This window comes from Carex rostrata, chromosome 16, assembly GCF_964058835.1.
Source record: "Carex rostrata chromosome 16, lpCarRost1.2, whole genome shotgun sequence".
Classification (NCBI taxonomy): Eukaryota; Viridiplantae; Streptophyta; class Magnoliopsida; order Poales; family Cyperaceae; genus Carex; species Carex rostrata.
The window spans coordinates 9444137-9503544 of NC_135933.1; the positions used below are offsets into that span (position 1 = coordinate 9444137).

General features: G+C 34.8%; 4 protein-coding genes, 2 long non-coding RNA genes and 1 pseudogene across 10 annotated transcripts; 3 read left to right on the forward strand and 4 right to left on the reverse strand.

Annotated features, from left to right (window-relative positions):
• The first annotated feature begins 1953 nt into the window (after window positions 1–1953).
• Window positions 1954–3145, forward strand: LOC144567623 (uncharacterized). The gene is made up of 2 exons (XM_078317799.1): window positions 1954–2098; window positions 2188–3145. The coding sequence occupies exons 1-2, from the start codon at window positions 2000–2002 to the stop codon at window positions 2995–2997; spliced, it is 909 nt and encodes a 302-aa protein (XP_078173925.1). The 5' UTR covers window positions 1954–1999; the 3' UTR covers window positions 2998–3145.
• A 20110-nt stretch (window positions 3146–23255) lies between these two features.
• On the reverse strand, window positions 23256–26403 carry LOC144567121 (uncharacterized; annotated as a pseudogene).
• A 5949-nt stretch (window positions 26404–32352) lies between these two features.
• Window positions 32353–41339, forward strand: TAF4 (TBP-associated factor 4). 5 transcript variants are annotated; one of them, XM_078317927.1, is made up of 16 exons: window positions 32353–32577; window positions 33211–33273; window positions 33376–33484; window positions 33885–34249; window positions 35129–35224; window positions 35342–35721; window positions 35833–36157; window positions 36673–36785; window positions 36998–37085; window positions 38712–38847; window positions 39306–39397; window positions 39470–39526; window positions 39612–39755; window positions 39827–39895; window positions 40386–40635; window positions 40754–41339. In XM_078317927.1, the coding sequence occupies exons 2-16, from the start codon at window positions 33265–33267 to the stop codon at window positions 40936–40938; spliced, it is 2418 nt and encodes an 805-aa protein (XP_078174053.1). In that variant the 5' UTR covers window positions 32353–32577; window positions 33211–33264; the 3' UTR covers window positions 40939–41339. The 5 variants fall into 5 exon arrangements, with proteins under 5 accessions (XP_078174053.1, XP_078174055.1, XP_078174052.1 ...); XM_078317929.1 differs by having other exon boundaries at window positions 32354–32577; window positions 39306–39361; XM_078317926.1 differs by having other exon boundaries at window positions 32354–32577; window positions 33211–33269.
• A 4520-nt stretch (window positions 41340–45859) lies between these two features.
• LOC144567293 (uncharacterized) lies at window positions 45860–47146 on the forward strand. The gene is made up of 3 exons (XM_078317394.1): window positions 45860–46393; window positions 46641–46703; window positions 46808–47146. Exons 1-3 carry the CDS (start codon window positions 45899–45901, stop codon window positions 46811–46813), a joined length of 564 nt encoding a protein of 187 aa, XP_078173520.1. The 5' UTR covers window positions 45860–45898; the 3' UTR covers window positions 46814–47146.
• A 116-nt stretch (window positions 47147–47262) lies between these two features.
• LOC144567814 (uncharacterized) lies at window positions 47263–47831 on the reverse strand. Its single transcript, XR_013515510.1, has 2 exons — window positions 47705–47831; window positions 47263–47401 (listed from the first exon to the last, which is right to left on the reverse strand). It is a non-coding gene; the product is annotated as an uncharacterized LOC144567814 (long non-coding RNA).
• A 7686-nt stretch (window positions 47832–55517) lies between these two features.
• Window positions 55518–55824, reverse strand: LOC144567870 (uncharacterized). Its single transcript, XR_013515525.1, has 2 exons — window positions 55703–55824; window positions 55518–55654 (listed from the first exon to the last, which is right to left on the reverse strand). It is a non-coding gene; the product is annotated as an uncharacterized LOC144567870 (long non-coding RNA).
• Window positions 55825–55880: 56 nt separating this feature from the next.
• Window positions 55881–58989, reverse strand: LOC144567869 (small ribosomal subunit protein eS1). Its single transcript, XM_078318077.1, has 7 exons — window positions 58777–58989; window positions 58644–58691; window positions 58445–58550; window positions 57630–57767; window positions 56898–57083; window positions 56252–56452; window positions 55881–56159 (listed from the first exon to the last, which is right to left on the reverse strand). The coding sequence occupies exons 1-7, from the start codon at window positions 58785–58787 to the stop codon at window positions 56064–56066; spliced, it is 786 nt and encodes a 261-aa protein (XP_078174203.1). The 5' UTR covers window positions 58788–58989; the 3' UTR covers window positions 55881–56063.
• Between the last annotated feature and the right edge of the window lie 419 nt (window positions 58990–59408).

Below are 59408 nucleotides of genomic sequence, written 5' to 3' on the forward strand. Positions count from 1 at the left end.
TTACACTCTCGGGAAAACTACCTCTTCCATTTTAAACATGACAACAATCACAACCAAAACAAGCTGAACAAACGAAAACCAAATATAGTAACCTGTACTGCAAATAAATAGATGTGCTGAACCTCTGCTAGTTGTGCATCATCTTCTCTTCTCTTGATAATTATATAAAACAGATGCACAGATAACAGAGCATTCATCATACTAAGAGAATAGTGATGGCAAGCGAGAAAAGTAAAGCCGCTCTTGTGCTGTTCGTTATACTTGTCGTTCACTGTTCTCTGAATACCTGTGCTGCCAATCAGTGCTATGATGATTGTTTAAAAAATGACTGTGCTGGTCGGTGGATTCCGGTTTTTTGTCGTACCGGATGTTTTGTTGGTTGTGCCGGTGATCTTAGAGGTAGGTTATTTTTCTTATTTATTTATTTATTCTATTTTAGCTGTTCAGTCTTTCTAGCTAGTTCCTTGCTTCCATGGTTTATTATATAATTTATTATTTTATTCAGGACACAGTGTAAATTCAAGCAATAAATCTTCACCAAACCGAATGATTTCTGAAACGCATGGCCGACTAATGATATGATGTATACAAGGATTATTGGCACTCATTATTTCATGGCTTGTATTCTACAACTTTAACATTGTTCATTTATATTCCGTATTTCAGTTGAAGTAGGAGCATATTACCTTTTCTGCTTGGGTTAAGTGAATAAAAATGATTTAAACATTGTAATGTGATCTTTAGGTTTTCATGCTTTAAGCAATTCTGCTTTAACATGCATATTTGTTATCTTTTATTAAGAACATTTACTTCCATAGTTGTTTGCTTGTGAATTCTGATTAATAATTTAGTTTTACTCTGTTATTATACCACTCCATGAAAGGTCAGAATAATGCCAGGATTTTATGTACAGTATATAGAGAACTAATTAGTCAATCGAGTTGCAACGTTATATGGAGAACTGAAGAACTAGAAAAAGATAGTGATTCTAAAATAATTGGATATAATTTTATAATAACATTGTGTTTAGTATTAGTTGAAGCATAAATAAATATTAGTAATTACAAAGTAAATTTGTTTTTACAGCCAGAAGCATGTATTCCTTTCATCTATAGTAGATCAGATTAACAATTTCTATGGCTTTTAACATTTTGAAGTTTTGAACTGTAATAAAGGGCGAACATTAACTTTTATCAACTATATATATGAATAGTTACATTGATGCGAAATATATAATGATTGAAAATTGAAATGAACGCTGAAGAACATTAATCAAATTAAATTGATTTGAACTTGAAGACATGGTCACTGGTGAGGTTTTCAATCCCAGGTTTGTTAACAGTTCCAGTGTATATCTATTTTATGATGCATCCGTTTAACAATGACATTTATTATTTAAGAAATTGCTCAAGGCGTAAAAAAAAAAAAAAAAAAACTGTTGAATGTATCGTCCATTGCCTTAAATAAGGTGTCTGAATTAATGTCAACTTTGATTAAATTTGGAACTTTTTTGGTCATTCATTAAAAAATATTAAAATTCAGCTGTTGACAAGTTTTCAAATCATTTGATGAAAATTTGAACGAATTTCAAATTGATCCAAATCTATATCATATTTTAAATGATAAAGTTTACAACATTGTTACTTCTTTGTATTAAACAATAATGATAAAAGTTCAAGTGTATACAATAAGAGAAATGCTCCTATGACTGGTGCGCTTATTCTGCTTCAGTTTGAATTAAAATGAGATCCTCTCATCTAAATAGAGGAAATTAATTATTTTCTCAAAAGCTTGCAACTGTTTAAGCCTAGGTTAGAAATTCTCTTGAGAATTTAAACCACACATTTACCCATTATTTAGGTACCAGAAATTGCCAGAAAAGGATCAAAATGCGCCCCCCCCCCCCCCTATATATTCCTGGAAATAGATCAATTGGATCTACCAAGGTGTCAAATCAATTGAGTTAATTTTTCACATAGCAGTAAAAAACCAGAGAAAAATGGCACTCCTCAAAGTTGTCAAATTCGGGCCCCTGATGGCAAGAATCGCCCCTTTTAGTTCGAGGTTCATGGCCACCTACCCGACAAAATCATTGCAGGTAATCTTGATTTGCAATTTTTTATTTCGTAGTACCAGTATAATATCTACTATGATAAGCACCACTTTTTATTGCTCATTTGAAAACAGAAAAGTGAAGAGGCAAAAGCATTTTGCGATAAGGTTGAAGATGCAAAAGAATATGTCAGTGACAAAGTAGAAAGCGCAGCAATCTCAACCAAAGAGAAGTTTTTTGAGACAAAGGATATGATTTCTGAGAAGGCCGGCGAAATGAAAGATTTTGCAGCTGATAAAATGGAGAAGATGAAGGATACGACGAGAGAAAAAGTTGACGATGCAAAGAGCTTTGCATCAAACAAGTATGATCAAGTCAAAGATACAACTAAGGAAATTTACAATGAGAAAATGCAACAAACCAATGAGACCTTGAGTGATGCCAAGAAATTTACAGCTAACAAAATGGGTGATATGAAGGATTCAGCCGAACAAAAGTATTATCAAGCTAAGGAAAACATCGGTGAAAAAGTTGATTGTACAAAAGATTTTGCAAAGGATAAAGCGGAGAAAATAAAAGATTCGACCGTCGATGCGAAGAGCTTTGCATCAAACAAATTTGATCAAGCGAAAGATACAACTGAGGAAGTTTACAATGAGAAAATGCAACAAACCAAGGAGACCTTAAGTGATGCCAAAGAATATACATCTAACAAAATGGGTGATATGAAGGATTCAGCTAAAGACAAGTATAATCAAGCAAAGGAAAACATCGGTGAAAAGGTCAATTGCTCAAAAGATTTTGCGAAGGATAAAGCGGAGAAAATGAAGGAGTCGATAAAGAATTCAGCTGACGAAAAAATTTGTCAGGCCAAGGGAAAGATAGCTGATGCAGCTGATGGTGTGAAAGACAGTATGGATACAGTAAAAAGGACGATGAACTAAATTTAAATGATAAAACAATAATACTTGGATATAATTGTATGTTTATTATTATTTTTTATTTTTTTATGAGGAGGCACTACAACCGACGACGTAACGGCATACGTAGGTTTCTGTCGGTTGTTCAACTCCCTCTCACAAATTGTTAGAAGTTGAAATTTTGAATGCTAATTATGCTACATTTTCTTGTTGTATAATATTGATTCTCTTCTGTTTGAACGAAACTGGTTTCGTTTTTGTGTTGCACAAACCAAAATTATATCAGTAATGCTAAGTAATTTCTGATAGAAAAAGGCATCAACCTCATTTGAACTTTCATAAAGCACAAGTACAAGAAATAATTAACTTTTAAGCATTGCAAAATTTGGAAATACCACCAAAACTGTCATAAACAGGGCGACAATGAACCGAAAATTGCGCTTCACGTAATGAGTTTGATCAATTTTCTTTGCTTGAACATAAGTGACAATCAACTTCAATATGATTTTTTCTTTCGTGAAACACCGTATTCGAAGCAATATGCCTTACCGCATTGTTATCACAAAACATCTTCATCAATTTATCAATTGTGAAGTTCAACTCCTCGAGCAATTGTTTGATCCATATGAGTTCACTTGTGGTAGATGCCATGACCCAATATCCACTTCCGCACTCAATCGTGCAACAACATTTTACTTCTTGCTTTTCCATGTGACTAAGTTTCTGCCTACAAATGTGCAATAGTTAGTTGTTGATTTTCTATCGAAGCTCCGGCTCAATTTGTATCGGAATAGTCACACACATCATTAGATTTATGATTTTTCATCCATATATCTTTTCGGATTATTTCTTTAAATATCTCAAAATTTATCAATTGCATATAAATGCATTTTTTGTGAATGCATAAATTTACTAATTTAGATAAATTAATTTACCTGCAAGCCGTTGGAATTGGTTGATATTTTCCAACGGTTCTCCATCTTTAGGATTTAATTTACAATTACTATCTATGGATGTTGAGACCGATTTAGACTCTAATTTTATAGTTTCTTTAAAAGGTCAATGGTATATTTTCTTTGTAAAATAAATAGTCCTCTAATTTTCTAGTTTCTTTTAAAAGGTCAATGATATATTTTCTTTGTGAAATAAATAGTCCCTTGGTTGAATGGGTTATTTCAATTCCTAAAAAATATTTAAGTTTACCAAGGTCTTTTATTTCAAAATTTTCTTTTAAATGTCTTTTCACAATATCAATTTTTTCATAATTATTTCCGGTTATGATTATGTCATAAACATAGACAATAACAATGGTTGTATCATTATTTTCATGTTTTAAAAATAGTGATGTATCATATTGGCTTACTTTAAAACCACAAAAAATTAAATATTGAGAGAGTTTTTCATACCATGTTCTTGGTGATTGTTTAAGTTCATAAATTAACTTTTTTAATCTACAAACAAGGTTAGTATTTTTTTCCTTTACATGACCCAGTGGTAGAGTCATATAAACCTTTTCCTCAAGTGTTCCTTGAATGAATGCATTTTTAATATCCATTTGAAATAAAATTGATAACTCTAAATGAGACTACTAACTTTTAGTATATATAAATATATACTTAGTTACCCTAATGCTACTTTGTCGGATTACAAGCGCATAATCTTAAGTAGTTTAACAATTTAGCACTAGTCTAGGTTCTTCGGGTTTGTTTGGATAGGTGTATACTAAATAAAATAAATAATAAAATTAAGGTACATGTTGATTTTACAGTTTACTTTGGCGAATTAATAGGTGAAGATGCTAATTGCTGTAAACCAAGTTTAAGGAGCCTCTAGGGTTTTGGAAGAATTCCTTATAATTATCTCAATACATATTTATGGTACTCATGTCTACCCGCATACGGCCTTCTGTCACTGTCATATACGGCCCCATATACGGTACTTTCACTTCCTCATACGGTATAGACCACCCTATAGAGCAGAGCCGCATACCGATATTATTATTCCCTAAAGATGCTTAGGTTTGGTTCTATGTGTACTTGAAAGGTTCTTCGACTCTAAGGTCGGCTTGTGGGAGACAATTCAGATTATCACATGATATAATGTAATTAAATCACTCATACTAACCTAATTAATTATATTTCCCTATTGCTCGCTAAGTAATAATCCTAAACCTTTTTTATTACAAGTAATAAATAAATTCCTAATTAAACCTCGATATGCTATCTAATCTATATCCTGCCAAGGGAGCCCACTGGGTTCTAACCATAGTCTTTGAACCGCTGCCCAGCCTCTTTAGTCCAAGTGTTTAAAGTACTTACTTGTATCCCCTCTCACACTGAGGTACAACGACTTAACACCTATAGTTATATGGATGATATTGGCATATAGTAGACAGAACTATGTATGCAAGGACATATTTCAATAATATTCTAAGTATAACGAAATCTCAAATAGACATAAAAGAAAAATAAATATTATAGTAAAGAGATAAATTAGAATTCATTACATCCATCCCTAGAGAGGAGGAGCTTAGCTACTCAAAGCCATGTCAAAATAAAATAAAGACATAACCTAAAACCTAGAACACCTCTTCCTTGGATGACTCCCTCTTCTTCCGCCTTAGACTTTGAGCACCTCTTCTTCTCCATACTCTAGAAATTACATGTAATATTTAGCTCTAAACTATGAACTTACACAACTAAAACATGCACACTAATTCATATTACATAGTCTTTACTAAGGGTGTGGAGTCATGAAGATTATGGGAGAACATGGGTGCTAAATATAACATTTCATGCTATTTGGAGCGCTAAAAATAGACTTCAATGCGTAGCAAGACCTGCCAAATCTGGAGATTCATCCTTCTAGATGGTTGCTATCCAATGACCGAGATTTCATCCAAACTAGGCAGTCCACAGATTCAATCTGTGTGCCCTTGCGGCATAGGCCTTTATACCGCATGCGGTATAGGTTATACCGTAAGGCACTGTACTTAGCTGAATTTCAGTGAATTTCACCATGTTGCATGTTGTGCACTTCGTGTGAGACTAGGTTACTCGAATACTCTAGATTTGGAGTCGTACCCGTGTTAGATACGTATCGGATACCGATACGCGCCCGATAAGGCACCGATACACGTATCCGATAACCCAGCTGGCGTATCCTTACTCAGCCGATATGGTCGCCGATATTTCATTGACACCTACAGATACGACTGGATACTCACAGATACGGCTGGATACGGCCGCACATGATCCATGCACTGCGCTAGCACTCGTAGACCGTGCGTTGCACATGTAGACCACGCACAGTACCTGTGGACCGCGTCTGTGAACCAAGCAAATGTATTTTTTCTGCTAAAAGTGGGATTCAAATTGGGGCCTTCTCTGTCGGTGCCAAAATTCTTAACCACTACACTAGAGTTTCACACGTGTTCTCTTCTAGATAAATATAGTATTTAACATATACTTAAATTAATTCTTTATTTTTTTCCTACAAATTTGATTTAAATTATGATTATCTAAATATAATATATAAAATAATAAATATATATATATATATATATATATATATATATATATATATATATATATATATATATATAATAAGCGTATCATATCCTAGATTTTTTTAAAATTACGGTATCGCCGTATCCGTATTGTATCCCATACGATACTCGTACCTGTATCCATGCAACATAGGTGTGAGGTGTTTGCATACTCCATGTGATGACCTATTTTGACGCTTCCTTCAGAATCGACCTGAATATGACATTTTTGCTCCGTTTTCGGCCTAAATTCGCAACTTACTCCAAAACCTGCCAAAATAGCCTAAAAACATGTTTGCGGTGAATAATTCAGGAAAATGGATACTTTGCATACGCTTTTATGCTATTTTCCGTACTAAAAAGTAATACTTTTCACTATATATTTTGGCGTTATCAAAATTCCATCCTTTATTTATCGCTATTGAAAGCAAAATTCTTATGGTATTCATCTTTGCTACCGGAGAAAAGGTATCTTGGTAATCAATACTGTATGTTTGGATATACCCTTTGACAACTAGCTGGGCCTTATACCTTTCTATGGATCCATCACTTTGGTGTTTTATTTTATAAACACATTTGTATCTTACGGGTTTTTTTTTTATAATGGTTCAATGGTCCATGTATTATTTTTTTCTTAGGCTTGAAGTTCTTTTTTCATAACCTTGCACTATACCGATTGGCATATGGCTTCTTCGAAATTTCTTGGTTCTTTCATTTTGAAAATTGAACAAAGAAATGTATGGTGATGTTTTTAAATATTATTATATGAAATATAATTTTGAATAGGATATTTAACCTTATGGGTTACAAAATATCGTAACCTTGTTGACGGTTGAGTGGGGCGAGTTGATCTCCTTAGTGGAGCTTCTTCTTCAATATTATCACTTTCTTCTTCAATATTTTTATTTTCTCCTTCCCTGACTCCACTTAGAGGAATGTTTTCATCTTCGTCATAATTTTCTTCTTCTTCATTTCCTACAATTATTTGATCAACAATTTGATTAGTAGACATAAGAAAGACAAAATTATTTGTAATAATGTATTATCAATCTCATTTTTATTTATTTTAAAATATAGCTCATTTTCAAAAAAGATCACGTCCCTAGAAATATAATCTATGTGTCACACTCCGTGGCCACGGGTTGCGACAGTACCCCGCTGTAAGCATACAACACCGTGTATGATTACAAGGCAATTAACAATTCAATCAGACAATAATACATCAAAAATATAAATCAGAGTACACAGTCTGGTCAGAGTATAATACATCAAAAATATCTCACCGGATACTAACCGTAAGGTCTAACCTAGAACTATACAACAAAATACATATATCCTAGGTCATATAAAGGTATACTACCAAGGCCTACTACTCGCGTGCCTCTCCGGAATCGGTCGCACCAGAACCTGTAAAGTAACCCGAAGGGTGGGGGTGAGAATAAATTCTCAGTGCGAATTTGTCACAGTTAGATTATTGGACTTTCAATCAAGCTCCATATTCAGAAATGAAATCCATACAACAACAATTCAAACAGATACATATTCATAAATAAAATAATGCATATGCTCGACAACAATTCAACCAGCTGAATCACAATTAACAGAATTTCCAAGATGAATTTCAAACACAACACATATTTGACTTAACTCGACTCATTAGGGCTCGTAGCAACTATAGATGTTCATTCGAGCTGGACCATTTATCTGACCCTCGTCTGTAGGGTTACTGACACCTACAGACGTTCCACCAAGCTGGACCCTTTATCTGACACCCATCTGTAGTCGCTTGGCTTAACCGTTTATTAAGGTCTGGTTCAAGTCATATAAAGAAAATTCTCTTTGGAATCATTCTAATGTTCGTCATATTCAATTGATCGTCCAAACGCATTAACACATAGGAGAATGCCACCGAGTCACAGACGTTACACATGTCGCCCACGATTGCAATCCACATATCAATACAATCACTCACCCCTCGTCCCAACCGGTATTGGGAAAACTGAGGGTCATTCACCTAAAGCGCTATAAGGATCCAGGGCTCAAAGTCAGCTATACAGCTCAACCTTGCAAATTCGTCGGATCCAAGTCAGCTATACAGCTCAACTTCGTAAATCCGCTCACATACATAGTTCATGGTGACTTTCAACCAAAATCAGATCATAATAGATCGACACAAATGGCAACCATACAAGCATGCAAATCATTTCATTCACAATAATTCGAGTTTAATTTGATTGGGCTATGCAAATGATTTATGCAATTCAATGATGCAACAATCAGATATTCAACATGACAAACGAATAAACAATTTAATTCCTGAAAATGAAATATCAAACAAGTCCAAGAATCCCGCACCTGTTTACCGCGAGCGTATCGCGTACTTATGGATCAGACGTCTTAAAATGTTCCGCGAAGTCTTGCTCGACCGAGCCTATGCCTATATTACACATACACTTGGTTAAACCGTTGTTCAGCGGTCGAGATGTCTATTTGAGTTATATTAGGGTTTATATATTCCTTAACCAATTCCTATGCTTTGGTTTCGATTCTTTTGATTCCTCTTTTCTTACTAAAAATCTCACACATTTACATCTAGGTCCTCTAAATCATATACAATTTCACTTTGGTAACACTTCCTTTACTGATTCACTATTTTGGTTCCCGCAACAATTCAGTTTACCGAGTGGTTAACCCTAATTTGGTCAAAATCTCAAATTAGCCGTTACACGTTCTAGCAATTCAAGATCAAGAGGTAACCCTATCGATTATAAGTCTAATCGGTTGGATTAAACTAATTAATTCACGATTATGCCCAATTTTGGTTTTGGCACGAAAACCCTAAAAATCGAAATTCGAAATTGAGATGAAATCGAGAAAGAATCGGTAAATAAACAATCAAAGAAGCTCAAGGAGCTAGTCTACAAGCAATTCAAACACAAATCTCGGGTTTAAAACGAAAACCTGAGCAATCGAGAAATTCGAGATTTTAGAGAGAAACGGGAAGAGAAAGGAATACTGAATAGGAGGGCTAGGAGAGATCTACGGCCACTTGCTCGGTTTCAACTTTGATTTCTCGCAACAATCAGGGGTTTGAGAGGGAAAGGAAGCTCTCTCACTCTTTTTCTTCTCTCTTGGGCGAAAATCACATAAAATGGGGAAAGGAGCGGATGGGAAGAGAGAGAAAGGAAAGAAAATCTGGTGTTGGTTAAAAAGACACCTTCAGTGCGGACGCACTCAATTCAGTGCGGGTCGGCCACCCGCACTCAGCACTTGGCAGCATTTCAGCAGCTTGGAAAAATACATAAACGATACCCCAGTGCGGACGCACTCAGTACAGTGCGGACGCACTCAGTACAGTGCGGACGCACTCAGTACAGTGCGGACGCACTCAGTACAGTGCGGACGCACTCAGTACAGTGCGGACGCACTCAGTACAGTGCGGACGCACTCAGTACAGTGCGGACGCACTCAGTACTTAGTCAAATTTTCATGAAAATGACACTGATCAAGGAAAAGTCTGAGCCTAATGCGTCTGCATTCAGAACCAGTGCGGGTCAGTCACCCGCACTCAGTACCTGGTAGAATTTTAGGAAATTCAATCAACACAGAAAATTCATGAGTGCGGACACACTGATATCCAGTGCGGGTCAATCCATCCGCACTCAGTACTTAGTCAGATTTGAAGAAAATGAGAATTTGGAGTCAGTGCGGATCACCCACCCGCACTCACCACCAGTGCGGACGCACTGAGAAGAAATTCAGAAAACAATCTAAGGAAAACAGAGGCCAGTGCGGGTCAGCCACCCGCACTCACCACCATTGCGGACGCACTGAGCCTATAAAGTGTCAAAATCTCAAAATTTCAACGCGGTTTCAATTCACACTTGACTTACTTATTTAGAGAAGCATTAATTAAGGTTTAAACTTCTATTTGGTTAGCACAATTTTTGATTCTTGCTTTGAAATCATTTGAAATTTTATTGTAAAGATTTCGTAACGTAACACTATGATTTATAGGATCATAACATTTTTAACCCTTTTTTTGAGATTAATATCCTACGAAAATAGTTTTAATAGAAGTATGATCTAAGTTATCTCGTTTATTTTGGTGTACATAACATGCATATCCGAATATTCTTAATGGTTAAAAATTATTTTTCTTTGGTAAATAACTTCCAATGGGTTTTTCTTATTTAAAACGACTTGGCAACCTATTTATCAAATAAGTTGTAGTTAGAATGAGATCCGACCAATAAATTTTTGGAATATTATTTTGAAACATTAGTGCTCTTGTCATTTCAAGTAAATGACGGTATTTTCTTTTGGAAACTCCATTTTGTTGTGGTGTATGAACACAAGTAGTGTAGTGTATAATTCATTTTTGTTTCAAAAAATTTGAGAAATTTTGGTTTACAAATTCAGTACCATTATCGGTCCTAAGAGTTTTAATCTTTGTGTTGTATTAATTTTCAACTAAATTTGAGAAATCTTTGAAAGTGAGAAAACACTTCACTTTTATTTTTTTTAACAAATATAAGCATGTTAGTCGTGAAAAATCATTTATAAAAGTAACGAAATATTTATAACCATTATAAGAGTCTACAGGGCGGGTCACTTTACATCGGAATGACCAAGTTCAAATATTTGATTACTTTTAGAATTTGAAGTTACAAAAGGGAGTCTTGTATGCTTTGCTAATTTGCATATTTCACAATTGCTACAATCTAAATTTGAAAAATATAAAATACATTTTAAAATCTTATCGGAGGGATGTCCAATTCTTTTATGCCATAAATTTCCCGTGTATTGTACTTTTGTGTTGAAATTAAATTTTTGGCTATTTAAAAAATAAAGTTCATTTTGAAAGAAACCTTCACCAATCATTATCTTAGATGTTACATCTTGAAAAAAATTCATTTAGATGAAAATATAATCTCACAATTTATTTCTTTTGAAAATTTTCTTATAAATAACAAATTAGAGTCACAATTATTTACATGTAAAACATTTTTTATTTCTTTTAAAAAATCTTAATTGAGCCATGATCACAAATTTCTATTTTTTTAACCATCTACAACATATACATATTGTTTTAGTCTAAAAATATGACCAAATATAATGATGGTGCAAACCCAACATAAATGGATCGGTCGTAACATTTGTTCTCCTATAAAAATAATGCAACACAATACATAAAAATATATATACATTTCAAACATACAAAGTTGTCGCTGACCTACCTCCATGGGTAGCAAAAAAAAATAATAATAAAAAGGAAATATGTTGAAAACTAATAAGTAAATAAAACAGAAAGGAAGAAGATAGAAAAATCAAAAGTCAGTTTGTGCTGCATCACGGATTGCCTGTAATTTAATTTCTTTATTAAAAAAGGTTGTATAGGAAGAAACCTTTAAATTAAAGCCTGCTCTATTTGGTCCACAACTTGAATTCCAATTCTAACTATTTTTGTTGTTGATTCAGCCTGTTAACAAGTTTTCAACCCATTTTAATTACTTCATAATGTATCAGACTTCACTCGATGATATATATTTCAAACGAGCTGCCCGCTGAAACCATTATGACAATAAATCATGAGCTTAATCACTGTCAATAAAATAAATTGATTTTTCATTGTTAGGATCGCTCAAGGAGCGATATATCATGCATGCCCAAATGGCTCCTTGAAGTTTATGACCTGATTGATCAAACGATTTTTTTAGCCAGTAATACAAATGCGAATTAATTCATGAAGATTTGTTGTACAAACATAAAAAAAAATAGCATAAATAAGAAAAATATTTACCAACCAGCAGCTGGCTCTGAAGGGGTTACACCTGAGATGCACTAGATGCTTATGAAGAATAAACTCCAATTTTATCATTTAGATATAATTAGCCTCAACCTTTATTTAGTGGCTTAGTTTTAGTAACATTAGTCTATTTTTAGAATATTACAAGTGTTAAACTTTGGATAATATAATGTATGTTCTGCTGAATGTTTTTTAATTTGTTGACTCTAGAGCTGGAACAGATCATGACTATGATGGTGTAATTAACTATATTTTGATCAATGAAATGGGCATTTTGTCTTTTTAAAAAAAATAAAAAAATAAGAAAAATATATAAATGTAAGTTATAAAAGTATGATGCTCTTGAGATCATTAAAATGAAAAGGAGACGCACCGTTATAACGGTGCAAGAAACAAAATAATATCAATTTTGTTACAAGGGGATGCAATTAAAAAGTTGTCATCAGCACAATTTGTTTTTTTTGGTTCAAATCGATCACCATGTAACGGTAAAAATACACGATTCAACATCGTTAATTAACAAGTGAAAAATAATAATAACTCACTACTACAGAATAAGTGATTATACACGGACATAAACAAGCGAGCTACACGGATTTCCCGCCGCGTAGGCTGTCACGGTTTAGAAATCCTTGTATATATACACACGGATATTTACCGCGTACAATTACCGAATAGCTACACGGATTATTACATACACAGCCGTTTACAAATACTTGACACTGGCGCTCTCCATAACCGAGCTTCACGGATTATTACATAAAAAACCGTGTACAATTAGATTTCTACACGGTTATTTATCTAAATATCCGTGTAGCTCTCTTATTTTTTAATTTTGTTTAATATTGAAATATCTTTCTACACGGATGTATAAATAAATATCCGTGTAGCTCTCTTATTTTTTAATATTTTTTTAATATATAATTTTATGTATTAATTTTCTTCTTTATTTTTTTAATGTGGAAACACCTTTCTACACGGATGTATAATTAAATATCCGTGTACCTCTCTTATTTTTTAATATTTTTTAATATTGAATGACCTTTCTACACGGATGTATAATTAAATATCCGTGTAGCTCTCTTATTTTTTAATATTTTTTTAATATATAATTTTATGTATTAATTTTCTTCTTTATTTTTTTAATGTGGAAACACCTTTCTACACGGATGTATAATTAAATATCCGTGTACCTCTCTTATTTTTTAATATTTTTTAATATTGAATGACCTTTCTACACGGATGTACAATTAAATATCCGTGTAGCTCTCTTATTTTTTAATATTTTTTTAATATATAATTTTATGTATTAATTTTCTTCTTTATTTTTTTAATGTGGAAACACCTTTCTACACGGATGTATAATTAAATATCAGTGTACCTCTCTTATTTTTTAATATTTTTTAATATTGAATGACCTTTCTACACGGATGTATAATTAAATATCAGTGTACCTCTCTTATTTTTTAATATTTTTTAATATTGAATGACCTTTCTACACGGATGTATAATTAAATATCCGTGTAGCTCTCTTATTTTTTAATATTTTTTAAATATATTATTTTATGTATTAATTTTCTTCTTTTTTTTTAATGTGGAAACACCTTTCTACACGGATGTATAATTAAATATCCGTGTAGCTCTCTTATTTTTTAATATTTTTTAAATATATTATTTTATGTATTAATTTTCTTCTTTATTTTTTTAATGTGGAAACACCTTTCTACACGGATGTATAATTAAAATCCGTGTACCCCTCTTATTTTTTAATATTTTTTTTATATTGAATGATCTTTGTACACGGATGTATAATTAAATATCCGTGTAGCTCTCTTATTTTTTAATATTTTTTTAATATATAATTTTATGTATTAATTTTCTTCTTTATTTTTTTAATTTGGAAAAACCTTTGTACACGGATAAATTTTAAAATGTCCGTGTATAATTGAACTACTTTTTTTTTTTAAAATTTTGCTTTTTTTTGGCTAGCCTCCAGTTTTGCCAGCCATTTAAAATCAGATCAATTCCAGAACAGAGAATTTCCAAAATAAGAATACCAAAACCGGTAAATTTTCGAAATTTCCAAATTATATAAAAAATTAATACAAAATTCATGTACACTGAATTATACAAAGATCATACAAATCCATATTCTGGTTTACAAAATTATTTTATAAAAAAATCTGCCCACATACATCTAAAGTGATCTAACTGCTCCTTGGAGTAACTCTTTGAATCTGGTGAATACTACAAAAAATTCGAAACATGCAAGTTACAAAAATACGGCAACTACATCTCTGTTTTGCTTTATAGAAATAAATTATTGCAATTATAACAATGCAACTAATAAAACAAGTTTAGAGGAAATCAATATTAATTGTATGGACAAGTCAAGGCAAAATATATGAATTACATACCGGATATGCTGGCCATTTGAATTGTATGCTCTCAACAAAGTGAAACATAAAAATCATCGTGTAATAACCGCACTCCCAACCGCCAATCTGTTGCGGGCACTGATATTTACATTCAGCAGCCTATGTCAGAATGACAATAAATTTTTGAACCCAAAAATATGAAATTATAAAATTATAGTGTGCTCACCTCCTTCCAGAGCCCATTCATTTTATTTCTGCTCTTACCCGTGCTCTGCACTCCACCCTCTTTAAGATATTGCCGAAAAGCCCTTACAAAATTGAGTGACTGTAATTAGCAATTCCACAATTATAAAAAAAAAAAATCAAACCAAGTGATATTTAGATAACTTACTTAATTATAACAGTCATGACTCTTTTAGACTGCTGAGTGGTGATGGATTTGTCGGGCCGCCTTGAATCCATGACATAAATCGTATTTTCAAGTGGCACAATCACCAACAAACACCAGTGGGAGCTGTGGGGGGAGAAGAATTGTAGTACTTTAGCATAAAATTAGTGACATATATATTTCAGCATGTAATGGTGACACAACTGTTTGCTATGGTTCATTGTGTAATTGTTTAACTGAAAATATAAACAATTAAGGGTTACAAGTAACCTATTTTTGGTGGTATGGCAGGAGAAGAAATTTCTTTTGATCCCCACGAGCATGATGCATCGCTTTACGCAAGTAGTCGACACAATCATCCTCATACCATTCCAACATGTTTCCATTAATTCTGCCGGGGTCCAAAAGTGCACACAAGTTCACCTTACCTTTCGATGCGGTCTCACGGCATTTCTGGACTAGGAACCTGAAAAATCATCATTTTACATTAGAGTATATATATTTGAGTGCTATACACATGATATAAATAATTGATTGGTCACTAACATGAGGAAAACGGTGATGACTCCCACATCGAGCCATTTATCGCTTGACGAGGCTGTTAGTTTGTAATAATCTAGAAGTCAATAATACGATAAGTTAATCATAAAGCTTTGTTCATGAATTGAATGTTTATTTATATATCATTTTGTTGCCTTGAGTATTATTGCATTTGTGGATCATTTCGAGTTCATGACTGAAATTGTGAAACTCCATAATATAGATAATATATACTCTTAAAAGGTCACTGACCAAGGTAATTAGCAGGAACACTAATTACCGCTATAAGGTTAGTATGTGGATTAAAAGATGGTTAAGTTTTACAAACCACCTGACACGAGATGTCATTTTAATCACATAGATACATGTTCTAGGAACATGGTATTTGACAGACCCCGAATGAAACATTAAATAGAATTGTGTTCGTGTCATTTATGTTTTCATTCAGTGTCAAAGTTCTACAGTATGAGGTATTTATCGTTCCCACTAAGAAATATATATGAGTGAGTGTTATCTAACGCTGTCCGTAAAAAGCAGCCATAACGGTAGCATTTCCATATGTATAACTTAGCTGAGGAAGTGATAGTCTACCAAGAATACTACTTGTCCCTCGTATCTCTATACGAGCTATAGCATCACTGGGCCCCTTGGTAGAGTTAGATTATCTGCATGCAGTATAATTACAAGAGTAATTATATTTGATAATCTACTCAAGATCAAGAAAAGATACAGTTAACAAGGATGACACATATCTACCTTAAAACTGATCTGATAGCTATGAGACAGAAGAACTGACACAAGTAAATTGTTTACTGGATCGTGATATTGTACAGTACAGCATCATCTGTGTAATTGGATGGTCATGATGTGTTGCCAGACGCCACCCATGACTAACAGAAGTTAAAACAGTTTTAACTCTGTTTACCAACATAACACAGATCCTATTGGGTCACACCATATAGGAGCTACTCGGAGAATCTTACTGATTAATTATAAATTGATTATAATTAATATTAAGATGGTTATAATTAATTATACGTGATATAATTAAATTATAAATGTCATTTAGAATGACAAGCAGAAACAACGGTTAATTTATAAACGTACACGTTACGTTGTATAAAAGTTACCGAACAACAACCGAAAAGAAATATAATTGTATATGACAATTATATATATTTTATTTGGATTTTAATTTGTTAATTATGGATTTGAATTATGGGTTTAAAAGCCCAAAATAATCAAAGCCTTAATTAAAATTAAAGGCCCAAAGTCAAAGCCCAAAATCAAAGCCTTTTACTATTCATGCCTTAATGGGCCAAGGGCAAAATGGTCATTTCACACCTATGCCACCTTGCATGACACCTTAGGGGTGTAGAAACATGGAGAAGAGTGTGGAAGGGTGTGGAAGGGGTATTTTGGTCTTTTCACATATTAAAGGATGAGGTGTCAAGGGCTTTTGGTAAATAGATTTGTTTTGAGGGGTATTTTGGTCTTTTGCGAACCTCCTCAAAACACTATAAATAGAGGGGTGAGGGTAGAGAGAAAATTTGCTAATTCACATGTTAATCTGATTACTTTGTTAATCGGTTTTTCTCTCTTCCCTGATTTCGGTTATTACGAGATTCGGAAAAAATATATTTTTGCAAACTCTGCGGTATTTCGTGTTTTGCTTTTTAAGTGAAACTGAATAACTTGGAGTCTTAAATATATTTAATCTGTCCCTATTTCGGTGAATAGTGTTTCTGCAGAATTCCGCGGTTTACGGTATTTCTGGCAGAAGAAGTAAATCGCTCTCCGGTTAGTCCTGGTGGATAACCAATAGAGGTATCACACGTGTGATACTGCGAGTCGATTCCATCCCTGGTGAGGCTCTACTCGCTCGGTCTGCATTCCAACTGAGATTTGGAATCAAGGTATAAATTGTTATATTAATCTATTTAATTTGTAAATAGATTTAATGCTTTAGGAAATCAATTATGGAGTAGATCTGTAAATAGGATTAAACGAATCTTCTTGATTCATTTAATCCGTAGCTTAAGTTAGATGTAAAATTTTTTGTTTTACTCTTTCCGCAGCTTAAGCTAATTAAATGGGTTTGAACCGTTCACGAAAACCCAACAGAGGCGCCCTGTAGAAAGTCGTTGAATTCTGTGAAAGGCAGCACGACCTCCCTGCCATCGTGTAGAAACATACCAGGGGGGACACTGAAGGTAACAGCCGTCATGTCCTTGGGTGCCTTGATCAAGTGGGCGTGGAGAGTCTGCAACTGACCAGGCAAACGGCTAACCTCTTCTGCTGTGAGCCCCGTACGGTCTAGTGGCGCATCCACTGGCGCATCTACCGGCGCATCCACTGGCGCATCCACTGGCGCATCTACTGGCGCATCCACTGGCGCATCAGGCACTTCTGGCGCAACAGACACCAAGTATAATTCCATGTCCCGTACCGGTGACAACGCTTCATCCTCATTGATTGTCTCACCTCTTCGTATCTGTATCAAATGTTGTATATGTCTTTTTCAAGTATTTGAAAAGAATGATTTGAATAAGATATCCCATTAATTTGGAGTTTACGTACATTGTCCAAAATAATTTGATTTTTCGGCCATTGGACTGTCGAATAGCGGGCATCATCAAGCACCACCATTTCATCGACAGGGACAGGAAGAGGTATTCTCACAGCCCAATCCTGCGTGATCTTCTCAATCGCTACGCGGAGATAGTTGGGCCTCAACTGATCACCGGCTGCAGGAGGATATACAGTGCCCTTAGCAATGGTCAGAGGAGTAGTACCGAAATACATGACGAGGTCGCATGCTGTGGCCTCCTGCAATAATTATCAGCAATTAGTTGTCTTTAGAATGAAATAATATTGTCTAGCGAATTAACCGCGAGAATCAACAATACCTTTCGATTATGAACAAGTAGTGGTTACCTTTAGATTGTCCAAGCCGCCTATCACTTCGGTCCCGGATGCCTGACTGCTTCGCCGAATTCCCGGAGAAACGGGAGGTCGGTCCTCGGATGGCTGCCTAATTTGGTGCATTTGGTTCACCATCCTTGATTCCAGCTCAGCCAGCTTCTGGTTGTACTCCATTGAAAGCTCCTCGCGTACCTCCTGGTGCACCTGCGCCAACCTTGATTCCATCTCGTCTTTGTTGATCTTGGCACGAGGTCTTCTCCGGGGTTTTGCTCCATTGAATTCCTCCTTCCAGCCCGTGTAGACCCCTCTGCCCCTAACTCGACCGGTGTGTTCTGGATTCGGGAGCGCCAAGGACAAGGAATCTTCTTGACTTGCGACAGTCCGGGCACCAGAATTGACCTCCTCCACCTCCAACTGTTAATTAAAAAATTGGTTATAACAAAACACTAAGTAATGTACACAGAGTTATGATTTTGTTTGAATGACACAGTTATAACAAAAGGCTCTTACCATTTTATGAGCAATGGGCTCCACGTCTTTTGGGAGTACTATCCGCCCCTCAAGGGTTACCTCAGATCTTCCCATGAGCCAATCTTGGCCCCTAGGATTTTTTATCTTAACCACGGGTGAGTCAGACTGTTGGTTTTTCAAAATAACTTTTGCCCATTCTTTCGACTTACCCTCGTAACCACCTGACCCTAATTTGTGCGGGTACTTGTTCATTTTGGCGATCTTCCTGCCCTTCTCACTTTTTTTCTTCGAACATCAAAGTAAATCCATTACTTAAGGAAGATGGGTACAGATTGAGAAAGAACAAAAACTAAGAGCATCTCCAATCCAGCAATTGAAATTAATTGCTAATTTGTGCCGTTATGAAATTAATTCCAACAATTGCTAAATAAGCAATAGCCGTACAACCCAGCAATTACAGAAACAATTGACGCATCAGCATAAGCAATCCATAAGCAATCACTGTTGGAGATGCTCTAATGAGTTACCTAAATTTACATACCTTGAATTCTTCTGTTTTCTTCAAAGCTTGGAACTCCTCCCACACCTCTTGTGTCAGCCAAGGATACACTGGCAACGGATCTTTCCCTTGATCCATGTAAAATGTTTTCAACCTGCTCTTGAATTGCTTCCAAGCTTCATTCATTATCTTCAAAGACACTCCCTTTATCTTGTCTTTTGGGTCGTCCACGATGTTCCACTGGTCCTGATTGACAACGAAACTACTGCATGTAAGTTCATCTACTCCAAAAAAAAATTAGAATTGTTAGGTACTTTACCTTCACAATGTTCCACCATTGGTCCTTGTCCTTCTTTTGATCAAACTGATCCCAGCGCTCGACCAGGATAGATGCATGTTTCTTCACCGTGGAGGCGCAAAAATTTGAGTACTTTGCCCGATTATCACCCGTCGCACAGCCGTTCTTGTGGAATTCGATTGGCAATATTTCCTTCTGCTCAGTGATCTTCTTGCACATTGTCGGACCTCTTTTCCTTTTTTCAGGCCGAGCCTGCGAGACCTCTTCTTCCATGACAGCTACATTCTCTCCTTCTACATTATCCATCACAGCTACATTCTCTACATTATCCTCACCTGAATGTGTCATCGTTCTTTCTACAATCTACCGAGCGAGCGAGAGGAGCTTAGAGGTTCACCAACTACAGGAGGACAGAGCGAAACACCAACAGTGGCAGCACCAAGAGAGAGGAACCACGGAAAGAGAGAGGAGGAGACGCGTGGGTTTAGGGTTAAGAGGAGACGAAGGGATTTTGAAAAGAAAGTGACCAGGCCGACCCAGCGCGCATTTTATTTCGCGCAAACCATTTATACACGGATATTTAATTAAACATCCGTGAAGGAAGACATTTCTAGACGGTTATTTCATTAATAATCCGTGTATAAATTCTATGCGTTCGCGGAAACAAATTCGCGCCTTGGGAAGTTCGAAATGTAAAGACATATTTTTATTTTTTTTAAAAATTTTTAAACTTAATTTGCATCTAAACTCAAATATTTATAAATAATAAAATTTCAGAGTTTGAAGCGACGTCGTTCCGACTTCCATTAGATAATTATTTAAAAAGCACATTTTCAGTTTAAATAGCAAATCTTTTAACTTTCTACACGGATGTTTAAGTAAAAAACCGTTTAGAAATGATAGAGAATGTCTCCACGGATATTTCATTAAACGTCCGTGTGCAAATATTTATTAATTTAAAATTCTTAGAAGACGAAACGGCTCTTCAAAATTCTATATGAAACTAGTTCGATCAAGATATTTATATAAATTTTATTTGCAAGTAGAAATGGCCGAAGTCCCTCCGGCCGGCAGTGCTCACCCCTCAAATGTGTCGTGGCCATTGCCCTCCGGCTACGTCCCGCCCGAAGAGGTTGATGTTAATTTCGAACTCCCCCCCGGTTTCGAAGTCCCTACTGGCTATCTCAGGCCTCCTCCCAACTACAGGAGGACATGGCCGTGGCCGCCTTCAAATGTGCCACGCCGAAGTCCAAGGGGGCATCCACCACCAAAGCCGTACATAAGGAGGGGCGATCGCTGGATCAGGCTAAAGAGCCCCTGGATTAGGAGGAGGCCGGGGTCGCGCCAGGGCCTTTATGAAGGCATGTTTCATTAATTTAGCTCTCTTTTTTTGTTTTCTTCTTCTGTATTTTGTTTAATCAGTTTTTTTTGTGTTATATGATGTATTAGCCAGGATCCTTTTTGATGTAATATATTTTGTTTAATTTAATCAACATTTTGTTTTCTATAAATTTTTCTTTTTTGTTAAATAAATGATGCTATCTAAATAATTAATAATGTTAATATGTTATAGATATAAATTAACGTGTTAAATTAAAGTGTTAAAATACCTTTCTACATGGATAATCAATTGAAGTGTTAAAATACCTTTATATTAATAATCTCATATTTATATTAATATTTAAGTAAAGATTCATAAAATATAAACAGACAAAATATAAACAATTAAAATATAGACAAATGAAATATAAATTATTTAATATTAAAAATAAAAATAATCTATTTCTTGGTTTTATTTGAAGATTCATCTTTTTTGTCTTTATTGCTTTCTTGATCTTCTTCATTTTTTTTCTGCTTCTTCCTCGCCCTTCTCTTCTCCTCGTCTTCCTCTTCTCCTTCCTCCTCATCATCTTCTCCAGCAGCCTCTTCCTCTTCCTCCTCTTCCTCCTCTTCCTCCTCTTCCTCTCCCTCCTCTTCTTCTTCATCGTCGTCTTCGTCATCATCTTCTTCTTCTTGGTCATCGTTCTCGCACCTAGGGCAGATCCATGAATTGTATCTCGGATCTCTGCTGCCTTGGTAAGTATTTGAGCAGACGCATAACGGGTGGTATGAGTCTTGACAGTGGTTGCAATGGAATAACCACTCATATTTTCCGACCTCTTGGCACACTGTGCACTGTATGCCTCCAGTGGGTAAGTCGTTTTGTGAGTCGTCTGAGTCTGAACCTTCAGTTTGCTGGAAGAACTCACTCTCAGAACTATTTGAATCGTTAGAGTTTGAGTAGTCACTGTTATTTTGTGAGTCATCGGATGAGTAGGGATCCATTTTTCCTGGGAACAAATTAAAGAAGTAAGTTCAAAAGAATTGTACAATTCAGATTGTTTTGTAATGGAGTTTCTCGGATTATATAGAATTATGAAGTTGTTTTGATCGTCTTCTCAGATAATTACATAGAAAGGCAACTATTCGAATTCCGCGCTTCAAAATAAATGCAACATTTTACAAGATTCATGCATAACGGACGTCTTAATTAAAATAACTATTTCTACACGGACGTTTGATTAAACGTCCGTGTACGATTCTTTCTAATAGTTTTGGTCAATAAATATGGCTCTAATTACTAAAGGGTTAGGGAATGAATATGGTGCCCTTTCAATTTTCTTTTATTTAATAGTCATAAGTTCCAACGATGCAAAAGTCTGCTCATAATTAATACATGTAAAAGAGTAAAAACTAATTAATAAAGAGTAGGGCTAAAAGTCCGTGTGGAATACCTTTCTACACGGATTTTTAGTTAAAAGTCTATGTGAAAAACCTTTCTACACGGAGTTTTAATTAAAAATCCGTTTAGAAAGGTTTTCCAAACGGATTAAAGGTCCGTGTGGAAAACCTTTCTAAACGGATTTTTGTTGGTACTTACATAAATAATAAGTTGCCTTTATTTTTTTATTCTTAAATGATGCACTTAATATGTCAACTAGAAAAAAAACACTACATATAAACAATGATACGAAACCATAATATTGAACAACAGATCATACAAAACCATATTAAATAGTAAGAATAAATGCAAAATTTCGTAATATGGAGCGTAGTTTCCTTTTCCAGTTTAAATAATAAATGTAAAAACTTAAGAATAAATGCAAAATGGCTGCGAACATTTAGAAAGGTTTTTAAACATTTTAAAATATTCAAAAAAAGAAATACAGAGCTAAAAGAGAGCTACACGGACATTTAACTACATGTCCGTGTAGAAAAGCAATTTGTCATTAAAACTCTTCTTAAGGGAAAAGGGGGCTGTTCGATGGGTTCTCTCACCATCGGTTCTGCTTATCAGATATCTATATTCATAAAATTTATATTTAAAAGGAATAAATAAACAAATAAAATGTAAAATACAAAAACACAGTAAAATATTATCGATCGGTTTACAGTCATCCAAAGATCTCATCAGTAATGCAAATAAACTATGCTTATCTATTCGGCTATTCATCTCTGAAATATTATAAAAGAAATAAATATTATAAATTGTTTTTTTCTGGAATATAAATATGAAATTGTTCACGGTTAAACGAAATAAATATTATACATTGGTTTTTTTTTTCCTTTTTTTCTTTTTTTCCACTGTTTGAACATTTTCCCATAGTCCTTCACTGTGGTCAGATCTCATGTAATTTGCTTCGTCTTGTTCTTCAGTAGTTGTTGCTATCTCAGCTTGCACATCGGCACAAAATGGAGGTATCTCATCGAACTGGTCGTACTCTTCTTCGTCGATTACGTTTTCTATCCCAACAATCCTTCTTTTTCCGGGTAAGACGATGCTCCACCTAGCATCACTCGGGTCAGTGACATAAAAGACTTGGGTTGCTTGCTTGGCGAGTATGAACGGATCATCAACATACCCGACTCTGTTAAAATCTACCATTGTGAACCCGTCGTTATCAACTTTAACGCCACGGTCTTCGACCCATTGACACCGAAACAAGGGAATGCTGAGGTGAGCATTGTAAACGAGCTCCCAAATTTCTTCAATAACACCGTAATATGACTTTGATGCCATTACAGGCCGGGCATCCCCTGATCTACTGAATTCTTGAGACGTCGCCACCAACGTCACCCCACTATTTTGCATGGTGCTCTTATCACTTTGTAATTTAGTGTAAAATGTATATCCATTAATCTCGTATCCTTGGAATGTTCTAACAACCATTTGGGGTCCTTGGCCCAGCCATCTAACCGTTTCACTTACGGGCGACATTTCGGAGTGTGACTTCACTCTTTCTTTCAGCCATCCTATGAAACAACGGTTATGCTCGTCAGTAATCCACTTCTGACTTCTCGTGTAGTTCTGTTGTCGAAGGATTGCCATGTGCTCATCTATATAGGGAGTGACATCTGCCATGTGCTGTAGTACAATAAAATGTGCCTTTAACAGTTCATCTCTATCAGCAAGTATGGCTTTCAACCCAATAGTCCCTACTCCTTGGAGTCTTCCCTCGTATCGAGATGTTGGAACGCCAATAGGACCAACACCGGTCATGTAGTTGGTGCAAAACTCAATCACCTCTTCCGTGGAATATCCTTCTACGATGCTACCTTCGGGCCGATGTCGGTTCCTTACGTAACTTTTCAAAATACCCATGAATCTCTCGAATGGATACATATACCGCAGGAACACGGGACCACAAATCTTAATTTCCCTCACAAGGTGAACAACAAGGTGAACCATAACATCGAAAAAAGATGGCGGAAAATACATCTCAAGATGGCAAAGAGTAACGACGACCTCCTTTTGCAGAGAGTCCAATTTTAGCGGGTCTATCACTTTGGAATTAATTGCATTGAAGAAAAAACAAAGCTTCGTGATGGCTTGCCGAACGGGCTTTGGTAAAATTCCTCGGATTGCAACAGGAATCATATGTGTCATTAAAACATGACAGTCGTGGGATTTCGGACCAATCAATTTCATGTCCTTCATGGACACAAGCTTCTTAATATTCGAAGAATACCCTGATGGGACTTTAATACTATGAAGGCATTTACAGAAGCTTGTTTTCTCGGTCTTCGACATTGTGCACATTGCGGGAGGTAGGTATGCCTTTTCCTTCCCTTTATCCTGCGGTGCAAGCTTGGGTCTTATTTTCATTTCCACCATGTCTTTTCGAGCATTGATACCGTCTTTAGTCTTCCCCGGAATATTCAACAATGTGCCGATCAGACTGTCGCAGACATTTTTCTCAATATGCATGACATCTAGGCAGTGTCTCACTTCTAAATATTCCCAGTACGGTAGCTCCCAAAATATGGACTTCTTTTTCCAAATATTTTTCGGTGGTGCTTTGGCACATTTTCCGAAAACAACTTTAAGATTTTTAACCAGCAGGAAGACACCCTTCCCGTCTAACGGACGACGTGCCACTCAAAGCTCAGTGTTCCCGTTGAATTCTTTCTTCTTCTTACGGTATGAGTGATTAATAGGAAGAAACCTACGGTGCCCCATGAAAACATTCTTTTTACAATTTTTCAACCTCAGCACCTGCGTGTCATCTTCACAGATAGGGCACGCTTTTGCTCCTTTAGTACTATAGCCCGATAAATTTCCGTACGCGGGAAAATCGTTTATGGTGCAAAATACCATGGCCCGCAGCTCAAATTGCTCTTTACCGTACGCATCCCACACCCGGACGCCATCCCTCCACAATTTTTGGAGGTCCTCAATTAATGGTGCGAGATATACATCTATGTCATTTCCGGGTTGTCTGGGTCCTTGGATTAGTAATGACATCATTATATACCTGCGTTTCATGCACAACCAAGGAGGAAGATTGTAAATGCATATAAGAACTGGCCAAGTACTGTGCCGACTGCTCATGCTTCCAAACGGACTCATTCCGTCTGTGCTCAACCCTAGCCTAAGGTTTCTTGATTCGCCACCAAATTCTGTGAAATCTCTATCAATGTTTCTCCACTGAGGAGAATCAGCTGGGTGTCTTAGTTTACCGTCCCTTTTGCGCTCGTCTTCATGCCAACGCAATAATTTCGCATCTTTGGGATTTGCAAATAACCGTTTGAATCTCGGTATTATCGGAAAATACCACACCGACTTAGCCGGAGCCCGACCCTTGTTTCCTTCATCGTTACCATCGTCAGTGTCCTGGTTCTTACGTCTGTACCGTGAAACACCGCATTTAGGACAAACATGCATGGCCTCGTACTCTCCACGGTACAATACACAGTCATTCGGACAGGCATGTATTTTTTCGACCTTCAAGCCCATTGGACAGATCAACTTCTTCGCCTGATATATTGTACAGGGTAACTCGTTGTTATCTGGGAGCATTTCTCGTAAGAGCTCTAATAAGGACGTGAAACTCTTGTCGCTCCAACCATTGTCTGCTTTTAAGTTCAACAATTTCAACACAGCTGACAGTTTTGAAAATTTGGTACACCCGGGATATAACGGCCTTTTGGATTCATTAGACATATACTGAAATTTTTTATAATTTTTATCACTAATTTCATCTTCCACATCACGTAACATGTCTTCTAGATTTTCAATAAAATCGTATTCTGCATTTTCATCAATATTCACACAATCATCCTCGTTGTAATTAAGTTCAAGTAGATTATCAAAATTTTCGACATTCTCAAAATCATCGTTGGAATGAAGCTCAAAATTATCATCAACTTCTACATTAATATCAACATTGTCTTCCAAAACAAAATTTCTATTGGTAGCACTACATTCCCCAATTTTCTCACCATGCATAAACCAACACGTATATCTCTTCTGAAATCCCCGACAAATCAAATGAGCTCTAATTTCTTCCAAGTCCCCAAATCTTTTAAAATTGCTACAATCTCTACAAGGACACAAGATGTCGTTATCCTTTGTCTTCGCTCTATAACTCTCGGCACATTTTATGAACTCATCAACGCGAGCCAAATATTCTGCAGTATCACGTCGCAATTCGTACATCCAACTTCGATCCATCTGTAAATTAAATTAAAAGAATGATTCCAATTAGTCATGGTGGTCGAGCAACATACATTGTTACAAATTCTTGGCTTACAAACGGGCCGGTTTACAATCGTAACCCACTCCTTGAATATTATGCCTCATATGTGAACACATTAATTAGCGGGATTTAATTAGTGTTTAAGAAAAATTCGACAGCATTTCCCCTTAACTCCCCAAGTATGTGTAAACCACATACTCGTAGGAGCAATAAGGAGAAATGCTGACGAATTTTTCTCAAACACTAATTAAATCCCGCTAATTAATGTGTTCACATCCTAAATGAGACACAATATTCAAAGAGCAGTCCCAAACGGGGGACTATCCAAAATTAATCCCTATTAGATTAATTTTGAACGGGCATGGACCTAAAAGCATCAATAGGTCGGTTATTGGACCACAATACACTAATTATTTACATTACCTTAACAGATCAAGCATGCATGCATTAATAAATAATTGACCTAAATAATTAAGCAATAATAAGTACCAGAAAATTAGCGAGAGAAAAGAGGAAGACTAACCCTAGCAAGATAGAGAGGAGAAATGCAAATTAACTTCAAAGATCTCAGCTTCGGTCTCGATCCTTCTGCGCAGAAATCAGACCAACAGAGAGAGAGAGAGAGTAATTGATCAAAACGGCGCTGGAAGAAGGCCTTTTTGTAACCCTAAACCTTTCTACACGGACATTTATCTATAAAGCCGTCTAGAAAGTCGAGAGAGCTACACGGACTTTTATATAAACAGCCGTGTATAATTATTTTTTAACTCTTTTTAATTAAAAGAAACAACCTTTTTTAATTCTACCTTTCTACACGGCTCTTTATTAAATGTCCGTTTAGCATTGTATTTTTTTTTGGTTTTTTTTTTTATGTTTTTCAGATAGCAAAACAAACAATTTCCAAAAAAGAGGAAGACATTTAAAATCCTGAATTCTAAAACATATATAGCAATTTGAACAAAAAATTCATGTACATTAATTTATACAAAAATTACAAATTCTTATTGAGCATTAATTACAAAAGTTAAATCCATATAAACTAAAAAATTCTATCAAGGACTGGAAGAGGTGGATATATGAAGGACCCTCAGAATCGGATGGAGAGTCAGATGAAGACGATCTCGTCCGACTCCCCACCCGGCTCTGGTCCTTCATCCGACTATCCGGCTCTGAAATTATCCTCCAAAAAAACTTTAGCGCACAAATCAGACCAATTAATTGGGGAAATGAAGCAATTCGCATGGGAATTCGAGATGTAGGTTATCAATTATATCGGACTGGTCATCTTATGAGCTCCAAAAACAGTAGCTCATCTTTATAGATTTGCGATCCGAAATAATTGATAAACCTAAATTTCCGCCCAATTGTTAACTGCGAGAGGGAGAGTACAGATTGATCAATATGTTCTAATAAAGAAAGAGTTCAATAAAGATTCATATGTAAACTAAAATTTCCATTAAGGACTGGAAGAGGGGATCCCCTCTTCCAGTCGTTAATGGATATTTTTAGTTTACAAGTGGGTGATTCTTTCCTTTTGGTGCCAGTAGGGTTTAGAGAGGGTAATATGAAGATACATATTTTAATAAAGAAAGAGCTAGCTGAAAATAAAAAGTTGGATGAAGGACCTTCAAAAAAAAGAGAAGAGGTGGATGAACAACCTTCAGAGTCGGATGAAGAGTCGAATGAAGAGTCGTCCGACTCTTCATTGGACTCTTCATCTGACACTTCGTCTGGCTCTGAAGGTCATTCATCCCTCCTCTTCCATTTTTTTTGAAGGTCTTCATCCCAACTCTTTATTCGATCAGCTCTTTCTTTATTAAAACATGATCTTCATATTACCCCCTCTGTAAATAATCAGATTACAGAGAGAGAGAGAATTGATCAAAACGGCGCTGGAAGGAGAAGGCCTTTTATATAACCAACTTGGTGCTCGAAAAGGCGCGCCCTTACCAAAACCCTAAAATAACCTTTCTACACGGCTTTTTATTAAACGTCCGTGCAGCTCTCTCAAGCTTTCTACACTGTTATTTAAACAAACATCCGTGTACAAGTTGGACATTTCTTCACGGTTCTTTAATTAAATATCCGTGTAGCTCTCTCAAGCTTTGTACACTGTTATTTAAACAGACATCCGTGTACAAGTTGGTCATTTCTTCACGGTTCTTTAATTAAATATCCGTGTAGCTCTATCAAGGCTTTCTACACTGTTATTTAGACAATAAGCCGTGTACATTCCCTAATAAACGTCCGTGTAGCTCTCTCAAGGCTTTCTACACCGATTCTTTAATAAAAAACCGTGTAGAGATTTCACAGATATTCCGGGCATCCAAAAAATTACAATTTCTCCACGGTTTTTACGTAAAATTGTCAAATCCGTGTACAATGTGCAGTGTACAATGACCATTTTTGTAGTAGTGACTGAAGCATATTCATTGCTACCCCTGATGGTGTAATATATCCTACATAATGATATAAGTTATAACGGTGAATTGCGAGATATCTGGGAATTTAAAATTGCATGCTTGGTTGGATTAATTTGAAGAGTAAATTAAAGAGTATGATCCTAGACAGCAAGAATTCCCCTCTCCTGCGCTATAAAAGAACAACAAAGAGAGAACATACGGACAGAGAGACAGAGAGACAGAGAGAGGAGTCAAAACTAACTTAATTTATCACATAAAATTTGAGTAGGAGTGATCAACAGAAAAGGAATAGTGAGAAAATTGAGAGAAAAGAATAAAAAAAATATACTAGTTTTCGCGTTGCAGATAGAGAAGCAAAAGGTAAAAGAAAAGATAAGAGTTTTGCATTGTTGGTGAATTGAATACTTGATACTCGATCCTCTTATTCATTTTTTTTTTCAGATTTTTATGAAAACATTTTAAACAAAAATCACAGCACGTTTGGAATAAGTCACTGCTATTTTTAGACTCGAAGCACTTGGTGCAGTAGGGTGCCGGTTGGGCAAAACCAAACACACACTCGCTACTTCCGGACTCGAAGCGCTTGGTGCGGTAGGATGCCGGTCGGGCAAAACCATCACACAAAACACTCACTACTTCTGGACTCAAAGAACTCAGTACGGAAGGGTGCCGGTTGAGCAAAAATATACACATACACTCGCTACTATCGGACTCGAAACATTTGGTGCGCGTAGGGTGCCGGTGGGGTGATTCAATGAGCTCGAAATACTCGGTGGAGTAGAGCGCCAACAAAAAAAAAATCCGAAGCACTCGATGCGCGTAGGATGCCACAATCATACTAATGATGAGTGCGAATTAGACACAAATATTGTCAAAATTCCCTCTTAATTAGACATAAAAATAATATTCGATCGAAAGAATTAAATTGAGACCGAGATGCTGTACGAAATTTCAAAAGAATATATAAAAAGAGAAACATGCATGCAGCTTGTATATATACAAGTGATAAAATAAAAAGGAGCCATAAGAGAAAGTCGATCAAATCTAAACCATAAATGAAAGAAATGAAAAATATAAAATGACATGTAAGGTGGCAGGTGATGCATGCTCTGACGACGCATTGAGCATATATCATAACCACGCCGTTATAATTAATAGTGATCATGAATATCAATTAATTGAAGTTACTTTGAAGAAAGAAAAATGTGATCAGATATATCAACTAAATATAAATGGCATATCCCTTGTACTGTCATTTTGGTTGAAAATAAAAGAAAATAAAATGGTAAAAAAAGGACTTTAATGAAGATAACGACTTCATTCATTCATATAAATATTATACGATGGCTCGGTTCTGATCAAGACTTGTAATATCATGTTGTATCGACATAAAAACTTAATACGAATGAGCCTAGCTATTCTTTCTCAATCCCAAACCAAATGAGTTTATCTTCATATGTACCCAGACTTAACAAATTCACCCGCACCTACAATAAACACAAGATAAATTCATATCAAAGAGCACGAGCTCAAAATTAAACCCAAGACCAATCCAAATTAAAAATTGAAATACGCAAAATCTAAACCAAATAAACCAAACATACTCAAATAAAGCAAATAAATCAAATAAACCGAACAAACTCAAAGTGAACCGAAATTAACTGAATAAACCGCAATTAAGCCCAAAAAAACTCAAACCTAAATAAAATCCGAATAAAACCAAGACCAAAATCAGAATCCAAGCAAAAACAAGTTTAAACATAGACCAAATACAAGTAAACCTGATGTATCAAAGTAAACTCAAGTCAAACCAAAAGCTTTCTTGCCAATCCAAAATAAAGGCTTCTACGCCAATTCAAAACCAAAGACTCCCATGCCACTCAAAACCAAAGACTTTCATGCCAACCAAATTCAAAGGGCTCCCGCGCCATCCTAAAACAAAGGCTTCCACGTCACCCTAAACCAAAGGCTTCCACACTAACCAAATCCAAAGGCTCCTATGCCACCTCAAACCAAAGGCCTTCACACCACCCAAATTCAAAGGCTCCCATGCCACCTTAACGGCTTAATAATACATAAATTCAGCTAAAGCCCTTACATATAGCAAGCACTCCAAGGGAGGAAAACCCTACAGACACCACGAGCATATGATACGCCATTGTCCAAACCCTCTGCACCAGTTTGACTCGCAGGCTGTCGAAGTGTTCCAGACAATCACTCACATAGTCTGGTGTCGCCTATGACATATATGTCAAGCTAAAGCCTTTGCATGAAACAGGCACCTCAAACAAAAACCCTAGAAAACCCTAAGCACCCTCAAACCAGCTAAATCCCTTGTATGTAACATGCAACTCCAAATTAAACTAAAGCCTTAGGAAAACCTAGGCATACATCATTAGTATGCCCCTTGAGGGTTGAATCAGTACTACCTCTCTGATTCGGTATCACCCTCTCTTCTTAATTGCACTTTAGATACCCTACCATAATTATGTCATTTCGTCTAACCCCTTAATCGGAGGTTCTTGGGTGTCACCCAAGGTAATTAACGACAGGGGCTTGCACCTGTCGGAAGAAAATGAATTCCTACAATCAAACAATAAGCTTCCTCCCTTTTACCTATTTAAGGAAGGGAGTGTATCTGTAGAGACGTTCGCGATGGTCTACAATAAAATAATAGGCTGACAAAATGTCTCAACACGTATTCTTGACCTTTGGCCTTTTGGTAATTATACAATATATTTTTATTTCCGATGTGATCGGTTGCACGGAATCTAAAAGCCAATCTAAATTATTTTGGGGTTTTTTCAATTCAAATTACATACATTTTATTTTGTTATTTTCGGGTTCAAAATCACTTGGGCTTATAATTTGGTATAACATATAAACCTTGACTTGGGCTTGATTATATTGCTCTTATAAGGTTTTAAATTAAGTTGGGCTTTAGAAAAACATGTTTTGGGCTGCAGCAGCCCACTGAGTTGAGAGAGAAGAGCCCCTATTCAGCGCGGGTTGCTCCAGACCCTTTATTTCCGAACTGTCCTTTCTTCTCTTCTTCCTCCTCCAGCGCGGGTTGCTCTAGAACCGGATCCAGACCCCTATTCGTGACTCGTGAGACTGCGCCGCTCCAACGAAAGCACGTTTTTTTCTCCCCCTTAGGGTTACGCCCCTGACCACCTCCGCCTTTATCCTTCCACCACTTTGGTCGGAGATTAGGATGAAGGAACCAACACCGATTGAGTCCATGGCCCTCTTTTTTACATTTACTACACTTCATCGGTGTTGAGACTGCTCTCTTCTCAGATCTAAGGTTAGGGTTTAATCTGGTACAATGGATCACAAGAGAGGATCTGATTTTTTTTTTTCTGGTTTTTGATACTGATAAAAAACAGTGGGCTTTTTGCTGATTTCTTCTAGTATTGATATTAGGTTTCTGGTATTTGTTGGTATTTTTGAGGTATTGATTCAGTCCTAGACCCTTGCTGGTATAGTTTCTGGTATTTGCTTTTGGTACTGGTTTCCGTCCGAATTTTTTCCTGGTATTGTTTCTGATTTCTTTGGGATTTTCTGGAAGTCGCAGGTATATCATGAGCACAAAGGTTTTTTATAATTTTTCTTGGTATAGATATGAACTGATATAACAGATTATCGGATATTGGTTATAGAACAGATTATCGTATTTGGTATGATTTATGGATTATCGGATATTGGTTATATGTTGCTATGATACCATGAAGTTTTTTTTTATGAGAAAGGGTATTTGTATTGTATTGAGTATTTTCTATTGATATTTAATATTTTGTTTTGTTTTACAATCTCTAATATGGGGTATTTTATTTATACCCTTTAGAATTTATTTTACTGTTGAAGGTACCAATGGTAATTTCCTACTACTTTTTATATTTTACAATTTTACCCCTCTAACTATTTTTATTCTTGACAGGGGTCTACAGGTCAATTCAGATGGATCCATCAATTGTCAAGCTCCTCGAAGAAGATGTGGTCGGTCATATACTGCAAATTTGTTCATTTAATTTAATTTGTGTGGTGCTTTGTTGTTTTTGTTAATTTATTCACTTGGATAAAGCTAAATTTAAATTGTGTGCAGGATGAGAGTATGCACTCTGGTGCAGATGTTGAGGCATTCACGGCAGCACTTAACCGTGACATTGGAGGTGACATGGATACCATCCCTGGGCCTTCTGATTCTGACACTGGTGAACTGCATTAACTTTTCTTTAAGATTACTATAACGCATGATTTGTTGAATGTTGAGGTTAGTGGTAACTTTGAATATCAATACAACAGGCTCTAAATGAAAAAAAGAAAAAAAAAAAGAGAATAATGAACAAGTCAGCAAACCATGAATCTCTTTAGATAATCCAAAGTGAGCACAAACCAAATATACAAAGAAATAAAATAGAAGGAATAGGGCTCTATGCTGGAATTGGTATGGTAGTAATGTACCCAATACTGGTCAGGATGATATTGTCTGATGCTTTGTATTGCAATTTATGGCTTTCCTTGTTAAATGAAAAAAAGAAAAATTAGCCCTAACTTTGACTTTTAGGCATAAGAATGGTATGCCTTTCTTATCTCCGTGCAATTCGTATACAGTTGGAATTTCCCAAGAAGGGGCTCCAAGACAGAATGAAGTTGGTGAGATGCGGGAAACTTCAGGTCAAAATCCTACACTTGAAAACCAACAAATCAAACAAGGAAAAGGGATATCAGGTCAAAATAAAATGGTTGGCGGAAACTCAGATGCAAGTACCAAACTGCCCAGTAGTCAGACCCAGACACAGAGCCATTTGAAGATAAACCCGCAAGCACAAGGTGTCAACCCTGTTAGTGCCTCAAAGAAGGTAGAAAAAGCTGCAGCTGCACCTACAATACCTTTCCATATGCTGATGCCAATTTTGCGACCTCATCTGGACAAGGATAGGGATATGCAGCTTCAGCAAATTTTTTCTAAATTAAGGGTCTGTTAGCTTTGATTTTTTTTATATTTCCAAATAATTCAGTTTAACAAGGACAAAATTGGGTTCAAATTAGGTTATGTTGGGATAATCTGTCTTATGAGAGTTATTGATTTAGGAACTCGGTGCCAATAAGATAACTTGACAGGTTTAAAGTAAGCAACTCAGGTGGTTTATCTTTCCTTCAGTTGTTTTTGTATAAATTTTGTATTTGAGGAAGCTTCCTGTCAGGCTAAGTTGCTTAGTGCTGTTATGGCTTTGTAAGAAATCTTTGTTCATATAACTTTCCTTTAAAATGCATAATAACTAAAAGTAATTTAATAGTTATGTCTTATCTAATCATTATTAAAAAAAATTAACCAGACCTGTATAATTCTGTTAATATGTTCTGATTGAATTTAGGACGTACTGGTTTTCGCAAGTAAATTCGCTATAACATGGAGCTCATAACATTTGTCCTGAGCACTTCTTTTTAGGTCTTGTTCCAATACCTAGCTAAATAAGAACATAGATGGACTAGCCTAGCAGTCATCTGATTTGTCTGTTGCTTTTTGGTGGATGTCTTGCGTATTCAATTCAACCTAATAAAAAAGAGGAACCTGGAAATGCATAGTTTCTGTTGGTAGTATTAAGTTGCTAGGACCCTTACTGTGCTTTACTATCTAATAAACGCCATTTTATATATTCAATACTACATCTTCTCCAATTCTGATTCTTATATTTTGGGTTAGGCCAGCCTTAATTTTCTTTATTTATATTTTTATACTCTTTTATATTTCGGATTTTCTGAAATTGCCCAGTTGCCCTTTACTGGTCAAGCAGCCATTAGTGAAATCTGCCTAGTTTGTTATAGTAAATGCTTTCTGGTCTATTTCTTTACAGAGCAATGAAGTTAGCAAAGAGGATTTTTTGAGGGTGATAAGGAATATTGTTGGAGACAAAATGCTTAGGCAAGCGGCTCATACAGTTCATCTGCAGGTTAGTATACTTCAGTGTACATATATTCTTGTGAATTTTTTAATTCCAGCTGGTACAAGTACATATATCTTCATGGTTTGTATTGCTTGAATGGTAAGTGCTTCTTTACCTTGACAGATGCAAGCTCAAGCGACAAAACCTGCCACAAGCCCAAACACTAACTCGAGCACAAGCACAAGTACAGGGGCAACATCGAACTCCAACCCTAGCCCAGCCCCAAGCACAAATCCTAACCAATACTCCTTACTGAGTCAGGCAACAACTCAGCAGTTTTATCCTGGTGGATTCCAAACTACTCAAAAAGTTTCACTGGGCCAATCTCCCTCTCCAGCTCAGTTGCAAACAGAGAGCAAGTTGGAGCCAAAGGGCCCACAATCTATGCCAAACCGGCCGAGCTTGGTGTCCCCATCAATGCAACAGCTCACTCGACCACCACATCAGCATGGACCACAAGGCGCTCATACAACTATTGGGATGTTTGGACCTTCCTTTCCTAGGTGAGGCATAAATAATATCTGAACTTTCTAATCTTTTGCTATACTTTTTAAATGTAACCTCCGTTTGTCTTCATTTAACATTCATTACTGCCTTGATTATTACACAATCAGACCAGGAAACGCCACTCCATCTCTCAGAACACAAACTTCACAATCTCAGGGGATGGGTCCCGGACAAGTGGGCCAACACAATTGGCGGAATGTTGGAACAACTTTTGGGCCAGCTTATGTGAAACACGAGCAGCCTGAAACAGCTGCTGTTGGTACATTGCAACAAAAGCAGACAATGGGAGCAGGACCTGCACCCCCCAGGGATGAGTTTTTAGGGAAATTACCTCAGAGGATAGGCCCTGGGCCAGGCACTGGGATAACGGGCCCACCAGGTCAGGTCTCGGCCGCTGGCCACCAGATGATCCGTGCAGAATCTAATATGCTGGTGTGTCATTGTTTTGTCCTTTTTTTCGGTGCTTTCCAATTCTGTTGGGAAGAGAAACATTATTGAGTTTTGAGTCGGGGTCTAGTCCAGTGCATGTCAGGTCATGTATTTAATCGGAATAAGTTAAAGTAGATAATAATTAGATTATACAATACCTGTTTCTGATTTGGAAACCTTTTTTTATTAAGGCTATTGAAATCATCAAGTGTAACAGTTTAATTTTTTATAAGAAAAAAATGATAATTTCAATCACTTAAAGCTTATATAATAGACATACACTTCTTGTTTCTTTGAGGTATGTTGATTTTAATAAATCGGTGTTTCTGATGCAAAAACCTAAAATCAGAAAAAAAAAAAAAAAGAAGTCGGATGTACATCTGGTGCATAATAGGTAGATGCCTAGACCAGTGCATTATTGGTTTACAGTTCTGGTTTTTTAGAGACTGAAGCTTGATGTACCACTCCCTGTTTTCTCTTCGTGTTTTTCTTAAACTATTTCCTTTTGTATTTGTTAGGCGGCATCTAGTGGACCGCACCATCCATTGTCAGGGCTTACAAAGGCTCCTTCGAAGAAACCATCTGTTGGCCAAAAGAAACCAGCTGAGGCTTGCACTTCTCCTCCCACAAGGTTTAATCTCAAACTCACTAGTCTCCGTAGATTGTACCACCTGTTGTTTCACTCTCTGCTGCTCTTTTTTGTTCTCCTATAACTTCTTTTACTTTGGCAGGAGCTACACTGGCAAGCATAGCTTGTTTCATTATTACAGTAACTACAAATATTGCATGTCTTTGTATTTGATTCTAATATTTTTTTGTAAATATTCTACTATATTTGTTCAGCAAGAAGCAGAAGACAGGTGGAGCATTTCTTGATCAAAGCATCGAGCAATTAAATGATGTCACTGCTGTCAGCGGGGTTAATTTAAGGGTACTCACTTTCTATATTTTGGTAATTTAGTCTGTAGTTACCAGAAAAACAGTTCATCAAGGGTGCTTACAATTGCATATCTGATGCCAATGCAAAAGGATATTATCCCTTTATATATGATATTTGGTCCTGAAGTAAATTAAAAAAGGCCTACCTCCAAAGACGAGATAAATAAGAGAAGGTTCACATCAGCCCTAGAATAATATTTGATCCAATCGATAACTTCCCTTCACTGAATGATGCTCGTCATTTGTAACTCACATTTTAGATTATCTGCATATCTTGCAAACAGCAATGTCATTTCGGTGTTTATAGATGACTGTGTAATGACATCTTTCGTTCCTCAGTTCACCTTACGGAATGCATGTTCTTAATTCTTGTTCACAGTGTTATTTGATATTGGACAAGAGGTTGCTCTTCAAAGAAACATGACAATTTTATAAAATGCACTCCTTTCCAAAATCATCTAACAAAATACCCCTCTTCCAATATTTAACAAAATGCCCCTTTGAGCACCAATTTTCCCCTCCTCCCTCCCTGCCATTTACTCTTGAAGTATTAAAATAATCTGCTCCATATTACTCAATATAAACCAATAATTAACAACAAAAGTACACAACTACTATTTCGGATTTGAGGTCTGATAATCACTTTTTACAGGTATATTTGTTAGTTCAAATTCTCATCCAATATTCAACAATTTTAGACTAGATGAATCAAATTCAAGATTTTACAGGTATATTATGGACTAATTAGGCAACATTGTAAAATGCTTATCAATCTAATTCATTCTAGCAGCCAATTTGTCACACTACTGTTGTGTTTTATGCATAATCCAGTCTAATTTTTGTTACTTTCCTTTTCAGCAAAATAGTGGAACTTCTCTTGTCAATTTTCATCTATTCTTCTCATAAGTTTGCATCAACAGTAATTATGAAATCACTTGACTTTTAAAAAGAAGTTATTGTTGAGGATATGCCTTGTTGATTTATTAACAATTTTGCACATTAGATTAATGAAATCATTTGACTTTTAAGCGATTGTTCGGGCAAAAGGGAAAAAGAATAAGTTGCACACTCATAGCATAATTACAAACAACTCAACAAGCCAGTAATTAAGAGGAGAACTAGTTGAGAAACTGGATAAACTATAACAATCAAAATACAAAGTATATCATTAGTTGAATGTCGTCTAGCGCACCCAGCAAAGATGAAACAAGAAAATCAGAAAAATACGAGTGCTTCTATCTTAAACTCTTTTTAATAGTTAATAACCATCTGGTACACAGTATTCTAATTTGTATCAATTAGATAAACATTCAAAATCATAGGTTTAATGCACAGAAATGGTATTAGTTGGGGCAAAAATCGTAGTCAGGCAAAATGGTATTAGTTGGGGAAAAACAATCTACGAAACTTTAATTGCAAAATGTAACAAGAGGGATTTCAGTATTCGTAAAAAGCAGATCCAAAGAGGTTTAATGCATAGAAAAACTAATAATCAATTGAGAAAGGAGTGGGAGTAAAGGGAAGGGAACGGAGAGGAAGAATTGGGTCTTACATGGGCATTTTGTTAATAAATTTGAGCTTTGAGATTTATGATGAACTGGATTCTTTTGTTTTATAGGAGGAAGAAGAGCAATTATTTTCTGCCCCAAAAGAAGATTCAAAAGTCTCAGAAGCGATCAGGAGAGTGGTACAAGAAGAAGAAGACAAGTTAATTTTGCAAAAAGGTCCCCTTCACAGGAAGCTTATGGAAATATGTAAGTTGTTACAGGCTAGAGCAAACTGACTTTAAAATTATGATGTTGGTCTTTTTTGGAAACAAGGGGCGCTGCAATTTTTCTCATAGTTGACAATTTGGTGCTAATATATAAAAATTCTGACTTCAAACTCAAATGCAATCTTATCTTACTCTACATCACAAGATCAAGAGGCAGAAATCAACAAACTGAATTAGTTCCAAATTCATAAGGAAAACATCAACATAATGAACTCTTTTAAGTTCTACAATTTTGTTATAATCTATATGCAGATTTTCTTTTGATGTAAAATGACATCATTGGCTTGCATTTTATTGTTTGAAATTTTAAGTTTGAATTATCAGTGTGGATGCTTTATGGGGTGTATGATGTGTTATTCTCAAAGTAGGCATAGATCTATCCTTTTGTTTACTATGGAGAATATAAGGAAAATAAATTAATTCTTTTTCTCGTTGCAGTGGCAAAATGCAATTTGAAGGGTATAGGGAATGATGTGGAGCGCTGTTTGTCAATGGTAATGAGTTCCTTTGAATATATGACCCTTTTGAAGGTAGATTTTTAGCTCTTGTGTTCCTGTCTTCTATGGTATATTGACAATCGTGTTAAAATTTTCTTTTGTCAGTGTGTGGAGGAACGACTGAAGGGTTTGATTGGTAATCTAGTTAGGTTCTCAAAGCAGGTCGGTTTTTGGTTTTTTGTTCTCTCAAACTAATGAATTCTGTTTGCATGCCAGTGAATGAGAGTGCTGCATTTATTTTGTGCAGAGGGTTGACATAGAAAAAACTGCGCATCAGATTGCTATCACATCAGATGTGCACCAACACATTCTGATGGTGAACAAAAAGGCAAAGGAAGATTGGGACCAGAAGCAGGCAGAAGAAGCCGAGAAGCTTAAGAAACAAAATGAGGTTATTTCACTTGGTATTTTTCCTTTTGATATTTTTTATTATGACAATAACTGGAAAGTTCTCTTTTCTAGGTGGAGGGGAACACAAATTCGGAGACTGAGAAAGACAAAGATGACGGTCGTGGCTCTAAGAATGTTAAGGTAGTAGCATTGCTCATATTATATCAGATCATTTTTATTTAATTTTCTTAGCTTATGTCTCTTGCATGAAGTACTTTCACTGTAGCTAAACTCTATCTGCATGGAACTTCACACGTACATCTAATTCATGCAGGAAATTTGCACTTAAAAATTGTAGTAAATATTTATCTCCATGGAAGGTTACATGCATATGCAATTTATGTAGGAAATTTGCACTTAAAACCAAGTGGCTTTGTATTGTCTTTGCACATTCTCCCAAAAGCTAAATATTGCTTTTAGTATTATTTCTAGCTTAAAAGTATCAAGTTTTAAAACTCTCAATGCTATCACTTTTGGGACTTTTCGGCAATTGTTAATAAAGTAGCTGTTTTCCAAAATGAGGCATGACCATATCTGCTAATAAGTAAATTTGATGCTTAGCTTGCTTCCTCATTCTGTTTTCCTGCTGATGGTAATTTCTTTCTTATTTTTGGGCCTTAATGTAAAAAAGGTGAACAAGGAAGAGGATGACAAGATGAGGACAACAGCTGCCAATGTGGCAGCACGGGCTGCGGTTGGTGGAGATGATGTGCTTTCAAAATGGCAGCTGATGGCAGAGCAGGCTCGCCAGAAGCGTGAGGGCCTCGATGTGGGGCCATCCTCTCAGACTGGAAAATCCAGTGCTACCAAGCCCGGTCCAAAATTCAGTCAAGGGTCAAAGGAACAACAGGAGGCTGAAAACAGGGGACAGGGAAGCCCTGGTTTGTTTGTTTTTTTTCCTCTTTTTTTTTTTCTGATTCTCATTTTTTATGTACGTGATTAATTTATTTGTTATTATGACTGTTATTGTTTTGATTGATTATTTGATATATTCGTTAGGTGGTACGGGAAGGCCGGGTGAGGGGGGTCCACTTGGGTCACAGAGTCCAAAGGTTGCAAGGAGCATCTCTATGAAGGATGTGATTTCAGTTTTAGAGAGAGAGCCCCAGATGTCGAAGTCGACATTATTATATCAGTTGTTTAATAGAATCCCAGTTGATTCATCACCTGCAGCAGACAATTGAAAACATTTCTATCTGGTAATGTAGAGAAGTAGGCTCCGTGGTTTCAACTGCAATATAGTTGTTTTCAGAAGTATGTAAATAACCATGGTCGGTGACGAAAAAATTTCCCTTTTTGTTTCTTGGAGCTAAGCTTGCCTAATCTCCTGAACTAGTGTAACTTTTGTGATTTTGTATAGTTATGTTGCATTAGTAAGGTTTAGTTCCAGTTCTCAAGTGTGAAGAGTAGCCTCACAAGCTGGTGAATACTTCGTGTTGACTCAGAAACAGTTGATATGAACATGTCCGTTCATTTCTATGTTGTCTAGAGGTTTGGGGCCTAATCATCAAAGTGTCACTGTATCTGATTTAGTTTCAGGACTTCCTGTGCACTTCTTAATTTCAGGAGTTTATAGGGGTTTGGGCAATCCATGGTCGTTTTTTTTTTTTTTTTTTTTTTTTTCTATTGTCCACAATGTTCAAATGATAGCATCTTCTACAATGCTGCGGAGTTTCTCAGATCAAATTTTAACTAAAATACTTATTTTTAAACATGAAAAATATGAAAAAAAAATCAAATTAACAGTGATGCTACAGGTCTATATATAACGCATGTTGGATTGTAGTATGGTTCAATATTTTCATTTCTGAAGTTCAAATAATCAATTCGAATCATTTAACATAATCTTCAGAAGTAATGATATATTTTTTAAAAATAACTATTTATTTTAGATAGGTAGAAAATTATTTGATCTAAAGATTATAAATCATTCAAATGTAATGATTTTGTTACTATTTAAAAAAATTCTTACATTTTCATATGAAAATCATATTGAATGGTTCAGATCACTTATTTATATTTTAGAAACAAAAATATTAATTAATAGTACATATCAATGTGTGCTGTGCACAGTTCCATAGCATAAATCTGAACAGATATAGGATAAAGCAACCGAAACCCGTTTAAATGATAAATTGATAAAATAACGGTTGGTAAATGCATGCCAATTTGTATGCATATGTTAAAAGAATCACAACACGTTAAAATGTTTTGATAGACAATACTAGGTTCAGAAATCAAGGTACAGGAATTGTCCACGTCGCCAATTTCACAAACCTAAATGTGGGGAGGCATTTGAATTATACATTTTGCAAGCGCATGATGATATCTCGTAATTAGTTTGATGCATTATTTAACTAATCGAATTTAATTTACGGACCAAAAAGAAGAGTCTTTTTCACATTTTGTAGGATTGCAAGAGTATCCCCTCAGGCCTCAGTTGCAGGAATCCCAGCAGAGCGATTTCTTTTCGAGCTTACTTTAGATGCACGGAGAGGTCTTTGAGATTCATATCAAGTTAAAATAAAATAAACGATTTAGATATCTACCAGGTCAGGTATGAGGTATCTCACTGGATCTGAATTTGGATTGCAAAGGGCTATAGATGAAGCTATCAATATTGTAAATTATTTTACAGTTCTTCTGGAAGGTCCAATAATGTTTGTAAATTTGGGATGACACTTCTAACTTGTAGAGATTATTTTGACCCTTTAATAGATGTAAGATTAAATCAGAACAGACGATTTGGAATTTTGGCAAGCAATAAAGATCTTGGAAAAGGACAATTTTGTTTCTAGAATTTGTGCAATTCTGTCAATTGTGATTGTCATTAATTCCTATTGAGTATTGATCCATAATTATATTTACCATTATTGAAATGCATTTTATTTATAAAACATATATATCGTTCTTCTTGTTTTCTTTATAAAAAATCAATGCAGATGCTCGATGAAAAATTGTGTCGAAATTGGTTTGTTGTTATGGCGTCTCTTATAACATATTTTTGTGAATTGAGGTATTGGACCTTTCTCTATAGGTTCATTGCATAGTTGTTACTTGTTACTTTTATCATTTGAAAGTTCAAATCTGACAAAAAATTTCTTTATAAAAATCCACCTCTTTATTCCAATATTTTGGGGAAGCATTATTTATACGGGAAATGATATGACTCATTAAACTTTATTATAATTATTATTGTTGTTGTTGTTGTTGTTGTTGTTATATTGAAACGGGTCACTACTTACCTGTTGCATTACATTATTTGACCCGCTGCATACTGGAGTACAGAGTAAGTGTCACAGAAACCTCGGCAAAAGAATTGCAAAAGGTATGAGAAAGTTGGAGAAAATAGGAATATGGCATAGTAAGTGTCACAGGGGTTCATTCTAGTTTTGCCCACTTTTGATTGTAATTTCATGTTTCCGTACATTAATTAGCAAAAGGAATATGGCATGTAGTTTCTAATCTCTCAATCCCTAAATGACTTCTAACTACATTAATTTTATTTACTTTTAAAAAACAACTGAATCAGCAAATGTGTATTTGCATAATTATTAAGTATATATTGAGAGTTCTTAAGCTCATCGTGTTTTTTATGAGTTTAACTTCAAGATCTATCAAAATGACTTCAAATAACGGATTCAAACCGTTCAAGCCGATCTACTTCATGAGTAATACAATTACATACAAAATTTATAAATTTTTGAATTAATTTAGTACAAAATCAAGATTTAAAAAATTACAAGTTAATTTTAATACATTCATTTGACATCAATTTAAAACTTGATGAGCTTAAGAATGTCCTAGGTTTACTTGTATATTGATACATTAATCAATGAGGAGGGTTCAAATGCCTTCATTTTTTCTGCTTCCACCAACCTCCATTTTGAAAACATTAATAACTCAAAATGTAAATCATAAACTTCAAAATAAAACTGTTAGATGTGATCTATGCTATTTTATCTGTGCTAAAAAAATTATCACATATCACATTTCGGTTTTCTTTTTATGTTAATTAATTAGTTAAAAAAATCAACGTCTAGAAATTATTCACATTAGTACATTTTTACAAGTACATAGATAAAATAATGTAGATCACATCAAACGATTTTATTTTCACTTTAAGTTTCAAATTTTGAGTTATAAAGTTTTTAAAAATGAAGGCCTGATCTCAGTCAATTGTACATTTTCAGAGATTTGAAAAATAAATTGTATTTGTGCAATTACCAAGCATTATTGATTATTGATAATTATAGCTGTCGTAGCATTAAAAATAAATGAAGAGTGATTTTACGGATGAAGAATGATTTGGTTCCGTAGCGGTTAAGAACTGTTAGAATTTTTTTACACTTTATACCAACTTTATCCTTATTAAAAGCTTCTTGTATATTTGCTAAGATTTGGTGTTTGATTGATTAATTAGGCAATAAATTGAATGATGGCAAACATTATATCTTTAAATACTAAACGAGCTGCTTTATTCCATCTTTATTTCCTTCTTTAATTTTGAAATAAAACAAATTCTAAAATACACCAACTACATTTCTAACAAAGTATGTATGTTGACCATTGATTATTTTTTATTAATATATTTAAATCATGGATTGTTTTCGGAACAAAGAAAGAGCAAAACAAGATTTGAATCATAAAACATGTAAAAATGGAACTAGCTCTTTCAATAGCAAGCTCAATAAAAAAATTATTTTCTATTTCAAAAAAAAAAAAAAAAAGTGTGAAGGACAAAGTTCCTTCAGAGATTTTTTTTATATCAATTTTTCTTAACGTTCAAATTTTAACAACTTATAATATTTTTAATTTCCTGATTTGACTGTTAAAATCGATTTTTTTTCATTTCATTGATTCACATGTGCTTGTTGTATTTATTTTGTAGAATTTATTATCAAATTAATTATTTTTGTGGTCTTATTTTATTTTTTTGTTCAGTTTTTCATTCTAATTTCCCAATTTCAATTACCTTTTAATACATTGAAGCCTCTTATATATAACGTGTGAACCAAAGCATTTATTTCATTCTGTGTCCTTTTAATGCTCATGAAATATGACGTCGTGTTAATATATTTATGTGAATTGTGAAATATATTTTCATGATATCTAAATTAGAATTATGCACAGCCTTATCTTCTTTTTTTGAAATCTTGACAGCGGCTGTCTATGCACATCCTTATCATTGATACATTTTATGGAGAAGCACAATATAAGTTTGCTTGATTAGATAACTGAAGAAATTACATTTCTTAATTATAAGAACATAAAAATAAGCAAGGAAGACTTTCTTTATATAAAGCATTTAATAATTTATTTTGAGTACATTGAATATAAGCCTCAGTTAGTCTTAAGCAAAAATAATAATAATAATAATAATAAAATAGGGATAAAATAAAACTGGTATTAAGCAAAGAAAATTCTTTCTGCGCTCAATACTGTAAATAGAGACTTTGAACTTCAATCTCAACCACATACTTAAATTAGACGGCACTATTGAGGTAAAAATATTAACAACGCTATTTTAGTTTTATGCAGCACGAGTCAATTAAAGATTGACTCTTGTTCACTTGTAAGGATTTTATTATAGTCCTAAATAAATTTGGACGAACCATTTTGAATCAGCCAATTTAGATTTAAGCGCATATTTTTAACTCTCAGCCATTTTTGCAGATGAGCAGATAATAACATATATACGAGCAAGGTGGAGTTAGACCGTCCGATCTGAAATCAAAGATTGGAATGATTTGAGAGGAAATCAACTCAATAATAATTAATAAATAATCCCCTATGGTTAAAATTGGATAAATCAGATCGGATTGTAATTGGACCGTTCGATTAGAATCTACGGTAAAAGCATACCGGGCTACTCGTCCCGCGACGAAGACCCAAACTACGAAGTCAAATGAGGTAACCTCGAAAGCCCTGGACATTCACCTATACGGTTTCTGTGTGTACATTTATATAGCAAGAACAATTTACGGAAATTAAAGGATTTTGATTTGTTCAAATTTGATGATACACAATTTCATGTACTTGTTCTGTTACAAAGAATCAACATTCTAAACTAAAACCATCAAATAGTCGTTCCCTTTCTCTCCTCGGCGCATTGCCCATTGCCCTCCTCCTTGTTCTCTCCTCATGGTAACTATGCCAGCGACTATTTCCGTTGGAGAGAATCCCAGCCTCTCTCCGGTGAATTCATCTCGAGAGAACAAAATGGAGCCCACAAAGCGACCGCGCCGCTACGATTGCTCCTTACCTACGTTCAGCTGGGGCGTGCAGCGCATTATTCCCTGTGTCAAGGACCCCTCCATTTCCTCCAAGGCGACTCTGCCCCCATTACCTGCTCCAAAGCCTTCGCCTGAGAAGGAGGAGAAGGAGAAGTCACCGGTTTCGGAGATACCCTGGAACTTGAGGAAGAGGAGAGCTGATACTTCCTCTCCAGTCGGTAATGGTAGCGATGTTGGATCGGTCGCTTCACTGGTTGTAACGAAGGAGAAGGAAATGAAGAAGACTAAATTGTCGGTTTCTCTCACATCTATTGAGATCAGAGATGATTTCCTGCTGATGAAAGGCAAGAAACCAGCATCCCGACCAAAGAAGCGCCCAAAGCATGTGCAAAAGCAGATAGATGTAATGCAATTCTTCTTTTAATCTCCTATCTTAACTTTAAATCGTCTTCTCCTTTTGGTATAATAGACAAAATCAAACTGAATGTTTTTGACGGGAAGAGCAAAGATCGAAATTTCTTAGTTCTATTGGAATTGCGATAAGAAATTAATAAGTTGTTCCTATTTTCTTCTCTCTTTTTCTATTTGAAAGTTTTGTTAAAGCTGTACATAATAGATTTTGATCCCCTCCCCTATTAATTTTCTGACAGGAGGTTTTCCCTGGACTATGGTTGTCTGAAATTACACCGGAGTTGTATAAAGTTGATGAAGAGGTATACATAATACATCCCTTTCTGGTTAGTTTAATTGATCACCAATTTCACCTTGTTGAGCTTAATTTAATTGTTCATTTCTTTTTTTGTCCTTCTTATTGTAGGGTTGATCATGTGACTCAAGGCTATGATCAGTTATTGATCTTAACTCATTTAACCGGCTGTACAGGAAAAGGGACCATAGTAGTTTTTTATTTGGTAGCTTCATTACTTCCCTTGCTTAGGTTGGAGTAATTTGATTCTGGAATTAGGAAGAATTTTACTTTGATTATCGGTCAAGGTCTAGTAACATTTGTGTATGCTTATGCATAGTTGTTGCAAAGCTTGGTATTAATTAAGAAAAGTATTTTTTTTTTCTTTTCATTGGGAGGTTCCCGGGCAAATGTCAGGAATAGATGGTCTTTGTTAAACTGTTGCTGTAATGTTTTCATGCATTTTTAACACTTGGTAGTTTCAGTTGCTTATATTTTTTTTAACTATTTTTAGACTACTTAATTTGTCCGTAGGGAGAATTTTTATGGGGAAAACATTTTTTATTGTTGTATATTCTTTTCTCTCAGTTTTAGAAGGACTTGAAGATATTTTTATCAACGGATTTTGATGGTACAGAGCACAGACTTCACTACTACCAAACATCAATGCTATAAACATTTATTAGAGAAACTCTCCCAGTTATCGGTAACAGGTGATCAATTAGTCTGGTTATGGTCTAATGATTGAGCATACCTTCATATCTAGCTAATATATATAGAGAAATAAGTAATGATATGTACCCATGTCAGGAAACCAAGTGCCTTTTATAAATATTTCCCCCAATTTGTACATTGGTGTAGGCTGGCATTGGCATTCTGACAAGTTCTTCCATTCCAAAACTGCTAATTAGCTCAGGCTGTCAGGAGGAAGCATTAGAGTGCCGAAGGGGATTTCAGAAAATTAATTAGACAAATATTCACTTTTTTTGGTTGGTTGATGATTTTTCTAATGCAGCAGCCCTCAAATACTCTGCTGCTGGAAGTTGCAAGAATCAGGGCTCAATTTTGGAGTGCATATCCTCTGAGGTACTGCTCATTAGAATGAGCTCTCAGCCGGGCCAAAATAATTTGGATGCCTATTCAGATTTTGGGGGGGGGGGGGGGGGGGGGGGGGGGGGGGTGCTTTAAGATTTGCGCCAGGTTAAAACGGACGATACACGGTAGGGAACCACACTGGATCTGAACTCCAATATTGTGTCTCTTTGCAACAATGCAGCCTAACTATCGATGTTTACTAACTACCAAGCCTCAGGTTTACTAGTATTGGCAAATGAGGATAATCCTTAATTTGCTCTAATGAAGGATTTTGGCGAATTTCGGAAATAGATGAAGGTGCCAGGAGTAATGTCAGCATCTCCTGAAGATCTGACCTTACTTTTGGCAAGTAAGATAAAGTTAAGTGAAGTAAATTTTAAATCACTTTAAACCATTGATTAATTGGTAGTAGAACAGAAAGTAAATGAAGTAATAGTAAATAAAAAGATCAAATAATCTTAATATACAATGCTAGAAAACATAGACTTGAGGAACATTTTTTTTTACCATGTACCTAAAGGCTTCTGTGTTTTCTTTCATTGTTCTTTTTTGCTCATTTTTCTATCAATTAATTTTGGCCATATTTTATCATTTATCAGCTTCTAATGTTTTCTAGTTTACTGACTTTAAAGTGTTGCTGCACTGGATTGTATATCTGGAATTCGTGCTTAAAGTGTCACTGTCAGTGTCATCACAGGTCGCCATACTGTAGAGACTGGTGCACATATTATGCATCCTATCTGCTCAAATAATCAGTTCCTTAACATAAAAACCAAAAGTTTTGTATGCCAAAAAATACTTTTCTTAAACTTAAGCGGATAAATTTGCAAAAACTTGGGAACTCTTTACAATGAAGAAAAGTCATGTGTTCCGTTTCCATATTTATACTTGAGTAGATCTATTATCTATTGCAAGTCATATGTTCTAGTATCCTTTATTTTAAGAGATAAATATTATCAGAAAACATCTAAATGAGAATGGAGTTCAATTAATAAAAAAGAGAATGAGAAATGATATGAAATTGAAGAATTTTTATTTGGAGCGTATATTTTGACTGGATCAATTCAAATCCGAGGAGGCAATACATCATCACACTGAAAAAGAAAGCTAACCAAAGACACTACACTAGTTGACTGGGCCTTAATGGGCTCTTTAAGTTATATTCGGAAACTTTGCTAGGTTCTGTTTTCCAATCTAAAATGTCCGTTTGAATTGATTGGTTTGTAGGACCTGACATGCTCATTTGAATACAAATTCCATTACTCGAGGTTCACAAAGAAAAACTGCTCAAGAGATAGAAAATCACCTTGATCTAAAAGATTCTGCACAGATATTTGATTTTCTATCTATCTAAAATATAGTAAAAAAAAATTTCAAAAAAAATATAAAATTTGGTTTTTAAACACATATTAATATGGAGAACAAGGTGACGGTTCAAATCGACTGTTATGATTTTGAAAACTCAAATATTGAACCGTAGCACCGTAGCCATACTCTATATATATTTTGGTAGTGAAATTTGTACACCCTTTGACTGGTCAAATTAATTCTTATTCTCTAATTAATTGATCTATTGGTATTTAAGAAAGAAATAATTCTTTAATTAAATAATTTGTACACCATAGCCTTTATGCAATATATAACACCGTAGCTTTACTCATATATATATATATATATATAGAGAGAGAGAGAGTGTGGCTATGCTCAAATCGATTTTTCCTGGGCCCAGGAACAAACGACTCGGTTTTCATATTTTCAAAGTTCAAACAGTCGATCCAAACCGTTAGATGTTTAATCTATATTAAAATGTGCTTGGAGACCAAATTTTACATATTTTGAAATTTTTTTACTATTTATTAAGATGGTTTGAAAATCGCTGTTTTTATTAAAATTATGCACCATAAAAAAACAGCGACTTTCAAACTATCTTAATAAATAGTAAAAAAAATTCAAAAAATATAAAATTTTGTCTCCAAGCACATTTTAATATAGATTAAACATCTAACGGTTTGGATCGGCCGTTTGAACTTCTGAAATTAGAGAACCGAGTCGTTTGTTCCTGGGCCCAGAAAAAATCAATTTGAGCTTAGCCACTCTATATATATATATATATACCAATTGATATGAACAGTCAAAAGAGGGCCGAGTGATCCTTTTTGGTACATTCTAAAAGATAGAGAGATTACACAATTCGCCCATTTTTGTGTTGACAATAATTTATCATTATTTGATCAAGTATGTCCAATCAAAATAAGATGATTCAGATTACACCATGAATTTTGAGAGGTGGATTTGTTTCGATCTGAACTGTTAAATTTTAGTTGGATGCATGTCTCCCGTGTAACATGGGAAACAATTAATCATTTTTTTTTTGTATATGGCTGCATGAATTAAAATCTGTTGAAATTCCTCATTTGTGAACAGTATTTTTGAAATTTATGAAATCTCGAATTCAGCCGTCCAACTTTTTTATACATGCATCTCGAAACAGTTGATTTTTCTGTACACACATTTTAAAACAGCTCGACGGTTGGATTCAAAAACAGTGTTCACGAATGAGAATTTCAACAGATTCGTTTCCTGGCTGCATATGTGAATCACATAATTAATGTTGAATGGGATTCATTTGTTTTTTATTTAAGCAATCGAAAATGAAAGAAGAATACACTCAAATGCATAACTAATGATAATAATATATTGTTTCATGATATCGTCACACCTTTCTTATTTATTTTACTATATAAAACATGTAATTCACAACCATTAAAAAAAATGTAATTCACTGTAAATATGAAAACAGTGAGTATAACTAGGGTGTTCTTGCTCATCAAGTCTCTTTCTAAACTTAACTCAAAAACTAATCGAATTGGCTTCTAGCGATGCATCCAAATCATTGAAATTGATGTATTTCACGAGTGATGAGTTTACATGTCAAATTTATAAATTTTCAAACTAATTTAATATAAAATTAAGCGGTCAAAAAATGATAAAAAATGAACACATTAAAATAAACTTATAAACCATTTTTTTATCACTTGATTTTATACTAAATTTGTTTGAAAATTTATAAATTTAACATGTAAACACATCAGTCGTGAAGTAGATCTGTTTCAACAATTTTGATGCATCGTTTGAAGCTAATTCAATAAAATTTTATTTAAGCTCACAAAAGGGATTGGTGAGCTCAAGAACACACTAAATCTACTCGAAAATAGTTGCATCTGTGTAGAACATTAAGATATTGGAGAAGATTATAAAATAATTAAAAAAAAAAAATAGGTTCCTTACTGTGGTTCCTAATCTTATTTTTGTAAACCATTTTTGACATATAATTCAATACGGTTAGTATGTCCTTGCATGTGATGAAGAATCTATATCCATTTTGAAGAACAAAGTTTGAATGGTTATGACAAAGTTTTTGAGAAGAATGAATGAAGATGAAAAGGACGCAAATATATACTTTTTTATAATGCTACTAATTAAATGTTACACAATGAACGGAGAGAAATGATATGAAATGTAATATGTAACGAAAGCATAATATTTTTATTGGAATGTTTACGGAATGATTATTTTTATTATTTTTGTGATTGGAAATTTGAAATCGAAAATAATAATTAATTATATAATTTAGAAAATTTATGCTTAAAATTGAATGAATTTTTTTTATGCAATAAATTTGATTATGCGTACACTTTCTTATCTTTTTTAAAAAAAATTCTACATAAAAAACTTTCTATTTATAGAATTATGTGTTGACTATTTTTTAGTTGAGAAAAAATAGAATCACAAACAAACGCTTTAATTTTTTTAATATTATGGATGAAGTTTTCTGATTTGAATTTTCTTACCATGGTCTAACTTTATCAATTAAATAAGACATATTTTTTTTCTAAATTTTGTTGTTTAAAATTTGAGTAGAATTAGGATGTTTAAGTTCGGAAATAAATCTGCTGCGATCCTATAGGATCGCAGAGTCCCTGCGATTCTAATTTGTGAAAATCATTAATTGCTGCGATCCTATGGGTAGAAAATCATTGTTTAAGTTCACCAACCTATTTTGTGAACTCAACTTTAAAATTTATCGGATTGACTGAAAATAACAAATCTGAACTGTTGAAACCTGTCTACCTTACTAGTAATGCGTCTACATACAAAAAATTTTAACTTTCAAATTAATTTAGTATAAAGTCAAGTAGTCAAAATTAGAAGGCTTAGAATTTAATTTGAATACATTTATTTTTTTGAAAGTTTTTTACGCTTGTTTTTATACTAAATTAATTCGAAAGTTTAAACATTTATGCATTTAGACACATCATTTGTAAGGTAGACAGATTTTAAAATCTTGGTCATGTTGTCACGGAAAACTTTAAATTGGTCTTAAATTAAATGTCAAATTCAAAATCTTCGGGTGTTATTATTAGAGATAATACATATTAATTGGCGTGATTTAAGTTAAACATTTATTTAAATTTGAGTTGAATTAATTTAGTATTTATCTATTGAGGAGGGTTCCAATGCCTCATCTTTTTCATATCTCATTATACTTCATATTTTATATCTTTGTTTTCAAAATTAAAATTATCGATCCGAACCATTCAAGATAATATTTATACTAAAATATGCATGGAGATGAAATTTTATATTTTTTGAAATTTTTTTTACTATTTTTTAAGATAGGTACAAAATTATTGTTTTTGAACCGTTCAAAAAACAATTATTTTCTACCCATCTTAAAAAATAGTATCAAATTTCCAAAAATTATAAAATTTTATCCCTAACCATATTTTAGTATATATATTATGTTGAACAATTTGGATTGACAATTTGAACTTTGAAAACAAAAATATAAAATATGAGATATGATAATGTATGAAAGACATGAGGCATTAAATGAGTGAGTCTATGGTACTATGCATATCACAGGTTGTTACCGTGCTATGGCTCTATATTCGAGTTTTCAAATCCTAACGGTCGATCCGAACCGTTCATCTTGTTCTTCATATTAATATGTGTTTGGAGACCAAATTTTACATTTTTTTGAAAATTTTTTACTATTTTTTTAGATATTTAGAAAATCACTTGATCTGAAAATTCTGGACCATCCAAAAACAGTGATTTTCAATAAATCTAAAAAAATAGTAAATTTTTTTCAAAAAATGTAAAATTTGATCTCCAAACACATATTAATATGGAGAACAAGATGAACGGTTCGGATCGACCGTTAGGATTTGAAAACTCGAATATAGAACCATAGCACGGTAACAAATCGTAATATGCATAGTACCATAGACTCACTCTTAGAACCCTCCTCTTATCTATTTTAGATTAATGAAATAGAAGTCTTTTATTTCATACACTGATACACGTTCTATATTCTTTCGGTTTTTCAATTTAATTTGTATGTTTCTCAAAGAGATGGGATTGCGTTGGGCATTACTTTTCCTTGCTTTAGACAGTAAGCTTCTGGATTAGAAAGATGGAACCTGGAATAGAGTTGTTTCTCTGAATAAATCCATTTTTGTTTTCATTCTCTTCTTTTGTTCTCTCCATTGACTTTTTCTTTAATATTTTTTTCTTAATTTGCTCATGAATCCTATTCTCCTATCCGAATAGTTAGGGGTGAAAACGGAGCGGATAGTGGTAAAACCATATCCATATTTTTTTTTAATTTTTCGGATACGGATACAGATCGGATCGGATATTTATTAAAATAATATTAAAAAATATCAAAGTTCATAATATTTATCTATTTTTAATGGTGAATAACAATATTTTTTTCATAATATATATTTACGGATACATTGAAACGTAAAATCATATCATTATCCATGTTCACACAGATATTCGGATATCAAATATCCACATCTAATTTTTCAAATATGAAACAAATACGGATCGGATATTATGCATACCGTTTTCACCCCTATGAATATCTCATGCATAACTCTTTTAATAAGTGTACCTTTGGTGGGCTGAACAACATAAGAACAAAAAAAGTAGCACTTGGGATATTATACATAATATTTATCACATTATAACTTGCAGTGTCTATTTCTGAATTCTGAAAAATAAAGTATTGTGCTTGCATATGTAAGTATGTAACATTGGACTCAGTTTGCTTATCCCTTCTTTTTGTTGAAAGGGTCATGGCAGAAGCTGCCAGAGAAGTTCAAGTTCACTGATCAATATTATTTCTACTAACCTAAACAGCAGTATAGTGCTTGATCCAAAGTCCGACTTCAGACATTATCATTTCTACTAGCCTTGATGGATTGGTTGTCGCACCTCGGAAAACTTCCAAATTACACATATATACCAACTCATCCAAGGTTTTTCTACGTACATACTTGTTTATGGTTCTGATTCGTGCCCATGATGTCTGGGTTATCTGCTTAACACTATTTCCATTTACCACCATTTGGAATCCTAGCTAGCTGTGCACTGGTTAAATTCCACACCAATTTTGCATAAGGACATCCGAAAAAAAGATGGAAAGATGTCTCCACTGATGGTATGAGATAGAGCATCCATCACCTATTGACCATGAGGTACTCCATCTGAAAATTGGTTGTAGTTTAAGTAGCTGATTCCAAAAGAAAGAACCCTGTCTAAGCCAAACACCCAGCCCCTCTTGCACTCCCACTCCTCCTCTTAGTCGTGAGGCCCATAATTTTCAAAGTGACTCCTCTTCCTGGTATAACCGCCACCACCAACGTAATAGAAGCGATGTCTTTTGTATATTTGCTTATCCCTTCATAAACTAATCTGTAGACTGTTGGATTTATTAATTGGTATGCCCGTTATGAAAAATCCGAATCCAAAACCTGATCCGTTATGAAGAGATCGATGCAGACTCTTTATGAAAAAATGCATTAGTTTTTATATAAACCCTATCATTCTGTCTCTTCTCTAAATCTAAGAACAAAAACAGTAACTACCAAGAAAGAGAGAAAAGATAGAGAGCACCAGAAATACTATGTTAATGTTTGAAGGTTTTAGGTCGTGGAAAACGTAAGGTTTCCAGCTTCGGCTTGTGATTTTTTGCAGAACCAATGATACTGCTACGCTCGTAAGATCTACTTCCGCTTCCGCACAAAGATTAACGGAGTAATTTGTAAATTCTATCCGTTGATTAACATAGACTCTTGTACTAGGCTTCAGGCCTGATTTGTATTATTCTTGCGCAACTGATGAAAAATTGCTGAGCTGAAGATAAAGATATTTTGTTTCATTTAAAAGATATATAGTTTTTGTTGTAATTTTGTTTTTCTATCCCTGAAAAATCTGCTTCCACCTCTGAACTTTGGACTATATATAACCCTAAAAAAGTTTTTTAGCCGTACAAGATAAAAACACTAATCAATTGCAGCAAATAATTAACATCTTGCAAATATTTCTCCAATAGTAAATCTAAATATCAAAACGCATAATACCATTTATGAATTAACAATCTGTTGTTCATTTTCTTCAATCATTTTTCTTGAATAATTCTTTCTTAGCTCATGAATCTAATTCGCTCATGAACAACATATGATGGTGAAGAAATTTGCCCTTCGGATATTTACACATAATATCTATAACTGTTGCAATTGATCTATTCGTTGTTGCACTTGTGATATTGAACAATAGAATTTAAATGTAGTGTGTAAACTGATAAATATATTTCTCATATAGTCATATGGCTGTGATTGTGATGGTAAATATAGCGTGTACACTGATAACGATTGGCAAACATGCAGAAGGGTTTTTGAAAATAGAATAAATTACGCATGTTCTATTGTCGAGTTATTGGACAAAAGTATTCTAGCGTTATGAATTATGAATACCAATTACTTAGAATCTTCGATCAGGGCTATCAAGCATTGATAGCAAACATTGGTACTACGCACCTCAGATACCTTTCTATGCTTTCTTATCAGGAACCCAAACCGACCACCAACAAAACCATTTGAAGAAAACTGACAAGATCAGGGACTAGAGGATTGATAAAATTAATAAAAAAATAAAAAAATAGCAGCACATAAAACTAGCACCTCGAAAAATATCAGCTGATCTGATCCTGCATCGCAAGTACCAAAAACACCTCAAAACACAGTACCCACAAGTATTGTCATAGCAACTAGAAACAAACACATCCAATAAGATGAGAAAATGCTCTCAAGTAATTTGGCACATGACAACAAACTAAAAATATCAAGAGAAACAAAACTTTCAATGTTCATATACCGACCTCAACAAAAACTCATCATAATTAAAGAAGAAACTACTAGAACATAAGAGCCATTGAAGCTTAAGCTCCAACAACCTCAGTTTCTTCCATTGGGACATCTTCCGCCGGCCTATCGAGCTTCACGCCGACATCCTCCTTAGTGTAGTCACCATGAACCTTCATACAACAAATCAAAGCATAATTTAAATTACTTAAAGCTCAGACGACAGTAGCAAATAAAACTAAAACCAAAGATAAAGAGTTATTACCTCCATGAGTTTACCCAAGTCAAACTTGGGTGCCTTGAGGATCTTCACCTTGCGAATGAAGACATTTTGAAGGGGGAAGATGCTGGAGGTTGACTTCTCAATCTCCTTCCCGATGGATTCAGGGATGAATTTCGCTACCAGATCCTTCAAGTCGCACGATGAAGCTTGGTTCACCATAATTTCCCTCATCTTCCGGCGAATCTAAATAATAGAAAAGGAAGCACCTCGTATTAACAACGCTGAATATCATGAATTCATACCACTTGAGGTAACAGAATTTTTTAGTTAGTTTAAATCCGGTCTGTTCATTATATACTATCACAAATCTTAAAGGCCCCCGTGCATTACATGTTTGGATGCGGACTCAAATTTCAAGAGTTATTACCTACATGCGGACTCAAATTTCTGTTGTAAAGGGTTGCTTATCTATTTCTTTCTGGTTGTACTAATTTCTCATATTCTCCTAGTTATTTTATAGACCCAACATCTCCAACCAAGACTATGAAGGTCTTCTACAGACACCATTATACCATGTTTTGCTTTGCAACAGTCATATTTTTTGTTTGCTACAACAACCATGCATACAAAGTACAATTAACAAAATGCCAGATCCCAACGAAATGCAAACTAATAATAAATAATTCACCTGTCTAATTTGGCTGCTCTGGGCGTAGCAAGTGCGCTTGACCTGATTGGACCTCCTCCTGGTGAAGCCAATGCAGAACATGCGCAGGGTGTAGTTGTCGGTGGTTTTCACGTCAACATGTGCCTCAATCAAGGTTTGCCATTTCCTCACCAAAGACCTAAGCTTATCAGTAGTGAAATCCATTCCCTGAAGAAAGACAACATGAAAAACTCATAATAAACCACAAGAACATCCAGCACAAATAAGCACAAAAACTCCCTAATGTCTTGTGATATCATCCATTGCAGTACAAGAATATCTCATGTATGCATTAAAACAGTTGATATAATCTCAAAATGTTCGGAACACATCAAAACATCTACCAAACACCTCTAATTTGTTGAGAAGTATCCAAACCAGGGGCAAAACATAGTGTGGTGGGGAAAGGGTGCTAAGCCCCTCCTATAAATTGAAAAATTAAAATCTGATCCATTAAAATTTGTAAATGCATTAATTCCTATTAGGCCCCCTTATAAAATGAAATTAAACTACATTTGATTTTTCAGCGCCCCCCACCCCCCCCCCTCTCCAATCTCTATTTTCCAATCCACCCCTGACCCAAACTGTCATTCAGCACTCCCCTTAAATAAATAGTGAGCTGATTGCTCAACAATTTCCTACATTCAAGTTCAAATTTAGAAGGAAGAAAAAAATGAAATGGGTAGCTGAGAGATGAATGGAAGGAATAATTACCCAGAAATTGGTGAGAACGTTCTTGCCTTGCACATCCTCAGCTCGAAGCCGAATCTTCCGGAAGGACTGGTCCTCGTCATTCTGCAGATCAGCCAAGCACACCTCGAAAACCCTGTGCTTCAGTCCCTCAGATGCAATCTGAAAACAAATGGGAGAACAAATTTTAACACAAGTAGTAAATCAAACACAAAATTAGCTACAAAAATCAATCATCTGTTCTGCAGATACATCTTGCAAAATAAAGATAGAAACAACTGAAATAAAACAGATTTCTAAATTGGTTCAAAACCTCATGCAAGTTCATAGGAATAGCTATGCAATCCATTTATAGTTCAAGATCTCATCCAACTCCATCATTTCTTTAGTCATATTTGTTTATTCAGTTTCAAACATAGTTTAAACATAACAGACTCGAGTAACAAGTGATTCACAAAGTAAAGGTTTTCAATATCTCCACTCTAACATGTATATTTCTTTCTATTCTTCAAGATATCAAGCATGTTGCTGTCTCATTTCGAATAAGTGTGCAATCCCAATTAAAAAAAAAAACAATTCTAACCAGGTTTAATTAAGCAGATTATCTCATGCTTTATTATTTCATTTTAGCATGTATCTAAAACAGTGGAGCAATTCACTAGCTTCCTACAGCGTTACATGTAGGCAGTGATAATTAGCAACTAATTCACTTAATGCAAAGATTGTAACCCAAGGAAAATGGTTAAAGTATAGCTCCTGGATCAGAAAAAAAAAAGAAAAAGCCTGACAACAGTAAAAGGAGAGAGAGAGGTGAAATTAGAAAAAGGAAGGAATCTAACCTTGGTACCCTGGGTCCTGGAAACAAGGGTTTTCCCGATGTTCTTATTTATAAAAGCTGACGGAGCCTTGATATCGTACCAATCCTTCTTGGCGAACGGATCCACGCTGTACCAACCCAAAATCAAATCAAACTCAAAATCAGCTTATGTATGCAAATCAGTGCCAAATATAAAGAGATATGAGTCTGAGAAAGCGTACATCTTCTTCTTCCCGCCCTTCTTACCCTTCGAGATCCGCTTGTTCTTGCTGAAAATTACCAGTTAAAGAGTCAAAAACATGCATTTAATGATAAAAAAAAGTGACTGGTGAAGGAAAAGGCATCGAAGCTCACCCGACCGCCATTGCTTTGGGGTACTTCTGGCTCGCTGTGCTGCCTGGAGTGACCTCCTTTTAGGGTTTTGTGGCGGCGGGAGGAGACGAGAGAAGAAAATCCTTGAAATGGGGAGGGTAGAGGAGCCTAAAATATGGCTGCTTGGTGCTAAGATTACTAAATATATGATCGGACGATAGGAAACAATTGGAGAGAGTTAATAGGATTTTTCTGGACGGTAGGAAATATGGTTTTCACGTCAGCATGTGCCTGCTTAAGTGCTTAGTAGGGGTGTAACGGTCGATACGGATTGGATAGTAGTCAAACCGTATTCTTATTTTTATAATTTTTTAAATACACATACAGATTGGAAATTATATGGTACGGATATGAATTGAATATGAATATAATTCAGATAATTAAAGATAAATTATTAATATATATTATAATAAGAAATAACATCTAAATATAATTTTTTATTTATAAATTAGATCTAATATTTTTATAGTAAGTTTGTTAGTTACAAAACATATATCATATTATCAAAATATTAGTCATAAATTATGTCATAGTATTATATTGTTTATCAAAATATATATGTATATGCATTTTAATAAATTATTGATATGAATATTCCCGCAATTTTTATATAT

Excerpts from the sequence above, each read along its gene's own strand:
- LOC144567623 (XM_078317799.1), top strand. The coding sequence starts at position 2,000 with ATGGCACTCCTCAAAGTTGTCAAATTCGGGCCCCTGATGGCAAGAATC. Across the intron at positions 2,099-2,187 it reads ACCCGACAAAATCATTGCAG|AAAAGTGAAGAGGCAAAAGC; the intron begins GTAATCTTGATT and ends ATTTGAAAACAG.
- TAF4 (XM_078317926.1), top strand. The coding sequence starts at position 33,231 with ATGGATCCATCAATTGTCAAGCTCCTCGAAGAAGATGTG. Across the intron at positions 34,250-35,128 it reads AAATTTTTTCTAAATTAAGG|AGCAATGAAGTTAGCAAAGA; the intron begins GTCTGTTAGCTT and ends ATTTCTTTACAG. Across the intron at positions 39,527-39,611 it reads TAGTTAGGTTCTCAAAGCAG|AGGGTTGACATAGAAAAAAC; the intron begins GTCGGTTTTTGG and ends TATTTTGTGCAG.
- LOC144567293 (XM_078317394.1), top strand. The coding sequence starts at position 45,899 with ATGGTAACTATGCCAGCGACTATTTCCGTTGGAGAGAATCCCAGCCTC. Across the intron at positions 46,394-46,640 it reads ATGTGCAAAAGCAGATAGAT|GAGGTTTTCCCTGGACTATG; the intron begins GTAATGCAATTC and ends ATTTTCTGACAG.
- LOC144567869 (XM_078318077.1), bottom strand. Across the intron at positions 58,551-58,643 it reads AAGGGCGGGAAGAAGAAGAT|CGTGGATCCGTTCGCCAAGA; the intron begins GTACGCTTTCTC and ends GGGTTGGTACAG. Across the intron at positions 56,160-56,251 it reads ACTTGGGTAAACTCATGGAG|GTTCATGGTGACTACACTAA; the intron begins GTAATAACTCTT and ends TGTTGTATGAAG.